Here is a 72,089-nt window from a genome sequence, read left to right on the forward strand (position 1 = left end):
CCTTTATAGTGATATGAATTAGGATATAAGTTTCTGTGATTCATTACCAGTTTAATCCACTTTACATTCATTTAACCTTGAGACCAGAGGTTGGTGGGTTCTTTCCATTTGCAGTCGCCTTTTCAGTGAGATCGTGGTAGGTGCTTTTCCTTGCTTACCCTGTTAATCCATGTTGGATTGGTATTAGTAGTGCATAGAGATTCAAGAAGGCTACCTTTTAAAATATAGCCAGTAGTGCTACATTAATCTGTGCAGTTTAACCAAATCTGACCTTTGTCAGAGTGCAGCTTCACCTTGAAAATAGTTTGTGCTAGTTCTCTAGCTGGTTAGTCTGATGTAGATCAAATCATTCCTAAATCCTGCTTTTGCAGGAATGAATGCTTCCACTTAGGCATAATCTGTGCTCTATTACCTAACCACAATACCATCTGAACACCTAACACTCACAAATGGACATAATCAGCATAATAGCCCTATTCCTAAAGGTGTTCACTGTTAGGCTCTGGAAAGATATTTCTAAGCAGCTGAGGGGCTGTGCTTCAAACAGAAATTAGATGGGATGAACTGGCTAGTCTTAATTAATGTGGTTTCCTCTGTTTTCTGTTTGCTTCTTCCAATCAACAGTCTTCACAATTTTAAAATTTAAGAAGAATTCAGATGGGAGTTGGAACCACTCAGAACCTCTGAAAATCCATCACCTTGTGTTTGGACAGAAGCTCTTGGAAATTTTGGTCTTCACTCTCTTTGCCTCCCTTTTAAGTCAGGTATGAAACATATATGTGGCTAGATTTGTGTCAGGAGCAATGCCATGCCGCTAAATTAGAGATAATAGGAAGACTTCATGGTTGGAAGAGATGTGATTCACTCAGCACACACCATTGTCTGATGTTTGGAGAGACAAAATTTTACTGCTATTTGCAATGTTTTGAGAGAAAAGAATTCTGTTCTTTCTTTTTCATTAAGATGCCATGTGCATGTTTGTGTATAATTGGTACATGGTGAAAAGAACAGAGCTGCTGTAACTATCACAGGTCTGCTGACTTCATGTTATACAATCTGTGGATCACTTCAGGATGTCTACTGTCTATATCATGGTGCTGTGAGTTTGAAATCTAGACAGGTACTAAAGTCCTTTGCAATTTTTGCATAAAAGGATTTCCACACTGTATCCTGGTGCTGAATAAACTAAACAAGGTGACTAAAGGGAAAGCAACCACAACCACACAAAGCCTCACCTTGCAATCAAGTTGTTTATCTTCTATCTGCCTTAGTGGAAAGAAATGTGTACATTAAATATATGTATTTATGCATATTACATAAATATACACACATATTAAGTAGCATCTATTTTCCTCATTATCACGTATGTGTTTTGGCAGGCACTACAAAACAAACAGGTGGTCTGTTATGAATTGATAATGTTGTCAAAGTCTGAAGAGCTGAGGGAAAAAAGTGACGGCTTGCATTCAGACGCACTCAGTGTAATTGTTTTTGGCACTTACTGCAGTAAAACCTGTCAGGAATAGAAAGATATGTCACTATATCTGGCCAAATACAGGAGAGAAGAGAACAGAAATGTTTATAATTCACAGGATCACAGGATGTTAGGGGTTGGAAGGGACCTCTGGAGATCTTCAAGTCCAACCCCACTACCAGAGCAAGATCATAGAATCTAGTCCAGGTCACAGAAAAACCCATTCAGACAGGTCTTGAAAGTCTTCAGAGAGGGAGACTCCACAACCTCTCTGGGGACCCTGTTCCAGGGCACAAGTGAGCAGAGGCTGCCCCTTCCTTCCTGACACCCAGCCTTCATATATTTATATGCATTTATTAGAACTCCTCTCAGTCTTCTCCTCTCCAGACTAAAAAGCCCTAGGTCTCTCAGCCTTTCCTCATAGGGCACATGCTTCAGTCCCTTAATCATCCTTGTAGCCTTTTGTTGGACACTCTCGAGTAGATCCCTGTCCCTCTTGAACTGTGGAGCCCAGAACTGGATGCAATATTCCACATGGGGCCTCACTAATGCAGAGTAGAGGGAGAGGAGACCTCCCTCAATCTACTGGACACACTCTTTTTAATGCACCCCAGGATAACATTTGCCCTCTTGGCCACTAAGGCACACTGCTGTCCCATGGATAACTTGTTGTCCACCAGGACTTCCAGGTCATTCTCCGAGGTGCTCCTCTCCAGCAGATCACCTCCTAAACTGTACTGGTGCAGTTTATTATTCCTTCCCAGGTGCAGGACTCTGCACTTATCCTTGTTGAACTTCATTAGGTTATTCTTTGCCCAGATCTACAGATTGTTCAAGTCTTGCTGTGTGGCCACACAGCCTTCAGGTATATTTGTAATACTCATTCATATTTTGTGAATTTTAATAGAACCTAGCCAGCTATATTACAATAATGCACAAACATCTGATAGAAAACTTTAATTGCCAGTCACCACATGTTGTATCTGGATAGAATAGAATAGAATAGAATAGAATAGAATAGACCAGACCAGACCAGACCAGACCAGACCTGGCCAGGTTGGAAGACACCTTCAAGATCATCACGTCCAACCTATCATCCAGCACCACCTAATAAACTAATCCATGCTACCAAACACCCTGTCAAGTCTCCTCCTGAACACCTCCAGTGATGGTGATTCCACCACCTCCCCTGGCAGCCCATTCCAATGGGCAATCACTCTCTCTGTGTAAAACTTCCTCCTGACCTCCAGCCTGAACCTCCCCTGGCGCAGCCTGAGACTGTGTCCTCTTGTTCTGGTGCTGGCTGCCTGGGAGAAGAGACCAACCTCTGCCTGTGATGCACTCTCTAGTCCTGTGTCCTCCTAATATTAAATCCCAGATGCTTCAAGGGAAGATGTGATCCCAGAAATACATTTACTAGAATGCCTATGTCTATAAATAAGGAGAAAATTTTCCCCGATTGCACTTGTTCTATCTGTGCCCTGGAATACCTAGATAAGTAGTACCTGTATCACTGCCTGTATCACTGTTTTCTGAATAAGAATTTGAGACTTGGAGGGGAAATATTAATCTTCACAATAAGTTTTCAGAGACTTCATGTGTTAACTATATGGTGAGTAAAATAATAACTCATTTTATAATACTTCTTAATTTCATTGAGCGCAAAAAGACTTACACCTTCTTAACACATCACACCACAGTGCAGCAAGCATGCCAACTGCTAACATCACAGGCGGCACTTTATCACAGACAGTCTGTGCACAGCCTTGATTGTGCCGGTGCAAAAGAGGGGACAGAATAGAGTCAATACTTGCAAAAAAATTATTTACATTTTCTCATCATGACAAATGATTGATCTCAACACATAGCATGGGATAAAGAAACTGCAAAGGTTTAGACTGAATCTTGTATTCCCCCTTCCTTTGTAGAAGGCAAGGCTCAGGACAGAAGCTGCTAGAAAACAACACTAACACACTCTTGATAGTTGGTCTCGGGAAGTTTAGAATGTTTCATGCTGCCACAGAGTAGCCAACAAAGAATGCTTTTCTTACCCTTTCCATAAATTAACATGTTATTATTCACAGAGTATCAGGATCATGCTTGGAATTCAGCTTTCCTTTCTATACTGTGAAGCGATTTGTGAAGAAATTAAGATCTGCATATTTTCAATTTGGACTCCGTACTGACATTTTTTTAACATATGCTTATGTCTAGCATGTCTAGTATCAGTCTGCAAAACAGCATGATGTGTGCTAAGTTGCCAAGAACTCCTCCTTTAGTTGCATAGTTGCATATGTATACATGTAGTTCATATGTACATATAAGTGAAGAACTCCACTCAAACCAACTCTAGGAAATGAAGACCAGCATCTCAGATAATTGATTATTTCAGTTAAAATGTCTCTATTTGTTTATGTGGTAATGCATACACAGGGACAGGTATTGCTACTAATTTCCTGTCAGAGAGTTTACACAGTGCTAAATCTTCTCAAGTAGAATCACAAATGCTGTCACATAAATGTTTTCACACTTAATCCCCTCAACATTAATATAATGCTAGTTTATTAGTGCAGTGGAAAATAAATTGCAAAGCTTACAATATATGCAGATACTGCACTATTATACATTTAATGTCACTAAATCTGTTATTCTCTGTGCCCACACTCCCTTTTATCCCCTCCTTAAAAAATGTTGTGAAAAAAACCCCAAACAACCCATCTAGTGGACTTAAATTGCACCTGATTTTTCAATTAAATAAGTTCAAAGCTGGTAAAACTGGTGCTGCAAAATTTTGTTTACACAAAACCCATGCTCATTGATGTTGAAAGTGACAGCCTTTTAAGGGAGAAAATCTCTAGCAATCTTCCACAAATTTACATAAAGTACTTCCAGGTTATATTTCTACCTTTCTGGTTTGTCTAGCTTTTCTTGTAGGTGATGATATAGTTGAATCTAGTGAAAAATGTTTTTATGCTTCTATCTAGCCGAGCACTTTTCCAGACTTGGGTCCTGTCCATCTCCTCCAGCAGGAGATCCATAAAAGCCTGGGAGACAGGAAGAGGAGAAAGAGACCAACATTGAGTGGTTTAGTTCATAGTGAATTGCAATTTATGGTCTACCCTTTTAGGAGTTAAAGCACAAATACAGTAACCACTGAATTGCCTTTGAGCAGCTATCAACTCATGTGTCTGCAAAAAAGAGTTCTACTATGAAAGCAGGAGATAGTCTAGCACAGATCTCCTTGCAGAGGTGCTCTCCTACTTGTAATGCTGTTCAGAAACACAGTCATCTCCCTGTCCCTCTGAAACCCATTAGAGACAGAAAACTGAATGTTCACAAATACACTGGCTGTTTTATGAAATAAACTGTGAAACCATAAACAGTAATTTTATTCTAATTAATTTAGGGAATGTGCACAAGGTATCAATCTCTGGCACAGCCTTATGCAATGAAAACTGAAGAGTCATGAACAGGAAAATTTCTGCATGCAAAAACTATGTATATGTAATTCCAAGGCAAGCCTATTGACAATGACAGTCTTGGGCCTCAGTTGAACTTCAGATGATCAAATCCAGTTTTGATCAAAAGGGAATCATGTGTTTATGGAGGTCAAAGGCCCATTTATTAACCAAATATTGGTTGCGCAAGAATACTTGGGAAAACTGATTTCTCATGAACTGAGAAAAAAATGGAAAATCTGCATCTGTGAATTCAATTTCAATGAATTAACAAGCTAGAAAATGGATTATGTATGGCATGATTTTTAAATGTTCACCTAAACTCTTGTATGAGCTTCTCAAACCCAGATGGTGTGATCACTGTGATATTGAGGTTACAGCCACCTCAGATTTGTAGTTGAGGTCAGAAGCATGCTTGTGAATTGAACCTCTCTGTCATCCTCACTGCATCTGTGTGCATCATGAAGCTCTCTCAAAGTATACAATCTGGATTCCTTTAGATGAAATGAGACTGTATGCAGAGCCCCAGGAGCATACCAATTGCATTGCTGCCACTAATGAGCACTCAGCAGCCAGGGCCAGGCAACAACAAGGCCAAAGTAAACCCCTGAAACATGTTTACCAGAGTTGTGATGGTTTTAGCAACAGCTGTTTCCCTAGTTGCTTCTTGTTGACATAGTCTGAGTGAACCTCTTCTTTGACCAAGTATGGTGAGAAAGAGCTGGCTTTCATTCCTAACTCAGGGAAAAAAAATACAGATGTGTGAATGTTGAGCGGAGGAGAGGCATTTTCCTGCAGCTCAGACTTAGGGACCTCTGTGGCTAGAGGATTAAAACAGAACCTTCACCATGAGTTAGGCAGCTGTATTAATGTCCTAAATTTTATGTGTCCTATTTTTAAGTAACGAATTGACCACACATGATATAAACAGTTGAAATACTTGATTCAGCACTGGGGATACCACAAAATATTAAGCACCTAAAACTCGGTATTTTAGCTAGCATTTGGTACTTCTGAATACCAACAACTGAACAAGGTGCACTCTAGCATTTTCAGATGGCATTCTCAAACTTTTCCTCTAAGATCACATTTAAAGTACTCAAATAAATCAGCTGACATGACTTACACTACTTTGCAGTTGCCATAAGCTGAAAACATGCATGTAAACGGTGACTGCAAATCAGCTGATACTCTTGTTACCTCATGTTTACTTGCCTGTATGTCTGTCTGTTTGCATAGGTATTCAAATTAGAAAACTGTGATTAGAATGTTTTGCTCTTCAGAACCACTGGTTACTTTGGAGGCATTTGTGGAAAATGGCAGGTGAGACCAGAGCTCCCAAAGCTAAACAGAAGCCTGTGCTTTTGCTTTTAGACTAGTACACACTAGCTAACTGATTTTTAAGTATATAGAGCTGTTGATCTAGTCAGAATTCAAAGCTGGCATCCCATAAAAACTCAGAGTTGAAGCAGTCATTTCAGTGACCCTGTTTTGAATGCTGCTTCTTTCCTAAGAAAGTAACATAACATGCAAATTCCCTGGAAACCAGGACTATCCCTAACAGCAGCTAAAAGCTGCAAACCAGCACAGGTAATAATGACCCGGCACTCAGAGTTTGAGCTCTCTTCCTTTCCTTTGTGATATTCTAAAAAAACTCCTGCTGATTTCATTTTTCTACAATGAGCAGCAGTGGGAAAAAGTGGACATACAAATCCATCTTAATGTTCACAAATACTTTTTCACTGAGCATTTCTGTTTCTCATCAACAAAGAACAAGACACTAAATATGAAATTGCAACATCTCTTACTAGTGCTGGGAATTGAGGCAAAATATATACAGCCATCTCACAGAGCATTGTCTTACTGTTAGGTAACTTACTGCTCTGACAAAGATGATTTAGAGGTGATTCCAGGCAGATAGAGGACAACTGATTTAGAGATCAGAGTGTTGTCAGCAGGAGAGGTCAGAACATAAATTTGATGGGCTGAATGCATGTTCTGAAATGCCATACTTTTCTGCCTTTATTATTTTGTTGACATAGTTGTTGAAATCTATAATATACAGAGACTAAAAGGCAAGCCTCAAATCAAATGATTGCAGCCTGTTCCTTTATAGTATGACTTTGCTCTTTGCCTTTTTTTTTTTAAGAAGCCACATAAACCCTGATTTTTCTTCCTTCTTTCTTTTTCTTTTTTTTTTTCTTATACTGTGTCTTGCTTTAGAAGCCAGATACCCAAAACCAACACGAGTTCTATAAAGATACACACACAAGCACAAAAGAAAAAAAAGAAAAAGAAAAAAAAAAAGGAGAAAAGAACTAGGCAGTGGAGTCTGGAATGTCTTCAATCAAGCTATAAATTTACATTGTTAAGGAGAGCCAAACCACAGTCACTGCTGATTTAAAGGAACTCTTGTACTTAGTGATCATCTTCATGAAGCAGAATGCATGGAAAACAAACATTAAGGTTTATAAACAGAAAGTAAATAAATAGTGCCCAGTGTTGGTCACCACCAATTCATTTATAGACTGTTCCACTCAAACCATCTGCTATTAGAACAAGAAAACACAGTTCTTTTGAAACTGTAACTTTTATTACAGAGTATGAAAATAACCCAGACAAGCTGAAATTGAGACCCCTTGTCTTTGTGCATATGTGTGTGCACAGACACGCTTTCATGTTGAGATGTATTATTATAGAGGTGAGCTTCTTCAGACATTGGACTACTCCTTTTCACCAGCTATTTTGAGACCTAAAGTAAACCAAGAAACAGTTTGCAGAAATCCTCACATTCTTACACAAATCATCATGAACATCTAGTCCTCCAAAGAGTACAGTGGTGCATATGACTTGTGCCTGACCTTAGCATTTCAGTTAGTCCTGTAAACACTCTTTAGTTCTGAAAAAAACTCCTTTAAGCCTTGTCTAGGAAACAATGAAATAGTGATCACATCACGGTGCCTGGTAAAAGCAGGTTACTGAGAAGTGTCATTGCATAGAGCTAATATCTGTTGCTAATGCTATATTCTTGTTTATACAGAATAGGGCATAATTTTGCTGTGAAACATATTATCAATCCAGATAAAATATATCATTGTTTTACTATTTTCTAGTGAAATACATAGTATATTTGGACAAATTATGAATTCTGGAAGAAATTTCAAAATGTATTTTTTAAAAGTATTTAATTTTTTTCACATATATTTTAATAATTTCCCTGTGAGAAAATTTAAAATGTGTGCTATTCCTCATGGAACACATTTTCAGCTAAAACTTATTTTCATTTCTTTCCCTCTGATTTAATAGCTCAAATAATAATGAGGCTTTTCTTGCAACTTCCTGTTCTTTATTTACATCCTAAACAGGGATGGTATTAAATTGTTGTGTATGAAAAATAAATCCTCTTCAATTATAAAGAGCAGCATTTGTTTGGTGCAATTTTGGGAAAAGAAGGCACCTATCTGCTGTGTTTATCAAAGTGGAACACAATGTGAGGCATGATCCATGATCTCTTCATACAGGGAGTTCCTCAGCAGAAAGAATTGTGATTCACCCAGGGTCTTTCTCTGGTGTTGCTCACTTGGGTAAAATTGTTTCTTTTCCTCCAGAACATAGTTCCACAGGTGCTGTAACATCAGCTATATCACCTGGGGGAGTTGAATGCTTGAGCAAACTGAGGATGTCTGCCTTTGCATCCTGCAGATGCCAGGTTATATCTTCTAGATTAGAGGAAGATCTCCTCTAAAGCAATATTATGTATAAGGAAAGCAACAAATCACCATTTTCTGTAAAAGACAGAAAATGCCTGCTAATAGAAGTGAAGCTAATAAGAGACCATGACAAGCTACCACCCACTTGATAACTTGATAGCAACTTGATAACACAACAGAAGTGCTTAGGAAAAACAAAACCCCAAACAAACCCCAAACAAGCAACAACAACAAAAACCACACAGAAACCCCCAAAACAGTGACTCCTTTCAACATTATCTGTTGATTGCCATTTAAGACATAGAAAAGGAACGTCATCTTGCCTGTCAGTATAAAACATCCTCTGCTAAAGAGAGTCTGGAAATGAATACTATGTGCTTTAACTACACAGTGAAAAAGACCTAAACATCTTTACAGATAACAATGGCAATGGTATTTTTCTAAAAATACACTTTATCACAATTTAAAGCCTAAGAAGTATTCCATGAAACTATCTAATAAATACTGTGTAAGACATATACATTAGATGAACATGTTGTTCATGATAAATTCAAAACTGGAAGTGAAAAACACTGAAAGAAATCATTATGGTCTGAAATTATTTCAGATACAGTTTTGATGGTATGATTTTCTCAGACTATTTAACTATATAAAACTATATAAACTATTTAACTCTATAAAAACCTCTTGATTGTTCTTTTAGTTAAAGCTGTGTATTCAAATTTGTTTAAGGACAAATATTTTTTGAAAACTTGTTACAAGATCTTCAGCAATATGAAAATTTAATATATTTGGTTAAAATGCAAAACATGGAAATATAATTTCATAAAATCTCCTTCCTAAACCTTAGCTGGATGTTTGCAGAGTATTGTGGCATAACTGCAACAATCTAGAAAGAAACTTTGAAAGGTTGAAGCTCAAGGAAACTTTAAAGTTTTATATTTTCTGCTGGGCAGCTAAATAACAACATATAGAGAAAACACTGCTTTACTTTGGATAGGTATTCAGATGAATATATCTCTATTGACTTCTTTTTCATTTCCAAAAGATGTTGCATTGCAGAAAAAATACCAGAAATGCCATAAAAACCAAACCAAACAAGCTGATCTGAAAAGACCACTTTATATTTTGAAAGCAGAGCTCTAATAAACAATGTTAGTGGGCTGCTAAAAAAACCCAAACCTTCAGGAACTCAGCTTAAGAAAAAAAAAATCCAGTGTTCTTGTACATTCCTGGAAACCACAACATAGCTCATGAAAATCAATGAAATGGTTTCCATTTACTTTCCTATGCTCAGATAAAATCTTCATACTGACTAGATTCTGATGTAAAATAAAAGAAAAAGGGGAAAAAAAATAATAGAGGAGATGGGGAGAAAGTATTTCTGACTTCACATTAATTGTAAACTCTCCAGTAAGCCATCTCCATTAGAGGGGGCATGCAATAAGGCTGTCAGCAGCTGTCTGTGAATTCCTGTGTTTCCGGCTCGTGAAAACGAGACTTTCTCCTGTGATATAAATACTGATCATACTGTTCTCTCTTCCTGCCTCTGCACCCAGACAAGAGTACTACTTTTTTAAAGAGATAAACTGACAATAAAAAACAGAGGAGAACTCTGTGTGAGTAAGAGAGCAGAAAACCTCTGTAATTTCCATGGTTTCTCAGGAGTTAAGACACACAGGGTTATAAACCCTGCTCATTTGGCTCAACAGGACAAAGTACAATCTCCAGGCAATGGTACAATAAAGAATACAGGCATATCTTCTACAAGTCATTTTTTCTGCTTTTGGGGAAGCTGCCCCCTTGAGTTAAGTAAATGAACTATAAAGAGAATTGTGTCTGTGGGTATTTCCACAAATAATTAGAGACAGTACAAAAATTTATTAGGTGCCAATGGAAAAGTAAGATGATTAAATGATTAAATGATACTGTTGCAGCATTAACTCAAGGAGATGCTATTTGTTTCCAGCATGTACCTGAACCTATTCCAAGTACATCTATGTTAACTGCATCCAGTTCAAATATTTAGAAGCAAGGACTGGTTTTAGTTTCTGGTAATATGATGAAAGGGTGGTAACATGGTGTCCTAGAGTGGATTTTTCATTAAAAAGAAAAAAAGAAAAAGTCTTATGACTTAGCTACTGCTTCATAGATATTAAAGACTTGGGCTATGGTTTTGTGTCCTAAACTATATCTTGATTCCCTGTGTGATTGGGATGGAGGACTCACAGGAATATGATAGAGTTTTCTCTGTGATCACACTCCTAAATCTCTAAAGAAAGGCAGTGCAAACAGGATGATGTAAGATATCTATATCTCAAACCTGAATGACAATGTGACTTCACTTGTCCCTGGGCATCTGGAAGAGCTGTACAGCTGATCTATATTTAAGAAGGGTCGACCTAGTAGCTGTGGATGTTTGGGGATTTGACATTTCCTTTTCATGACAGCCTGTGCTGCTATTACACAGAACCTGAGGCAAGGAATAATCCCACTGGTCTGGGGCTTGTGCCAAAACAGAGAACATCTGCTAGATTTACCTGGAAAAAGTAATCATTCAGAATTTGAATAACTCCATACACTGCTGAGTTATGACTTGATTAAGGAAAAACTTCTCACTGAATTTTGCCCTAATTTGGGCCTCTAGTGAGGCCCAGTCTTTTCCTGGTGTGTGAAAAACCACAAGAATGTTTGGCTGCATATTTCAACCTGTGTTAACTAGTTGCAGCCTATTGGGGGGATGTTGAAGGTCTTTGACTTGCTGGAACAGGTGAGATCCACCCTGCATATAAGGGATCAGAATGCAGCCACAGGGAAGAGGAAGTTAGCATCTGGAACAAATACTGTGGGAAAAAAGACTGTTGAGCAAATTTTCAGTATAGTTACAGTGTTTTGAATTAGGCTTCTTCATAGTAAAGCTAAATTCCAAACATGGTGACTTAATATCTCACTACAGTGAGTGTCAGATATTCCTTTGGCTCACTCTGTTCTGTTAGCATTACTATATTCAGTTAGGAATGGAGGGAAAAACATAAGCTTAAATGAGAGGGGCAAAAAAAAAAAAAAATAAAGATTGTGTCCAGAGAAGGGTAATGAGGCTGGTGAGAGGCCTCGAGCACAAGCCCTGCGAGGAGAGGCTGAGGGAGCTGGGGTTGTTTAGGCTGGAGAAGAGGAGGTTGAGGGGAGACCTTACTACTCTCTACAACTACCTGAAGGGTGGTTGTAGCCAGTAGGGGGTTGGTCTCCCCTCCCAGGCAAGCAGCACCAGAACAAGAGGACATAGTCTCAAGCTGCGCCAGGGGAAGTTTAGGCTCAAGGTGAGGAGAAAGTTCTTCGCAGAGAGAGTTGTTAGCCATTGGAATGTGCTGCCCAGGGAGGTGTGGAGTCACCATCCCTGTAGGTGTTTGAGGGGGGATTGGACGTGGCGCTTGTTGCCATGGTTTAGTCATGAGGTGTTGGGTGACAGGTTGGACTCAATGATCTTTGAGGTCGTTTCCAACCTTGGTGATTCTGTGATTTCCAGCATAGCCTTAAGTCAGTGAGTTCATTTGAATGCTAATTCAAATCAGGTCTGTAAACTTTTTGTCAAATGTTTCTGTGATTATAAATCTGATCAGAATGCTACATCTATCCTTAAATATTCATGCTAGCATTCAAAAATCTTGTGCTACATGAAGGAACAAATGGGCACTGGCCAAAATAATGGATGGCTGGATTCCTATCTGATAATCAACAGCTTAGTAAGACATTAGCTTAGAATTTAAATCTGTTCCAAAATTAGACTTATGAATATATTACTATAAAAATCAGGATTATTTTCTTCTTCCTTAGAAGCTGTGTCCTTCAACCTGCAATTATTTTACCACTAAAACTCTCTGTGAGAAATGGATTGATATTGTCTCTCTTGTGACACTAAAAGCATTGGTTTAGAGCAACAGTTTGGAGTCTTAATAAACTATCACTATTATGCATGACATTGCCTGAATTTGGTCAGAAGTCATTGAAAGAGGAGTTCAGTTTATTCTTGGTGAAAGGAATGTGTGAATTTAAAGCCTGGATTTAAAATAAATATATAAAACCATGCTGCTGTTAAATATCTCATAGGGTTGGGAATAAAATCAAATGAACCTCCGTTTATCTGTCCCAGTGTTGGAGATAGCATCATCCCAAATCCTAAATTACTTCTGGCAAGCCATCAGCATAATCCCTTCTGTGAGGAAACTGCCAGACAGTCCAGGGACTTCAAAATAGTATTTGGCCTCTAATGTTGTTGATTATACATCTGTTGTAACAGGAGCACTGAATTACAGATAGCCCAACTCAAAAGATACAGAAAGTCACATGTTTTCACTATTATTTTAAGTGAGTTTTCAGATATAACTCAGATTCTTACCTCAGGACACAGAGGTTATTATTCTTGCGTAAATACACCATACACTACTTAGGGGTGGTCTATTCTTAAACCTATTATGGTTATTTTACTCGACTGTAAATAGCAACAAATAGAAGTGTTTACAAATGAGGCTTTGCTCCCATATCCCTGACAATGCCTTGCCAGCTTCCTGGAGGGAAACTCAGTGACGCAGGCCTTTATTCACTGGAAGGTCTACGTGTTTATTTGCAAACAAAACATTTGCATGTGATCCGAAGCCTGTCATTTGCCTACAGTATGTTGTCATCCCAACCATGTTTGTTTACACCAGACTGCACAAATCAGAGGGAGTACAAGTGTCAAAAGTTCAATGGCACATTGAAAGCCTGGGTGTGTCTAAAGCATTCCCTGTTGTTTATCAACAAAGCCACGTATAATAGCACGACATCCTTTGTGCCTATACTGCGAATGAAGATGGAGACTAAACAATAATTGCTACATATACATGGTTGGTTTGTTAAGATTCTAGGGCAAATCTTGGCTTTCTTTTCTTAACAAAAGAAGCTTTTGAAATAGATTTTCTGATTTATTTGAATGTTTGTATTCTACTACTTAAACTTTGTATCGTCAACTCACTTCTTTTCTGACAATCTAAGATTTTGTTTTCTTTCATCCTGCAAAGAGCTGGCAGGATCACATTGCCTAAAGGGTCTTATAGATAACAGCATTAGTTGGCTAAGCCACTTTATCTGCTTACTTCTTTCATTTAATTCTTTTAAATATCTCTCTTCCCTCACAGTGGTGGTGAATGCTGCCACATCCAGATGGAGACCAGTCACTAGTGGTGTCCTCCAGGAATCAGTTCTGGGCCCCATCCTGTTCAATATCTTTATTGATGATCTGGATGAGGGGATTGAGTCAGTCATCAGTAAATTTGCAGATGACAGCAAGTTGGGAGCAGATGTTGATTGCTTAGAGGCTAGAAGGGCTCTCCAGAGGGACCTTGACTGGCTGGAATAATGGGCAGAGTCCAACATGATGGCATTCAACAAGTCCGAGTGCCAGGTGCTGCACTTTGGCTACAACAATCCCATGCAGTGCTACAGGCTGGGGCCAGAGTGGCTGGAGAGCTGCCAAACAGAAAGGAACCTGGGGGTACTGATTGACAGCTGGCAAAACATGAGCCAGCAGTGTGCCCAGGTGGACAAGAAAGCCAGTGGCATCCTGGCCTGCATCAAGAATAGTGTGGCCAGCAAGAGCAGGAAAGTCATTGTGCCCTTGTACTCAGCACTGGTTAGGCCACACCTTGAATCCTGTGTCCAGTTCTGGGCCACTCAGTTTAAGAAGGACATTGAGACTCTTGAACGTGTCCAGAGAAGGGCAACGGGTCTGGTGAGAGGCCTTGAGCACAAGCACTATGAGGAGAGGCTGAGGGAGCTGGGATTGTTTAGCCTGGAGAAGAGGAGGCTCAGGGGAGACCTCATTGCCCTCTAAAACTACCTAAAGGGAGGTTGTAACTAGGAGAGGGTTGGTCTCTTCTCCCAGGCAACCAGCACCAGAACAAGGGGACACAGTCCCCTGCATCAGGAACAGTGTGGCCAGCAGGAGCAGGGAGGTCATTCTGCCCCTGTATACTGCACTGGTTAGGCCACATCTCGAGTACTGTGTCCAGTTCTGGGCCCCTCAGTTTAGGAAGGATGTTGACTTGCTGGAATGAGTCCAGAGAAGAGCAACAAAGTTGGTGAGGGGTTTGGAACACAAGCCCTATGAGGAGAGGCTGAGGGAGCTGGGGTTGCTCAGCCTGGAGAAGAGGAGGCTCAGGGGTGACCTTATCACTCTCTACAACTACCTGAAGGGAGGTTGTAGACAGGTGGATGATGGTCTCTTCTCCCAGGCACCCAGTACCAGAACAAGAGGACACAGTCTCAGGCTGCGCCAGGGGAGGTTCAGGTTGGATGTTTGGAAGAAGTTCTATACAGAAAGAGTGATTGCGCTATGGAATGGGTTGCCCGGGGAGGTGGTGGAGTCGCCGTCATTGAAGGTGTTCAGAAGGAGACTTGATGGGGTGCTTGGTGCCATGGGTTAGCTGTTTGGGTGGGTTGGATTGGTTGATGGGTTGGACACGATGATCTTGAAGGTCTCTTCCAACCTGGTTTGGTTTATTCTAATAAAGGTTTATTCTAATCTCAACCTGTGCCAGGGGAAGTTTAGGCTTGAGGTGAAGAGAAAGTTCCTCACAGAGAGAGTCATTAGCCATTGGAATGTGCTGCCCAGGAAGGTGGTGGAGTCACCATCCCTAGAGGTGTTCAAGAGGGGATTGGACATGGCACTTGTAGTCATGAGGTGTTGGGTGACAGGTTGGACTCAATGATCTTTGAGGTCTCTTCCAATTTTATTGATTCTATGATTCTATGATATAATCCAGACCATGCACTTTACAGCCTTGCTGTTAAGCAATCGGTGTTCTTGCCATTCTATAGTAGTATGAACTCTCCTACTGAACAATTGAGAAGATCCATTTACAAACAAGAATACTGTGATACTGTGAAAAAAATACGAGGGGAGTGAAAAAAGTACATAGTTTTGACTTTTCAGTTTATATATTTACTTACATTAAAGCTTGATTATAGAATTAAATCGGAAATTATGTAAACATTTGGAAATCTTGGCAAAGCTGTAGTCTGAATTTAAAAATTCATGTATTGATAGACATCTAGCAAAGTAAGCAAGCTAGTGATATCTTGTCAGCACTGGCTAATGAAGGTGCCCAACACTAGTACTATGACAGTCTCTAGAGCATGCAGAGATTGTATCCAGATGACATCAGCTGGTGTCGCTGTCATATCTTTTCTTACTTGAAACAGAGCCAACATGAAAGGAAAGTGAAATGAAGAGCTGTTTTAAGTAGATATTGAGTTGAAGCTATTAAACCAGGAATGTCTCCGTGTTCCTGTGGGTATGTTTTTTGTCAGACTATGTTTTCAATTCCATACAAAGAAAGGTATGGCTACGTGCCATACTTGTTTTCTTATTCCTGTGCAAGATGGTTTCATGCAGTAGACACTGGAAATGACAGCCTAGTCTAGTATCAATTCTCTGAGAACCTCTACTGAGGTACAGATACATTCTGTCAGTCTTGTATGTTCCCTAGGGAAATTTAGACATCAAACTGTTCCTGCAGTTGTCCTTCTCTGAAGCTTCTCTCACACAGTCCTGTTTGAGGTTTATTTTAATAGGATGCTCAGTAGAATGCATTCTCATTCCCTCCTCTCTGACCTATTTTTCATCATATTAGTTATTCTTCCTGTATTTTCTGTGTTAATTTTATTTCATCATTTTATATATTAAACTTTTTTTTTCTTAACCAATGACCTTTCAAAGTCCCTTCCAACTCCTATCATTCTGTGATTCTCTGATTCTGTGAATGCTGGATCACAGAGGTGACAGATGTGAACGTAACCTCCAATTATTAAAGTCTATCATCTTGTGTTTATTCTTTATGTATCAAATCTAACTCCACTTAGAAAAGGGCTTTTGTTAACAAAACATTATGATCAGACTACCTCTGGGTTACACAAGTAGAGCAGAAGGAGGAACAATGGGTTGCAGAAAACAGGTTTTTTTCAGGTTTTTACTGATCTTGGTAGTGAACCCAGCTAATGAAAAAGTAAATAAAGTACAAAATATTGTTGAGGTATGAACTATAATATTGCTAAGATATTACAAACAGCTTTTTTTTTTTTTAATTGAAAAAAAATCTGTCCTTCAGGTGACTACAGAAATGCATTGCTAAAACAATTTTTCACTTTTCTGAAATGGAATCTTTTTCCTACTCTTCTTTAGTCTAACACACATCATAATGGAAAATCTTACTTACTGATCTTATTGCTCCTTTAACAAAAGCATCTTCCACTGGAAATCTTGCATTTGCAGCAGTGGATAGAGGCAATTAAAAAGTGAGAGTAATTACAGCAGGATAAAATAATCTTTTGCCTAGTAATAAACATAGAGACACCACTCTAAGACATCCTTGTAACAATGGAGAGGATAATGCATTTTGAAAAATCCTACCCAAATTCTTCTCACATTTAGACCCAGTTTGACTGTCCTATGAGTAGGTACAGAATGAAGAATTTTGATACTCAGTTGTAAGAGACAGTCATGAAAACCCATATTATCTTTCCAATTGAAGGTGTATTTCCTGCCAGATTAACCATAGAGTAGTAAACAGCTTGGGTCAACATTTTTGATATGCGAGCTCTCCTTTAGACAAAGCTTTGAGAAAGGGTGAGAACCAGAAAGATCAAAAGAGAGGAATATACAGTGAGAACTGATATAATTAAAAGGACATATTTTATTAGAAGATTTTAAAAAATTAAAAAAAGTTAATACATTACACAAATAAAGCTGATTTATTACATTTGCAGCATAGTTACCAATTTGAAGCATGCCAGATCAGTATTCTCATTCTATAATGGACATGATAACTCATCATATTTGCTTTCCTACTTGCAATCATACTTTATTTTCTTTACCAGAATTCTACAAGTAATTGCTCGTGGCATATAGACTAAGTCACAGATGTTAGAACAAAAGATAAAAGAAGTACACTGAATGCACATTTCACATTTACACCCAACAAAGGTTGTCAGCTGTTCCTTCCTTTCATCTTCTTAAAGGTCTTACTGTCCTCTCCACATAAACAACTATCTGGTGAGAGACTGCAATGCAACAATGTTCTTGATAATTGTTTCATTCTGTTTAATTGTAACTAACATCAAATATAACAATCAGAAATATATGATATAAACTGTACAGGGTATTTTTCCCAGGTGCAGTTATCAAGAGGCTAGCAGAAGACTTCTACATTAAAAACTAGTCTGAAAAATATTTATTTGTCACATTAAATCATCAGAATCTACAGGAAGATGACTTTAATTTATCCAATGGCTAGGCTAAGTGGAACATTTCCTTCCCATCTGTACCAAAAATGGACCAAAGAGACAATTTAAAATGCTTATTTTATATTTTGAAATTTCACTAAGCATTATATTTAAACATAAATTACTAGACTGATAGTCAGAACACAATCCAGAATAGATGTTCCCAGGACATTCTCTGACAGTCATTAATCATCAAACAAATCTTTTACATAAAGGGCACAAAGTTCAACAGGAACACTTCAATGAATCTCCCTATCACTTTCTACAGCAGTTGTGTCTCCCAGCAGAGCTATCACTGACTGCACCTGAGTAAGGATTTCTGTCCCAATGGATCAGCTGTAGAGAGGGCCCAGTGAAGAGATGGTAAAGCACTATGACAGACTAGTCTCCAGACTCATGTCAAGTCCATATCCTTTGTGTTCCAAGCTGGTTGAATAATCCTAGAAACAGCAGAGCAGCAAATTGTCCAAAGCAAATATGATACTGATGTGAAACATGACCATGAGAGTGTGGCTGTGTTGGTAAACTTCAGCATGCTGCTCAGCGTATGCCTATATACACTGATTCAAGCAGGTGAGTTCACATTTCCATAATTCACAGATATCTCTGGGGTCCACAGCAGTTCTTCATCATGTTAGGCACATCTCCCTGCCTTGTCTAGTAATAATTTCCCTCTGTGATTAGTAATAAGTAAAGCACCTTCTAGAAAAGGATGTTTATTCTCTGGTGAACCTAACCTCACTCTGTATTTGGGGGTTAAGTGACAACCAGAATTGTGCCTTTGTCATGACACTGCAGAGTTGTATTTAAATTAGGTCAATAGGAGACTTAACTATGACAGGACCTCAGTACTGGATCCATAAAGTATATGGAAAACTCTCACTTTAAAATTAGTGATCTTGAATGAAAGATAGGTTTTTAAATTCAAAGTTTATATTAAACTTTCATAATAAAACACTAGGCAGAACACTGATTTACCTTTTAGTGACAGTGTCATAATCAGAATACTGAACTAAACTCCCTTATATAGTAGTCAATAACTTAACTGAGAATAGACTGGCAGTAGAAAAGATCTGACCTGATTATGTGTGATTCCAGATTGCTTGTACTATGACAGAGAGCCTGTAAATAAGTTTGCAGAGTCCTAAGCTAGGAAATTCAAGTTTTCCCTGATCATTGATATGAACTTTAATAGTAATAAGTTCCCAAGAGTTCTCTTGGTCACTCAGCGACACGTCCCATATGAAGTGAATGCTGATAGATGAGGTTTTGCAGTGAAATCTTATGATGTCAGGAGAGGGGAAAACCACATCTACACTTAGAATGAATACTGAATGACTAAATTTTAGGTGGCTACTGATGATGTGACACAAATTATAGATTTTTTGGCATTCATAGACAGGTGATGAGAAGGGCTACAGAACTTTACACATTCAGTCCATCTTGGGATAGTATTAACATTGCACAGTTAATAACTAGTTTTGAGTTATCACTTTCTCTAGGGATTTTCTTTGCTTTTCAGAGTTTAAATTTTAGTAACTTCCAGGCTAGATATGTATATTCATTTTATGATGTAAATTCTTCTTATATGGTATTTGCCAGAATGTAAGGGGGTGGGGTGGATAGTTATCTATTTTAAAAGTCTCTAGAGTGATTTTATCTTTCACCAGGCACATTTTACCCATTTTTTTCATTGGCATATTCTTCATGCACAGATTTAGAAATTTAATGTGCTGCTGTTGGTGGTGCTTTTTTTGACAAATACATTGTTTGAACATGTTTCAACATTTTAGTATTCAGGAATTGTTTGTCAGCTATTGTGTGGTCATCATGTTAGACCCATTAATAAGACATATTTGATATGAATTATAAACACTGGTTTAAGACATGTAAATGTATGCTTAATAGTCTGGTAAATTTCAGTTCATATAGTATATCAGTTAATATAGCACACAGGCTGTGGCCTCATTACATTGAACTGACAAAAATATGGGATGGATTAACCTTTTCCTACTGCCAGACACCAATCCAGCCATTTCTCCATGGGCTGCAGGGAAATACTTACTCAATGATGATCTCTCCACAGGCTGCTAGGGAATCTCCTTTCCAGCACCAGGAGCACCTCTGCCACATTTTTAATCATATAAAGGGTAGCAGTTACATACCATAAGAAGCAAGAAAGAGAGCATGGAAAAAAAACATAAGTAACCAAAAGTCTTGTATCCTTAGACAACTTGTTTAAAAGGAGAGTAATAACTTGTCCCTACCAACTCATCTGAAAATTACATACAGAAGAGAGTGGGTTTTGGTTTGATTCATAGCTCTTTGCTGAGTTTATTTGCTTTTCTAACTACTGAATTTCTCCTAAAGTATAATTTTTATTAGATTGCTTGAATTATAGGAAGTTTCAATTTCTCTCACAGGTTAGACTGAAAGACATGGTTGTCTAGACTGCATAAAAGACCACAAACTATGTAAGTGAACAGTAGCTGAAACTGACTCATTTCTGCATGTGGCCAGTACTGAGCTGGGAATGGCGCATCAATCCCACTCTCCAGGCACCTTGACTAATATCCTTCTGGATGCTTGGGAAAGTATTTAGAGCTAATTTGAACCACTTGTAAACTTTCCACAGGGCTAATGTAGCAGATGATAGGCAAATGAAGGCAAATTATGTTCCATATGTTGCCTATCTCTGTCTTGTGTACAAATCAAGTACATGTATATTGGGGTTTGAACTAACGGGCAAAGTAGACCAAACTTCTTTCCCTTGAGATTAGATTTATATCCAGCCATCTGAACTTAAAATGCAGCATAAGTGAAACCAGGAAACTATTCAGAGTGTGGTTTGGATGCTCTAGTAAATGGTACAGACTGAAGAGATGGCTCCCTCAAGCCATATTGCTTACAGTTCTGATGAATACCTGACTGAATCTTGATGAGCATGAACAAGAACTCACTTCAGAGGATGAAAACTGTGAGAGCGATGCTTTAAATCTATGGCTACTTCTTTTTTATATTTTACATCACCTGATGAGGTAAGTGTAACTGCAGTGAGGAAGTGGTTCTCATTAAGTCATGAAAAGATGGAATCACTGCAAGACAATTGGGAAGGATGCAGCTGTCTGAAAATGCTAGAAGAGTTTTAACATTTTTCTTTCCAAGCCACCTGAGGCAGATATTCCTGAGGCAATACTGCCACGGGGGAAAAAAAGATATTGTAATAATCTCAGCTACTCTATGTGCCTGGTATCTAGAATGAGAACTTGGGGAACATATCACAACAATGCAGGGACATCAAAGAGTCAGGAGCACCTTCAGCTGGGCTAGTGACTTCTCCAGTGATTCCTGCAGTCGTGAGGATAATCTCACTTGTGGAGACTGGGCAGTTCCACTCATGATGAATTTCTGAACAAGCTGGTCCAGATAGTAAATACAGCAACTGGGGCCTACAGTTATGAAAGTCTTCCCACCAGAGCAGGATGTCTCCATTTTACTGCTTTATCTTTTGGTATGATGTTACACATATGTGATGGGGTCTTACATTATATCCCATCAGTGCTTTCTTCCACCAAAAGAAGATAGTACTAGTGAGCAGGTCACAACTGCAAGCACATGGCAACACCTTTTCTTATGATGATACTTTAATGAGAGTATTTAATATGATGGAACAGGGATTTATTATCTGACCGATAAAATACTGATCGTGTGTTGACTGTTCATATTGGAAAATTGGAAAATGAGATTTTAGATAAACCCATATATGAAAAATCATTTACTTGTCTGTTCTAACAGAAAGTATTATTCCTTGTAATACAGAAATGTGTCTTTGAAGAATTTGCCTTGACCTCTTGCCTTAGTAGTGCAATTTCTTAAGATTTATTTCTGTAACTATAAAGTCACATTTTTTTTTCCAGTAACACATCAATATTGAAAGTGTCAAAACAGAATAAAGACTAGCAAATGGTTTAATAGGTGAGTATTTTCTTTCCTTTAAAATGTTTATTACTGAAAACAAGCAAAATTACTCTTGTTTATGCAAACCACAATAGACCTCAATAAATAACCTAGGTAAAACAATATAGCATTCAAAACATAAGTAAGTAGTGCTATCATTGCAGTGCCATGACTCTCTTCCTTAAAATTCAGGAGAAAACTTTAAATTCTTTGGTCCTCAGTTTTCTTCCTTTCTTCATCCTCACAAGATTTTTCTTTGGCCTCCATTTGGGAGAGCATTTAAACATTCTTTTGTACTTAATTTTTGGATTGTTTTTGTTCCATAAAAGACAACAGATCTAAAGAAAATTCTACAAGGTGAGAGAATACCTATGTATTCTCTGAAATACATGAGCAGCAACATTCATAAAGAGAAGGGGAAAAGTAAAGATAACCTGGCGTTTCTGCTCTTTAAGTGGAGACACCATCATTTTCAGATACCTCTGGATAATAATCCCAGTCATAAGTATGTCAGTCTCCATTTTACAAAAAGCAAGGGTATGTGACTCAATGGCTGCAGCTGAAGACTGCTTTGGGAATTCTATTCTCTAGGACCTAGGAAAGTTTCCTTAATTTTAACCACTAAAAAGGAGAGTGGGACAAAGAATTGAGTAATTATTCAATATGGATAGTAAATGTATAAAGAAGATATTCCAGTATCTGAAGGGGGCCTACAGGAAGGCTGGGGAAGGACTTCTCAGGATCTCAGGTAGTGATAGGACTAGGGGGAATGGAATGAAGCTGGAGGTGGGAAGATTCAGGCTAGATGTGAGGAGGAGGTTCTTCACCATGAGAGTGGTGAAACCCTGGAATGGGTTGTCCAGGGAGGTGGTCGAGGCCCTGTCCCTGAAGGTGTTTAAGAGCAGGCTGGATGAGGCTCTGTCCAGCCTGATCTAGTGTGGGGTGTCCCTGCCCATGGCAGGGGGGTTGGAACTAGATGATCCTTGTGGTCCTTTCCAACCCTGCCTGATACTATGATACTATGATATTTTATCTACTCTCAAGATAGAATAGAATAGAATAGATTAACCAGGTTGGAAAAGACCTTTGAGATCGTTGAGTCCAACCTATTATCCAACACTATCTATTCAACTAAGCCATGGCACCAAGCACCCCATTCAGTCTCTTCCTAAACACCTCCAGTGATGGTGACTCCAGCACCTCCCTAGGCAGCCCGTTACAATGGCCAAGCTGAACTACAATACCAAGCCTATTAGATACATATATTCAAAAGACAATTTTGTTGTCAACTTCTTTCTCCTCTGACCAGAATTTTCTGCCTCATTTATTTAAATTATCTTATAAATGACAGAGAGTCTTGAAAAATCTTGAAAAATATCAGAAACAAAAATTTACTCACATGGCCTCAAATGAAAGATTATTCCCTTTATCCCTTCTTGTGTCATACTACCCCTCCCCATTCCCTGGGAAGATACTTGACTTTTCCACTCAACCAAAGTTAAGAGGTTAACTTGCCTATAAGAAGGAAGGAAAAATATTCTTGGTTATTTTTTATCACAGAATTCATGACTGAGTATTTAGTAAAGTTAGGAAAACATCATCAGAGAAAAATGGGAGGGGAAAAAAAAGAGCAAAATCTGGAAAATATGCAATTACAGAGTTGAAAATCAGTCAACAATATGTATCACAACATGTATCACAAAAATATGTATTCTGAAATAATAATTGAAATTTTGGGGGTTATGGGAAGTTCTTCATGCTTATTCTAGACAACTCTAATCATTTGTGGCTTTCTGGCTTATTCACAAATGGCAACTAAAGGAAAAGCAGATTTACCCCAAATTCAGAGTGTTTAGACAGACCTGTGTGTATTGGACAACTCAGTCTCCAAACCAAGCATACATGCTGAGAGCTGTACCTTGTCCCTCTAGGCTTACTGCCAGAGATCCTGCAGACTGGCAGTCTCCAAGTGTGTGATTCATGGCATATTAACAGCTCCCTATATCCTACCAGTCTGGCTGTTAGGGTGGCCTCAGGGTCACAGTCAGCAAACAATTCGTATGTTCCCTATGCAAGCTATGAAACCTTTTTTAAGGAACGAGACAAAAGAACATTGAAACACAATTGACTGCTATGAGTGGCAATTAGTAAGAGCATAGGGACCTTTGTAAACCAACAATTTAAGAATAGCTGTTCTTCCAATGTTAACTGTTCAGGAGGCAGCTGTAGCCAAATACATAGTCTATCACTATGAAGGAGGTCTTACTCCCATTTCTATCTGTCTGAAAGTTTCTGCTGCTTACACTGAGTTCACCTGATCCCACAATAAGCTAATTCAACTATAGTTGAGTAACAGGCAGGGCAGGGACATGAACTGGCTCATGTGCAGCCACGTGAGAGTGTGAGCTGGCATGAAGGAAGGAATTATGTGGCTGAAATTAGAGGCAGTAGAAAGGAAGTGCAACTGGGGATGAAGGCAGAGAAAAAGGAGGGAGAATATGGGTGGAGAGTGCCCACTGACTGTTCAAACCATTCTGCTGTCTCATGAAAACTTGCCTATAAGATGATTTCTATAGTATGATTCACTGCATCTTGAGTGATGTGTAATTCCAGTAATTCAAGACCTGTAGTAGTTTCAGACAAGAGGTATGTTTTAGAGCCCAGACATTTATCAATATTTGACAACATATACTTTATTCTTTTCTTTTGGAAATTAAACCTAAAAGGTGAATAGAATTACTTTTTATATGGTTTCAATATTTTCTCTAAAGATTTTTTCTTCCATGCCTTCTGGTTTTGTTGCAATACCAAATGGCAAAGAGAGATAAATTTAATCTTGGTGTTTGCTTGCATGATAGAACCTTTTTGCTTTGTCCCTGAGCAATTTGACTTGAGACACCAGCAGACGACAGGGATAGCTTTCTACCCCTTTGAATTTAGTGCCTTCAAATCTACCTTACTTATGAGTCTGATGTCTGCAAAGGACCCAGAGAGAGAAACCTTTGGGGCTGGAGAAAAGATGAATGAAAATTGAACATTCTCTATTTCCTTCTCAATTTCAATATACATTGCTTGTTTTTCTTCACCTTCCTCCTGATTTCCCATCTTCTTTATGTTTATTTGCATTTAATATATGGAAACATCTGCATGGAAGAAGACTTGCTTCATTGCCAGTATTTTCTTCAACCTATATTCAACCTACATTAATATAGATGTAAACTTCATTTTTCCCTGTTGGACCATTAGGGATCTGGATGGCTGATTTATTGTTTGTAGGAGATTAAATCCTTTCTCTATACAGAAAAGTTAATGAAAACATAAAATATTCATATTGCATCCCTAATTGTATAATAAAGTGAAATATGCAGTTATAGATTAAAACCTCTGGTCTAATCAGTAGCGGCCTAATAAATGCTTAAGTGAAGCATAGAATGTTTAGTTTTACCCAGCTAAATCTCTATTCCCCCATCCAATTGTATTAATAATGATACTGAAAAGAGACTGCTAAAAAAATATTAAAATGTGCAAATATATATGCTTATTTTAAATTTCTAAATATCAGCTAAGGGGTACCTTTGGGTTTGGATAATCAAAGATTGGCTTATTCCAATTTTTATTACATATTTTTTTCTTTATTATAGAAATATGACAAAGAATACAGTTAGAAAAATTTATTTAAACTTTTAATTTGCTTTGTAGCCCCAGAAAAATAATACTAAATGTATGCTGTGGTCTAATCAAACAAATAGTCCCTGAACAAAGAAATCGCTTTCTACAATGGTATGACTATGTCAGTGGACAAGGGAAGACCAAGAGATGTCACCTATCTGGACTTTCATAAAGCCTTTGACACAGTTCATAGAATCATAAAATGGCTTGTGTTGGAAGGGACCTTAGCCAACATCTAGCCCAACATCCCCGCCATGGGCAGAAATGCCTCTCAACTGGACTCATCTGCGCAAGGCCTTTCCTGAGATGACCTTGAAAACCCCAGGGGAAGAAACATCTGCAGCCTTCCTGGGTAGCCTATTACAGAGTCTCACCACCCTCATACTGAAGAACTTCTTCCTAAGATCCAGTCTAAACCTGCTTTCCCTCAGCTTAAAACCATTCCCTGTTGTCCTATCACTAGACACCCTTATGATAAGTCCCTCTCCAGCCTTCCTGGAGGACCCCTTCAGATATTGGAAGGCAGCTATGAGGTCCCCTCTGGAGTCTTCTCTTCACTGGGCTGAACAGCCTCATCTCCCTCAGCCTATCCTCATAGCAGAGGTGTTCCAGCCCTTGAATCATCTTTGCGGCCATCCTCCTGACTTGATCCAACAGCTCTGTGTTGTTCTTATAATGGGGACACCAGAAATGGATGCAATGTTCAAGGTGGGGTCTCACAAGAGAAAAGAGGAAGAATCACCTCTCTTGACCCACTGGCCACACTCTTCTTGATGCAGATCAGGATACTAATTGCCTTTTGGACTGCATGAGCACACTGCTGACTCATGTTGATCTTCTCATCAATCAATACACCCAAGCCTCTTTCTGCAGAGCTACTCTCAACTCACTCTGAACCCAGCCTGTGTTTGTGACTGGGATTGGCCCAACCCAGACACAGGACCTTGCACTTTGACATTTCAAACCTCATGTTCTCTACATCCTTCTCTCTAAGCTGCGGAGATATGGATTTGATGGGTGGACTGTTCAGTAAATAAGGAATTGATTGGATGATTGCATACAAAAGGTAGTGGTCAACTGCAGGGCAATTGGACTAGATAACCTTTGGAGATCCCTTCCAACCCAAACCATTCTATGATTCTATGATCATGAAGTCTTTATCAAAAATCTCTCATGAAATATCAGTATGTGGATTCTAGAAAATGGTTGTTCTGTGAGAAAGAGGAAGGTGAGGAGCAAAATGACTGTTAGCAACAGCTTCTGTGGAAGATCCAGCAATGTAAAACTAAAAACAAGATTCTTATTTTCTCAGAGGTTATTCATGGTTTTGAATTAAGAAAAACATGTTATGACAACAATATGAAGAGAATTCTACCTTTTAAATATCACAGATAGAAAGATGAAAGAATGTATCTAAATAATTGGTTTTACCACTTTTGGAGCAAAGACTGGATGCAAACTTGCACTTTGACCAGGGTTTTCTACAAATGTCTTGAGCAACTTTTAATCTTTCTCAAAAGTTGCTGATTTCAATCCCTGATCACAAAATGATCTGATGTGATAAACTGTAATATTTCTTTCAATTGCAGAGTTTCAGTGTAAATGCTTCATAAATATACAAGCTAATTGGCTTTGTTGCTTTCCACTAAAACCAATAACAATGCTGATATTATGTTGTCATAGAGGTAGTATTTTCCATCATTTTGGGGCACATTTTTTGTTCATTTTGAAGGTTTTATGTCCAATTTTAGTAGGACAAATGTTAGGACACTTTGGAACAGTTATCATTTCCCTTCCCTTTTTACTCTTGTACAAATAACAAGTTTAGTTATGCAGAGTAAGTTGACTGAAATTTAATATTGTCAATTTATTGACATGCCTTTCTGATTTGTTTCCCATTTTCATGTGCTGCAGATGACTGTGTCTCAGTGTTGAATTATTTATTTGTAGTCAGCAGTTGTTTGACATGGAAATGGTGTACCACTTTCAGTGAACAAACAACAGATTGATGAGGAAGCACATTTACGTAATGAACTTTTAATCCATGCCTTTGAGAAATGCTTTAGGATTACTTTATCTAAGAAACACAGTGAGCATGACATTCACATATTATTTTTTTTTCCATTGACTTTAGTGTCTGGGGTAAATTCTACGTCAATTGAACACTAAACTGAAAACAAAGTATTGACTTTTCTCCTTAGAACTTCCACAGGTGTTTTCCCTCCTTCCTCTTTGTCACACAGAACACAAATGTGTACTAGAGTCAAAGTTTTGCATACCATGAATAAACACTGAGTTCCACTACAGGATAAAGTAGAGAATTCAGTGCATACAATAACCTCTGCATGACAACTGTTTTATGGTAGGTTGTTAAGAAAGGTCATATTTCACTGAAGTGCCTTTTCAGTTAATTTAAGAATAAGTGACAGTGTTTGAGGATTGTTACTTCATTCAGTCTTTTTTTTTGTTTGTTTTGGGGTCTGTTAATTTTTGTTGTTTTGTTTTGTTTTTCACATTTATGCAATTATGACATAACAAAAAGATTATAAAAAGAATCTACCACACAAGATTCAAATTGGAGACACTAGGAGAGTTCTACTAAAAAAAAGAAACCAAAGCTAATATTCTGCTATAATTCAAATTCATAACAACTTCAGTGGCAGATTTGATTAGATTAGAAGGTCATGAATGAACCATGTGACAAAAGGCCTTTGGATGTTTAATTGTTTAAAGGATTCTTACTCCATTTGAAGGTAATATCCATTGCAGATGAGTAGGAAGAAATAGTCTATGAGACAGACATTATAAAAATGTGTTGAAAACATGGTCATGGATTTAGTTTATTCTGTAGAGTCTTATGCGCCAGTCCAGTCTAAGATACTTTCAAAAGCCAGGACCATCTCAGTAAGAAGCAGCTACCTTTCTCTGTACCTGCTCTGCATCAGGGTGACAGCAGTCCTGGACAGGGAAATAGGAAATGGTACTCTAAAGGAATCATTAGCAAAATGTTTGGAACACTAATTCAGGATGCAGATGAGCTGGCTTGCCTCAATCAGGTGAAAAATGTATTTGGACCGGGAAAGGGTACAATACAGTAAGATTGTGTATTTTCACATGACATTTGTCCAGCTGCTAACAGGGTGTTAACTTTGTTTCAAAGATGTATTTCTAAATAACTGATAAGTTTGACAGGTAACTTTATCATTTGAGGTCACAGACAACAAGAGAATACAACACATTTACTGAGGTATTCATAATCATCCTTGGTACATACCATATACACCTGTAACATACTTGAAACTTATTAATAATTAATGAACATGCACTAAATTTACCTTTAGTGTGTATAGATATGTTTATATATAAATTTACCTTTAATGTAAAGAACAGCTCTGAGACTCATGATAACCATGAAGAATCAAGTATGAATTCTGCAGCAGATTTTCCTGTTAATCAAAATTTTTCTAAGAAAATGGTAAGATACTATTTTAATTGCAAGTTAGGTAAAACATTTGTAAGCCTTTCTTCCTGCAACAATATCTTCTAAGGCCTTGAAGATGAAGATGATATTCTCATTTTCAGCCAGCTTCTTCCATGAGTTTGCTGTGGTAGAAAATTTGCTGCTTTATTCAGTTGAGCATTTGTAAGCAACAACAGAAGTCTACAGATGCCATACTGATCTTAAATAAGTCTGAACATTAATGTTTAGGAAACTCAGATGCATATTTTTATCATTTATCTAGTAAAAGTGAAGACACTTCATTACAAAAAAGCTGCTCAAGATTCTTTATCAAAGTTTTATATTTCACATATTTTAAACAGTTTATTTCCTCCCTTGAGTGACCGTTATCACCTGTCTTGAGGAGCTTACTGTTCTGCAGACTCAGTTTGTGATGCTTTGCTTTACAGGCCCAGCTGCCACTCTACACCTCATCCATTCAAGAAATGAGACACCGTGGTGGTACCTTCCTGCTTTGTATTAAATCAGGGTTCAGAATCCTCCCACTTTTCTAACAAAGGCCATTTTGGAGATCATTTTTCCCAGTGTTCTTGTGTACTCAAATTATAAGAAGTTTCTCAGCTTCTCCCTACACACAATCCTATACCAAGGAAGAATAATAATATGCACCCAGAATCACCCTCAAGGCTTTTACTGTGGTGATGGAAAACAGCTGTTCGACTCCTTGGAGGACTCTTTGGAGGCAAGAATACTTATTTATTTAAAAGGTATCTTGATTGCAGAAGAGTCAGAGAGGCTGTTATAGCTGATCAAATAAACCAAAAATGATTTGTTGAATAATTTATTTGACAAATATCGGGAAAATCTGGCAAATAAATTGTTCATCAAATAGTGCTTGCACAATTGAATTGAGAAAGAACAACCCTTATGAGTCTTATGCCAACACACATAAAAATCTATTTCTGTGTCAGAATGAGAAGGACTTACAGGAATTTGCTTGAAGGGACCAAGGGACAGGTTCACATAATTTAGGCATTTCAATTTATCAGTGCTGTCTTCAAATTCTCACTCAAAACCTCTAGATAGTGAAAGTCCTCAAATACCCTAGCCTATTCCCTCAATAACTAACCTCCTTCTTCTGCATTTGTCTGGAGCTAATTCTCTTTTATCAAATCTAAACATCTTCATATATATTTTGAATCTAAGATCCACAGACAAGGTTTTCCATTCTTATTCATTTTGAGGAGCCGTGTCTTAGGACATATTTGTGAATTCCTGTAGATACAGAGTCCAAATACTTTGAAGGACTCCACTTTTATTCAAATCTCGAGGGAAGGAAAGGTGACTTCTTTTATACAGTAACCTCATAATTTAAGAATACAGGACAGAGAGAACTTCATCTCTTTGTGGTGAGTTAAAGCACTTATACATCCCTGGAAAAGGTCTGTAACTACTCTTGACATTGACAGGTTGTCAATGACAGTATATCTATACAGTCATTAAAATCACTCCTCAACCTTAGTTTCCCTCATTGTGGATAGGCTGCAAAACTACCCTATAAATGTTCAGACAGGGCCAGATGCTGAGAAAGGGTCAAAAAGCAGTGAAATGCGACTGTGTTGCAGAAATGCAAGCAGTAGCTGCTTGTGTTTACATTTCCCTCTCCTTTCCTTCAACACTGTTCTCCTCCCTCTCAAGTAAATCTGTGACTGGCTGAGGTGGTTTCTTTGCCAGAACAGGTAAAACCAGTCTAGTTTCTCACTGTGTTGAAACTGCATACTTTCTGTTGACAATTCATCTTGAAGGTTGAAAGATACAGCTGAAAAAAACTATGTGTTTGTTAACACAATGTTTGTTAATGCTGGACTGGATGTCTCAGGTATCTAGTGGAGGGAACATTAAAAGCTGTAATTTTTTTTTTTTCATCCGAAAGTCAATAAACAATAACCCTGGTTTTACAGTTCATGGCTTCAGATAGGGAAATCCATTGCTTTTGTGCTTGGCCAAGAGGAGAACTTTGAATATTAAAGGAAAAGAAGGCTGAAGTTTCCTTTTGTGGTTTATGTGGCTTTTTCTGAGAATGATTTTGTGGCACAAAATCTTGCTTCAGGTTACTTTTGATGATACATACAGGAATGTCAGGAAACACTGAACCTTTCTGAATTCTCTGTCTCCTTGATCATAGAGAAGTAAAAGGTTTTTCATAGCTGTGGTACATAGCCATGTAATTAAAACCAGGGAAACATAAATAAGCCTGTCTGATAAATCAGTCTTATTTTGAAAAGGAGAGTAACCTTTCTTTCAAGCAGCATGCTGGCAGTTAAAGTTCTTCCCTTTTGCCCTTGGTTGAGATACAGGCATTAGAACTCTGTACAGAGCTGAGTTTCAATACCTGTGTAATGTAAATTCCTTTATGTAATTTTTTCTGTTATCTGTCTCTGGAATTGAGATTAATATCTCAAATTATTTAAAAGGATAAAGTACACAATGGGTTACATTCAGTGCAGGAATCTTAACACAAGCAGGGTAAGAAAGGGAGAAAGAAGACTTGGAGCTACCTACCTTTGAGCAAACAGGAGGGAGAGCTTGCCTTACTTACAGACATATCTGGTAGCAGATTTTCTTATGAAGGAATGTATATCAGGCAGTGACAGATCACTTGCTGAAAGCAACCTTCTGAGAAATGTTTGGCTTCTCAACATCTGTGTTTAGTTGAGGTTTCCAGCTGAAGATAGTTACATTTGCAGCCACTAGAGTCTGAAAATAGAGATTAAATGATTAATAGTGTTCTTTTATTACTCAGCTAGATGATTCATGTTAATAACACTAATGCAGGTTTGCTTACAGTCCAGGTGTGCATAATGATTTGATAAAGGTATAGTGAGTATTTACTTTAGGGGAGGACTGCAGCAAGTGTAACTGTATTTTCTCCTTTCTTTCCTTCTTCCTACCACATTTTTCTCCCCATCTTTCCACACACATGCCATATTTTTCAGTCTTACTTCCTAAGCTTGTATGAATGGTTAAAAAATATGCACTTCTAATACAGGATCACAGAAGCTCCTACATCTGCTTCATTTCTATTAGCCAGTTACTTCAAGATCTAATGTGACACAGACAAAGAGCAGGGTGCAGAGAAAACAGTGAATACTATTGACAGAGGTGGTCAATTATCCATTGTGAATAATTAATCCAATGAATTTGTTCCAATAAATTATTTACATTTTTTTTTTCATTATGTCACAACTTCCTATCACCATGCATGAAATATTTTTTAAATGTCAGGAAAGCTACCATATAAAGTTATAAAAAGTGAAACCATAGATAAAGTCTTAAACAGACCCCTATAGCCAAGTAAAAAATAAAAATAAAAATCCACATTTCTTAGGAAATATCAGGGGAAAAAAAAACAAACCTCAGATTACTCTCCATTTAATCATACAGAGATTTCTGCCTTGGCAGAAGATTGCAGGTAACTTTATATTACAGTATCACAGTATCACAGTATAACTTAGGTTGGAAGAGACCTTAAGGATCATTGAGTCCAACCTATCAACACAGACCCCATGACTAGACCATGGCATCAAGTGCCATGTCCAATCTCCTCTTGAACACCTCCAGGGACGGTGACTCCACCACCTCCCTGGGCAGCACATTCCAATGACGAATGACTCGCTCGGTGAAGAACTTTCTCCTCATCTCGAGTCAAAACCTCCCCTGGCGCAGCTTGAGACTGTGTCCTCTTGTTCTGGTGCTGCTTGCCTGGGAGAAGAGACCAACCCCTTCCCGGCTACAACCACATTTCAGGTAGTTTTAGAGGGCAATGAGGTCTCCCCTGAGCCTCCTCTTCTCCAGGCTAAACAATCCCAGCTCCCTCAGCCTCTCCTCATAGGGCTTGTGTTCAAGGCTTCTTACCAGCCTTGTTGCCCTTCTCTGGACACGTTCAAGTGTCTCAATGTCCTTCTTAAACTGAGGGGCCCAGAACTGGACACAGTACTCAAGGTGCAGCCTAACCAAAGCAGAGTACAGGGGCACAATGACCTCCCTGCTCCTGCTGGCCGCACTATTCCTAATGCAGGCCAGGATGCCATTGGCCCTCTTGGCCACCTGGGCACACTGCTGGCTCATATTCAGGTGGCTGTCGATCAGCACCCCCAGGTCCCTCTCTGTTTGGGAGCTCTCCAGCCACTTCAACCCCAGCCTGTAGCTCTGCATGGGATTGCCATGGCCAAAGTGCAGCACTCGGCACTTGGACTTGTTGAATGCCATCCCATTGGACTCTGCCCATCTGTCCAGTCGGTCGAGGTCCCTCTGCAGAGCCTTTCCACCCTCTAACTGACTAACATCTGCCCCTAACTTGGTGTCATCTGCAAACTTGCTGATGACTGACTCGACCCTCTCATCCAGATCATCAGTGAAGATGTTAAAGAGGATGGGGCCCAGCACTGATTCCTGGGGGATGCCACTGGTGACTGGCTGCCAGCTGGATGTGGCACCATTCACCACCACTCTCTGGGCTCAGCCCTCCAGCCAGTTCCTAACCCAGCACAGAGTGTAGTGGTCTAAGCCTCGAGCTGACAGCTTAGATATCAGTTTGCTGTGGGGGACGGTGCCAAAGGCCTTGCTGAAGTCCAGGTAGACCACAGCCACATCTTCTAAGCACTGGTAAAAATAGTAATTTCTGCTGGTTTCAGTGAAAGGATTTATATGCATAATTGTTATTTGTATTTTAAATTATTTTTTATTCAGAATCATGTGTTTTGCCTACAGAGATGACAACTGCATTTCAAGTATTTAATTACACCATTTAGACTGCACGCATCTCTTAATCTAACCATCTTCCTGCATAGCTTTTTATGCGGTGACCATTATTGTGATGAACGAAAAATGAGGCTAAGCTTCAGATTCCCCTTTGATTTTTGCCTTGTCCAATCTGACTATTACCCTAGAAAAAATCATGTCCAGCTAACCTTTTCTGCATGGTTGATCTCAGGTAGTTGAAAAATGGTCAATTTGATGAGGGCCACCACAGCATCAGTGTTTTGATGATCCTGAAGTAATTTATCATGAGAAGATCCAGAAATATGTTCTTGTGTTGTTGCACTGGCTAAATGATTTTTGGGCTGATGTCACACTGACTATGTCCTACTGGCTCAGAGCCTGCATAAAGTGATCTTCTGTCTGCCTGCAATGACTGGACTTTTTCTGTAGTCTAAGTTCAGTGCAATTTCCTCTATGAAAGACTTCAGTGGGCTGTAGTTTTCAGAATATTTGTTACCCTTTGTTCCTAGTATCTCTAAATTCTGATTATGGTGCCAGATCTTCTAACACACCAGAGACTTTTTCTCCTGTTTTACCAATTTAATTTCAGAATAAGTATTATTAAAGATATCTTCTAGTAAATTTTAGTCATGGCACTGCTTATGTGGCATATGTAGCCTCCATATGTATCCTAAAAATGGTTTGTTTTGACTAAAGTATGTGTGTTCATATAATTATCACATGCCATTTTTGCCTCCAAAACATTGCTCTTTTACCATGTCATACATCTTCCCATCTTTCCTCAGCTGTCAGGGCAAACTGTGGAGTCAAGTCAGGACACAGGATAGAAACCTTAGCTCATTTAGCCTGCTCATTCCTAGCAAAAGAGTTTACCAAAAAAAATATACTTTTTTGCTTGCATGTTTGTTTGTTTTGCCGTCTTGGTTTGGTTTTCAGGAGCTGAAGCACTATGGCATTATTAACTTACTTAGGTTATAGGTTCTGTTTTCAGATTTACAAAGTTCTCTTTTTCCCAAATCATTACCATCTCTCTTACCTTCAGCAGACACAGCCATAGAGCATGTAGAATAAAATAAAACTTCTGAGTAAAGATCCTTCACATGTCTATTTCAGTCTGTTTCATTTCATGGTCAAGCAGCAGAAAAGAAAAACAAACAAACAAACAAAACCACCAATAAAACCAAATCAACACACACAAAAAGAACCATCTATCATTGAATATCTTACCTACAAATTAATACATATTTTTTTCCTTTTTAATTTCTGCTAAGTGCTATCTGTAAGTTTATGCAATGCGATCCAGTTTCTCATGGTATCATTACTTTTCTGTTAGGATTTAGTCTCAGGTAACTCATGAAAACTGTACCAGAAAAAAAAAAAATTAAAAAAGGAAAAAAAAAAAGGTATAAAGGGATTTCAAAATGCTCAAAATAACAATATTAACCCAAATGGCAAAACCTAATCTATAATAGGGTAGAGATTTTACTTGTAATATATTCAGTTATTTCTTTCAAGTTATTTTGTATTTTTGGGACATATGAGTTACCCAATTCAATAATATCTCACAGAAACAGGAGAGAAATGTAAAGTCACTAATTTTATCATACATTTATGCATACAGCATGAGCAGCTATCTGCCAGATCAAGCTGCCTGATAAAACAAAATAACCTGTGTTTACTCAGGACATTAATTTTTCAGATCCTGCCAGAGAAGAAAGTTCAAAAAGTCATATTCCCATCAAGTACTTCAATGCCTTTATACAATAGGTATAGAGAAGAAGATGATGACCAGGTTCCAGATTGAGTTATTCCTGTGTACATAGTTTTGAGTTTCCCTGGCAAAATTTACCTTTCAGTCTGTGCTGTCAGCCTTGTGACTCCTTTCAATGGAAACTAAGAAAATTCTATGGGAATTGCTTTATATCTAGGTCTTACACTGACATGGTACTGGCATGTTATTTCCTGTTGTAACATAAGTATTATCCAAGTTTTCATTTAATTCCTACTACTTCATGTATGAATTTGGGATTCAACTTCATTATGCATTTCTTACCATAGACAGTAATTTCTAGCACTTTACTATTTGTAAAGGTACCCTCTTTTTTTAAGCATTAAGGGATTTTATTACTGGAGTTATGTCTGTGGGCTGGAGTCTGTTTCTAGAAAGTTGATAAAACATTGATAGGTCAACCCTATTGCTATGACTAAAGACTATTATTTAATGAGATACTCTTAGTAATACATTAAATTGATATAACTGAAGACAACATTACAGATGAGTAACTGTTCTTGCAAATTGTACTAAAAAAATGTACTATAAAATTGTACTCCAAATTTCACACTTTATTCATAGTTGTTTGTGGTGGGTTGAGAGAGAAGGCCTGACTTTCTCTCCCCCACAAAGAGGAAAGAAAAACACAGATAACTCAGCCGGAGAAGTGGAAGGAATGCTATATTTTACAAGCAATGTGGAAAGGCAGGTTAGATATATAATATATACAGTATTTATAATATATATATAGAAATATACAGCAAAGTAAAAAAAAAAAAAACAAGAATACAGGAACGAAATTCCCTCCTCCGGACAGAGGCGGGTTCCCCCCCGTACCCCCTTCTCTCCCCCTACCTCCCTTTTTTCCCAAAAAGGGGTTAGAAAGAGAGAAAAAGGCAGTTATTAAGAAAGAAGAATTTTAGTAGGCCTATTAGTAGGATTAGTTGCTAATCTGTTATCCAAGGTCGCTCTGGCTAGGAGCCCAGAAGCAGCCAAGCTGGAAGGGAGAACAAAAGGAACGAACTGAGAAAAAATTCCATCTGCACTAAAATTTAAAACTGCATTCTACCAATCTACCAATGAAATTCGTTTAGAATATCGATGTTTTCACTGTCTTCACCAAAACATTCAGCCAGAGTGTCCCAGCACTGTCCCTTTCTTAAAGGCACAGCTTCAAACGGCCGCATTGTTTTAGAAACTCTCATCTCTATGCAAGTGCCTTATTAATAATTTTTGTCCAAAATTCACAATAGATACTTTTACAACTCTTTTACTAGCTGTATTATACACCAAAAGAAACTGAAAGCATCCTTGGAAATACTATTGTGTGATAGTGAAGATTTGATCCTCATCAGCTTGCACTTTTGGTTTATATCTGTTGACAACAAAAATACAAACCATTGTGGCTTTTCACAGGCCTTGTAAGCCTTTTAATCAGAAGAACAGAATTTATGAACTAACTCCTTAGGCCAGAATCAGTAAAAGTGAGTTGCATCCTTTATTTCCTTGTACTCTTCTTTTCCAAGTTATCAAACATTAAGCAGACTGTTATTATGATTAACTGGGCTAGTCATTGACAACCATAATAATTCATTAAGACTTTTGGCACTCATAATTAATTAAAGCTCCAGAGGTCTGGGGGAAAATGCTAATTAATGTTATTTTAAGGTTATTATTTTTATTTAAACTGGCCAGTAAGGAATTTCCATTACTAAAATTATTTCTTGAAACAGCCTTACCAAGGAAGGAAACATTTTCCCTAAATAATTCTTAAGGATAAAGTTATACAAGACAGCTAAGTCTTGTAGCTAAGAAAAGGTCCCAGAATTACAGAACCACAGAATTGTTGAGGTTGGAAGAAACCTTTGAGATCATCCAGTCCAACCCTTGTCTAGAGCTCACAATCCCAACACTACTGCTAATCCACTACCACTAAACACCACATCCATGCATCTTTTAAACATGTCCAAGGATGATGACTCCACCACCTCCCTGGGCATCTTGTTCCAATGCTTGATAACCTTTATGTGAAGAAACTTTTCCTGATATCCAACATGAATCTCCTCTGGCACAACTTGAGGCAGTTTCTTCTTGTTGTGTCACTCTTACATGTGAGAAGAGACCAACTTTGACCAACCTTCTTTGAAGTAGTAGTAGAGGCTGATGGTCTCGTCTCAGCGTCATATGTCTCATGTTCAAGACCTTTCACCAGCTTAGTTGCTCTTTGTACGCTCTCCAGCACCTCAAAGTCCTTCTTGTAATGAAGGGCCCAAAACTAAACAGAGTACTGCTCCATCTCTCCTTTATTTTTTTTTATTTGCTTAGCTGATTCATGTCAATAATACAGCAGCTATATGCTTTTCTCAAGAAGTAAGAAGATTAATTTTTTTTTACTGTTTTTATGACAAACCCACTCATCATTAAGCTCCACAGACCATATAAGGTAAAGGAATAGCAGAATGCTGAAAGAAGACATGGAAGTACCTGCCCTACATTTCATATGCTGCACCCTACATTTAAGAATATCATAGGCATCTCTTTGCAGTGCTGTATGGACCTGACACTTTATATACATATAGACCTTTTTATAGACCTTTAAACCCACTTCCCTGAACAGTTTATAAACATGCTCCTCATCTCATTGAGGTTCCTCTAGAATATCTCAGTGTCTGCAAAGTCAGCCATCTGTACTCTCCCTTTTAGTGAGAAAAAAAAAAAAAAAGTTGTGATCTCCTTATTATGCCATTTGCTTTGATCAAAGAGATTAAAATACATCCTTCATTTTGTGATCTATATTAATTGCAGGTGTATTCCTGACTCCTTCTTAAGGATACACCACTTAAATAATTAGTCATGCTAGGGAAGGTGCTTTGCTTGGAGACTACTAATATGCCAGACAAGTGCAGCTCTCAATTGAGAAAATAGTAAGGGTGAAGTGGAATAAAATGCTTTGTAATTTATTTTCAACAGTTTTTCCACATATTTTCTTTTCAATTACAATAAATATGCTTTTGAAATTAACTTGAGTAAAATAATATTGTGGGTTTTTTTTCTGTAGGTTGATAGAACAACTTAGAATTTGATTTGACTCTAATGTAAAAGCACAATTAACTTCAATTGGGGATGGGAATTGAATATAGGTTTTGTCTCAGTGTCGACATATCCAATTACTTTTAGAAGAGACAGGATTTATAGACTCCTGAGTTTTAATCTTTATTTACAGGTAGTGAGAATCAGGATTCTGAGAGAGTCTAATTCTTACAAAGGTCTGAAAAGTTAAAACTGGTGGCCATAGACATTTCAAGAAGGTGGAGGAAAGGGAAGAACGTATACTCTTAGGGTGTGGTTTCATCATTGGATTAAGTAGTTATAAAACTGGGCTGCTGCCATGAATAATGTTCCTCCTCCCTTCTTGAGCTCTTGCACTTGTACAGCTACCAAGCCAGATCAACTCACTGACTCAGCTGAAAAACAAGGGATTTATTTATCTGCAGTCAGCTTTCTACAACTTTGACTCACTGAGAAGCCACACAAACCCAGTGCTGATGCAAGTGATGATTGTGAAAATTGCCCTGAGGGAATAAGATGGAGTTTCAGAAGGTCAGAAACTCTTTATATTATTGTCCAACGCAAATAAGTAGAGGTTTCTCCTCTTGGGAAAGTACTGGCTTATTTCTCTAAGGAGGTTTGTAGCACCATCTAACTCAATGTAGCTATTTTAATTTCTCTGCACCATTTTGACAAATATATATAGTGGTTTATTTTAATAATGTTCATAAACCACATTTATGATTTTTAGGGATTTTGTTGTGCTTTGACAACTAGTGTGCATATAACCATTCTGGATAATCCAGAAGCCACTCAGTTAACAACTTGAGATATTTATTTATGCCTTTCTTTATTGAGCCCTAGATTCTGCAATGTATAGTACCACACTGGTCTTGATAACTGTCACTCACTGCAGCAGGCCATGGAATAATTTCTCCAGCCTAGAGGAATTCTATGCAAGAGAAAGATACCATACATATTGTTATGGTACTGATCTTCACAGAGCCAGGAAAATCAGTATGAGGCATCTTCTGAAAAACTTTGAGACTTCATGTTGTAACAATGCCTATGAACTCTAATACCATAATTAGTTTAGCCTAGCCTACTTGCAGAAAAAGATAACATGTAATATCACAATTAACTTAGCCTCCTTGCAGAAAAGCATGGCAAAATGTGGGAAAGAACAAACAAGCAAACAAAACAGCAGGAGATAGAAAACCAAAACAAAACCAAACACAAAAAAGACCCAACAAAACAATGCCCACCTGTCTTGTCACCATGCATGTGGAAAGAAGCCAAGCCCTCAAACCCCCAGAATCCTAAAGCAGCAACAGGAAGCCTCTCATATTACAAGCTGAACTTCAAGCCCCATAATACTTTGCTCCAACGAGCACTTTTATTTTGAAGCTGCCATGAGGCAGGATGGAATGAATAGTGGTAGACTAAAACTCAAACTTTGACACAGATGCAACCACTCCTGGTATTTCCAACTTGCCTTAATCTTGGCCCTAGTATACCGTGGAAGATCACCATGATTTAGAAACTTAAAGGCAATTCCTCAGTCAATATGCCAGTAGGTCTTCTACTTCTGTTTTGTTTTCCCCTCTAAGTGTGCCTCAGTGTATTTTCTCCCAGATGCAACTAGTTAGCAACCTGGAAAGACTACAGGGATTTTATTTTTTAATATGAGAATGAATTTGCAAAGGAGATTTTATTTGTCACTATAGAAACAATCAGTTCTTTTACAGAGACTGTGAAACAGTGATTATTTCATAGTTGATTAGCTGTGAAATATTTGAAACAGAAGAACAAGAAGCTTTGGTACAACTTAAGATTATGCTATCTCTTTTCATTCATTAGCACAGAGTAATGCCAAAAAAAATGGCATCTCAAGGCAATATTTTCCTTCCAAGTGTATAGCTGCAGAACAACAGTATGCAAAAAATAATAGAAAAACAAGTTGGGTTTAATTAGAACATAGTCTGCAAGTGTCATTAATGAACTACACATAATTTGCTAGTTCAAACTTCCAGCATGACAGGAACTTATTTCAAACTCTTAACTGAACTCCCAAGTACCTAGTAGCAGGCCTGAGAGAAAAAAAGAGGAAAGTTTATCTCTGCTTCCAGTGCTGCCATTTCAAGGTGAGATCAGTGGACAATCAGTGTTTTGTCCTCTCAATTCACCCATTCCATTCCAACTCGGTAAAGGCCTATACTGAAGAACTGCTGTGCTTTAAGATGTAACTATTCTAACGGAAGGTTTCCAAGAAAAGGTACTTGTCACTGTAATGCTGCAGCTGAGCCAAAGAGCATGGGCCAATACTTGTCTCAGCCTAGAAGCCTTCTTCCAACCATAAGACATTCAAAAGAGAAGAAAAAGAAGTTAGGTTTGTCCAGCTGGAGAAGTGAAAGCTATGAGAGGAATAAGCAATTCTGAGTACACTAAAATGAAAAAAAAGCCTGGTTTCCTACTGATCTCTCTGTCATGGTTGGCAGTGATCTGGCTGGAGGGTCAGATCTGTGGCTGGATAAAAGCTGAGTCTCAGTTATATATTCATATTCAGTTATATATAACAAATGGAGATCTCGCCCTTTCTTACTGTTAGAAGAAATCTGCAGACTATTTTTCTTTACCCAGCTATTTTCTCAGTATTTGGAAGCATGCAGTTGTCTTCAAGATTCCTTTAACTCTGTTATATTTATTTAAGTCAGTTATCATTTAAAGGCGGTGATTTTGTTTTGGTTTGGTTTTGGTGAGGAGAGGAGGAGAGACAGACATTCATTTACAGAAGATGTTTGCACAAGTTGTATCTTCATAGAACTAAAGACATCATTACTTAAGACATCAAAAAAATTGTGCCTTCTACTCTGAATGTTCTTGGTAGGTTTAAAGTAGTGAGCCAGCAGTACATATAAGCAACTGAGTAGTCAGCAAACCACATTAAACATTAAGACACTTTTAATGCCTAGTTATTATGGGCTCAAATAGATCAGTACAGGTAAATAAGTATGATCAGACATGATAGCATGAGTTCAAGCTGAGCCAGTCAACCAGAGGAAAGGTATTACAGACTGGCATTCATACCAGAATCAAGGAAAACCAGAATATTTAGCCTGATGCCAGTCAGGCTAAAACTTGATAAAATTTGATTTAAATTCAGGTCTAATTTAATGTAGTAGAACAATTTAATTTGATACTGCAGCACCAATGCAGTCCTTTGATATTCCACAGAAATTTTATTTATTGATATGAAATACATAAGTAATGATAAATGTCTGTGATATTCTGTCATCTTAATGAAGGGGATAATTCAGCTCCACCTATCTTTTTTTTTTTTTTTTTTAACCAGAAAAAATACATGGGAAAGTCTTCAATAAGGAATCAGTGCTTAGCCTACTCTAACATTATCTTTAAAGGTCCCTGATTAAACAAACCAAGATCTACCAAGCAATTCCCAAAGGGTGTATCTTATTTTCAAGGCATCCAGATCTCCTAATCATCTTAGATTTATGAACATGCTCAAGAACTCTCCAGAGCCTTATAGATTCTCAGTTGTTAGATATTGCTGAGTTGTGAGACACCACACTTAAGTATCTTTGTGTGTCTTATAGTTCTTTTATGACTTTAGGCTACAATACTGAACACAATGGGAAATTTGGCAATTTTATTGACTACTTATATTTATAAATGCACCCTGGTAAATTTTTTTAATGCTACAGTAGAATTTGTCTTCAGATACTTATATAATTACTAAACACTGCAGGCAAGGCAGACTTAATGGGAAAAATAGTTTTCTTTTAGACTAAAATTGGAGACTGGATGTACAAATAATTTGTGTGGCACTAATATTGATTTTTTTTTTTGCATCTTCTGGAAAAAACAAAGAAGTAAGTACAATGTTACTACAAAATCATCTATTTGACCTGAACCTGACAATGAAATCTCATTTGTATATTCTGTCCATAAAGTTAATTTATCTTAATAAAAAAAAAAAAAAAAAAAAAAAAAGAAAGAAAAATCACTCTGAGTATTTGCTATAAACACATGCTAGTTTTTCAAAATTTAGTGCTTAGTTTAAAAAATTTAAAATTTTATTACTAGTCTTATATGGAAATATAAGTTCTCACTTTCTTAAAGTAACTGCTTGGGAGTCTTCCACAAAGATTTATCTGTAGATTAAAAAGATGAAGCTGACTGAGAACTCCTTAACATTCTTGCCAGGGAAAAAAAGGAGATTTCCTGTATATTCCTAGCAGGACACTCTAGAGAGGTTTTGCAGATAGACCTAAGCCACTCATGAATTGTAGATAAGAGGAAGATATGCAGAACTAGCTACCATCTAGCAAAGATCCTTTCCACCAGTCACTTCAACCTGTACTAAAATCTGCTATCAGTTACTGCAAAATTTTACCTTTTAACCACTATCTTTGATATGCTTGTGAGGGATAAGGTAGGCAGGCAAGGAAGAGAGAGAAATCCATTATTCTGTATTCTACATAGAACTTTGCTTTCCACAAAAAGCTGATGCAAAATATAAGCTCTGTCAAGACAACTAAATGAACACAAAGGGTTCTGAAGAAAGAGTGGTGGAGGTCAAAGATCTGCTTCATTATCTGATCTCTCTGTAGCCTTGGGCATGTGCATGATCACTAAACAAAATTAATATTTAAGTTGTATTGTTAACAAACTATTTGTTTAAAAAGACCCCTCAAAATAGTAGAATGAAAGCCAAATTAAATCTGTAACAAGAAGACCATAACGAAAAAGAAACATGCATTATATTGATTAATATAGAACCCAGGGCCATGACAACTTGATAGGGGCAGGGCCTCTGACTGCAAAACAAATAACAATTGCTACAATTAGCAAGTCACTTATCTGGGATTCCTAAAACAATTAGTGGGTTCCATACCCACAAATGGAAATTTAGCACTTACATCAAAGATCGGTTTATGTGACTGGTTGCATCATGATACTTTTGCTTCACCCTACAGTTAAACTCACAAACATTCTTATGTTCAAACTTCACACCCTGAATGGAACTAAGACAGCATTACAATTATTACTAATGATGAATAATAAGCTACAGCTTTTTTTTCCCTCAGATGATTTACCTCTTTTATGTGGTGATGAAGAACTTTAATTTTGTCACTGTCATTACCAAGATTTCAACAACACTGACAAAAGCACATTAAGAAACTTGCCTGTATAATCAAACTAATTTTTTTAGTACGCCAAAGCTATATTACATAGTCTTCAAATATCCGAGTCTAACACAGGCCAAAGCTCTGTTGTTTTGTTGTTTGGGGTGTTTTTTATATATTTTTGAGAGATTATGTATCCTAAAATTATACAAAAATCTGATCTGGATAATGGTCTCTCATTTTCAAAGATGGACAAATGTGTTATGACTTTCAACTTCACAACATCAGCTATTATGATGAGAGGGTTAACACTGATCGCCATGAAATGGAAGACATTGAAGGGACATTTCTTTTCACGCAAGAACAGCCTTGAGCTGGAGACCTGTAGAAATTCTCAGGACAGTTATCTTTGTTTATTTATTTTTTTTTCTTCCTGTCAGATTTCTGTCAATGATTACAGAAAAATGAGGACCTTTCTTCAAAATGTATGTGCTAGAGTAAGAATATCCATAACCAAAGGCTAGAACATTTTATATCTCACATATTTGATTTCATCTATAAATACCTCTAAAGACTGTCAGCAAAAATCATGAGTTTTATAGAAAGAAATAAGGAAATAACTAAGAATGTGAAGGAACAAGCTTAAAAGGAACAAAGGAGAAAGACCCTTTAAGCTTAAATGACTTCTATTATCCATGAAAATCCATTGCACATGTGAACTTCCATCTCAAAGGAAGAAACTAGAAGGAGAAAAAGAATCGATCTCCAAGAATCTGTATCCAGAGAGAGAGAGACTGATGACATAAGTGACTTTAACTAAAAAACCTTAAAAGTTATGTAAGGCCATGTTTCTACAATCAGTAATAGATTAACATTATTAGATCACAAAACAATATAACTTTGTTGTGGTTTGGCCATGTGAAAATAAAAAAGGGCACACTCTGTGAAGTTCATGACATGAAGTTCATATCAGCTCAAGAAGGACAATGTTACACATATCTTACAGACAGCTGACATCCTGATCTTGCCCAAAACCCACTTTCAGAAAAAAAGTATGTGACTTTCCTGAACAAGCTGAAATCAGTCAGTCTGTGCTAAAACAACAATATCTCAGGAACGTTAAAACTAATCATCAGAGTAAGTAATGTTTAGGTGACTGCTGCATCGTGACTACTGCATCTATAGTTTAGGCAGATGATTCCTTTCTTAAGGATTCTTGATTAAAAATATTAAGCAGCTGTAAATGTAGCTGGCTGCTGAATTTATTCAGAATTATATTGTATTTCTTTATTCATGGCAATGGAGAATGTTCCTAGAATCAAGTACATTTTACATAATGTATTTTCTATATTCAAACCTACAAACTTACTTCTTTTTCTATCTCCTCAGTCTCTTTTGTGGGGGCAGTAAGTCTGAGCTCCTCTCCTGAAGTTATATCACAGTATCACAGTATAACTTAGGTTGGAAAGGACCTTGAGGATCATCGAGCCCAACCTATCAACACAGACCCCATGACTAGACCATGGCATCAAGTGCCATGTCCAATCTCCTCTTGAACGTCTCCAGGGACGGCAACTCAACCACCTCCCTGGGCAGCCCGTTCCAATGACGAATTACTCGCTCGGTGAAGAACTTCCTCCTCATCTTGAGTCTAAACCTCCCCTGGCGCAGCTTGAGACTGTGTCCCCTTGTTCTGGTGCTGGTTGCCTGGGAGAAGAGACCAACCCCTTCCCGGCTACAACCACCTTTCAGGTAGTTTTAGAGGGCAATGAGGTCACCCCTGAGCCTCCTCTTCTCCAGGCTAAACAATCCCAGCTCCCTCAGCCTCTCCTCATAGGGCTTGTGTTCAAGGCCTCTCACCAGCCTTGTTGCCCTTCTCTGGACACGTTCAAGTGTCTCAATGTCCTTCTTAAACTGAGGGGCCCAGAACTGGACACAGTACTCAAGGTGCGGCCTAACCAAAGCAGAGTACAGGGGCACAATGACTTCCCTGCTCCTGCTGGCCACACTATTCCTCATGCAGGCCAGGATGCCATTGGCCCTCTTGGCCACCTGGGCACACTGCTAGCTCAAAAGACTAATTTTTAGTGCTAGTTAAAGCATTCTGCTAAGAACAAAATTTGATTTCCTTGCCAGTGGAAATATTCACACCATTAATTTGGGGCAGCCTAGAAGAGAGACAAGGGAGACTGGGAGTAAAGATGATGTCTTGCATTAATTCAATATAATCACTTCAGGTCAAGTGGCTATCACTTTTAATATTGTTACCTCTATTGTTTCTAGTTACTAATCCTTGTGTATCTGATTTCCTAGCTGTAAGATAAACATAATAGTACTTTCAAATAATTGTTTTAAAATATCTTGTTTGTAAAGTTATTATATGTTTCAATATTCTGGAGATTTTAAGATGTCTATGTATTATGCAGTAAGTGACAATTAAGACCCTTTAAGAGACAGTGAGAAAGCCTAAAACACCACAGTTTTCTGATTTCCACTCTCAAACCTGAAGTAACTTACTTTCCTTATTATTTTTTAATATTACTCCTTGACATTCCTCACATATATATACACACACCTATACACGCAATAAATCATGTGCATATGCACAAAATTATTTTCTTTCTGTGATGAAGCACAATTTGCTTAACTACTTTTTGTCTTTCTACCTTACATTTCTGTTATCTCATCCCATTATTTTATATATCTCTCTGAAAATGCTTAACAGATACTCATTAGTGAGCTTCATTAATATGCCATTAATCCCCTTCCCAGATCATTAACAAAGTTGTTAACTACTACTGAACTTAACATTGATTCCCTTCCATACTATTATTTTCTTCCACCTACTCAATACAATGCCATTTACCACCAATATTCATTAACGGACCTTGAAAACACTTCTTTAATTAACATGTTTTACATGAGTTGCTTAGAATTTAATTTAGAATAAGGATATTTTGCTTATTTGCTTCTTCCTTATGCAATATTGAACAGTTTCCTAACATCACTGTCTATTTCACATTGCATTTGCTCTATCTCATAGTATTTATAGCTTTTTAATAGGGCCAAGTGTACAAAAGATGGCTATAGCACATCACAGAAACACAAAATGGCTTAGGCTGGGAGGTGCCCTTTGAGGTCATTGTGACCAACACCCCTGCTGAATCAGGGCCACCTAGAGCAGATTTCCCACGACCATGTCCAGATAGATTTTTGAGCATCTTCAAGGATGGAGACTCCCCTACATCTCTGGGTAACCTGTGCCAATGCTCAATCATGCAAAGAGCAAAACATAAGCTAGAAGAACTCTAAGTTCTTCAGTAGCAGGTCTGACTGAATGATCTCTGAGTAATTTGAAACAGTTATTTTTAAATGTTACAGCAGTTAGATTTCATTCTCCTTTGCAAAGATTCTGGGAGCTATTCCTCTGGAAAAAAAAAAAAAAAAAAAAAAAAAAAAAAAAAAAAAAAGACAGTCCAATTTTCATAGTTTCATAGTTTCATAGTTTCATTCAGGGTTGGAAGGGACCACAAGGATCATCTAGTTCCAACCCCCCTGCCATGGGCAGGGACACCCCACACTAGATCAGGCTGGACAGAGCCTCATCCAGCCTGCTCTTAAACACCCCCAGGGACGGGGCCTCGACCACCTCCCTGGACAACACATTCCAGGGTTTCACCACTCTCATGGTGAAGAACCTCCTCCTCACATCCAGCCTGAATCTCCCCACCTCCAGCTTCATTCCATTCCCCCTAGTCCTATCACTACCTGACATCCTGAGAAGTCCTTCCCCAGCCTTCCTGTAGGCCCCCTTCAGATACTGGAAGGCGACAATTAGGTCTCCTCGGAGCCTTCTCTTCTGCAGACTGAACAGCCCCAACTCCTTCAGTCTGTCCTCATAGGAGAGGTGCTCCAGCCCTCTGATCATCCTCGTGGCCCTTCTCTGGACACGCTCCAGCACCTCCACATCCCTCTTGTAATAGGGGCTCCAGAACTGGACACAGTACTCCAGGTGGGGTCTCACCAGGGCTGAGTAGAGGGGGAGGATCACCTCCCTCGACCTGCTAGCCACACTTCTCCTGATGCAGCCCAGGATCTGATTGGCTTTGCGGGCTGCAAGTGCACACTGAGAGCTCATGTTGAACTTTTTGTCCACCAGCACCCCCAAGTCTCTCTCCTCAGGGCTACCCTCCAGCCAGTCACTGCCCAGCCTGTATTTGTGCCTGGGATTGCCTCGACCCAGATGCAGGACCCTGCACTTGCTCTTATTGAACTTCATGAGGTTGGCCTGTGCCCACCTCTCCAGCCTGTCAAGGTCCCTCTGGATGGCATCCCTTCCCTCCAGCGTGTCTGCTGCACCACACAGCTTGGTGTCATCAGCAAACTTGCTGAGGATGCACTCAATGCCACTGTCCATGTCCCCCACAAAGATGTTGAATGCAATGTTTTAAATGCAATCTCACTACTCAGATGTGTTGTGCTATGCCCAACAGTACTTCTCTTCTCATAAAGATGTCTAGACATCTGTTAATGCCCATTGCTTTGATAGCAGCTTAGTTCATATGTGTCTTGTCTCACAGAAATTACATTTCCTGAAACACTGGAATTTGTTCAGATCTCTATCTTTCAGATTGTGTGTGCTTTTGTTTTGAACCTAAGTACCTCACACCTTGCTCCTGACTTGTGAGCCATTTGAAATTCAAATGACCAGTTGTGCATAAATTTGCTCATTTTAACACTTTGATTATATTTTGCCCTGCACTTCTCTCACACCTGTTTCAGCTAGAGGACATTGCTGCTGAAGGTAGTTTTCTGACAGCTCTTCTCTTCTGATTTTACTTTCTCTCCTGTCCTCCAGTGCTCCTGCCTTATCCTCTGACCTCTCAAACCTTTGTGGCCTCTATGTGCTAGACTTCTCCCCACAATTTTTGGTTTACTTCTCTCTTTGAAAGGGGAGAGGACGCTGGCACAGTAGGTGTTTCAGAGTAGAATGCCGGTACCAGTGCAAATCTTCCTTTCACCTGCTGAGCAGCGGGTGCTGCCTCCAGAGGAGCTGCTTGCATATGAAAACAGCTTGTACATGAGAGGACCTGATTATCTTGCCACTTGCACTTGTTTTGCTCTGGTGCCCTGATCTCTATGAAAGAGCATCTGAGGCCAAGAGAGAAAAGAAGGCAGGAGGCATAGCCCTGGGTTTGCTAGAATATACTGGGGCAGGCTGAAAACAGCAGTGCATTTCCTCACCACATCTCTGCCCTCATCTGCAGCTTTCTCTGTTGGCTGTATTTTAAAACAGGACAGGAGTTGTACTTCAGCTCTTCTCTTCTCTCCCCCTCAACAAGCCAAACAAACCTATGTACTGAGTTTATTTATAAGTTAATAATTTTCTATAGGAAACTGTGTTTATGCACTAACAGAAAAGATGTAAAGTGAGCAACTGTTCCAAAAAGGCTTCCGTGAAGCTTCTTAGCATTGTTTGGTGCCCTGGAGAGGTTTCTGGTGCTAACGTGACTCCAGCTCTCTGAGTAATGCTTTTCTTAACAATATTGCCAAATGTTAATTAAAAAAGAAATTAGAAGTAGTTCTTTGACCTGTTTGTAGCTCTGCATTTGAACAGCATTTGCCAAGTAATTCTGAATTTTAAAGAAAAGGAAAAAAAGAGCAAGAGAGAAATCTTCTGTATTTTAAAAGTACTATAATTTTATATGTTTTGTATCATATCCTGAAAATGTCTTGAAAATGGAGAAAAGGATATGCACAACCCCTATGCAGATTAATATTTTTTACTGGATATTAATTTGTGGACATTTGCCCCTTCTAATTGACCTTTAGACATATGATTATACAGACAGTAAGCTCTGCTGACCAGCACATATATAATTAGCAAATACCAAGGTGAGGGAGAACTGCTTTAATCTCATTTCATCCCTGAGACTTTATCACCATTTGGCCTAGTTCCCTTTATCCATCCAGAGATAACAACAGCTTTATTTGGCAGTGAATTAAAGAACCAAGTAGCTTTGCTTTGTAATATAGGTCAAAGAAAAACAGCACATTTGGTATTGGGTTGCTTGACAAGCAAAACACCTGGAGATTGTTGAGGGTGGGGGTGAAGCAGTTACATATGAATCAAGAAGATTTTCAATTTGCAAAAAGTGCAAAATATTTGAAAGATTTTAATTTGAGCCAGCCAGCCAGTCTTGTGGCATTTCACTGTGCCACTGAACAGGAGTTCAGAGTTTAATTCCAAACCAGATGGCAAGAATTTGGAGTAATGTGAAGACAGGATATATAGTCACTGTCTGAGAGTTTCCCCTTGTGATAATTTGAAATAACACCTCCTATTTAACTCAGAAGCAAAAATATGCATAAGAAGAAAAATGAATTTTGTTTTACCTCCTTTTGTTTCCACATTAGTAGTTGCACTCTGTCTCAGTCTGGAGACACAGTTCTTTTAAATATTCCCATGTTGTGAAATTAGAGGCACAAACGAGGCCAAAATATCAACAGCTAGACTATTTATTACATAAATAAAGTGGACATAAGAAGGGGAGAGGGAGAAAATAGAGAGGGAGAGAGAGAAGAGAGAGAGAAGAGGAAAGGAATTATATTACCACACCCCTCATCCCCCCCAAGAAAGTTTGAGTCTGTGGAGGAAAGGTGATGCAGGAGATGTTGGGTTGGTACAGGAACAGTGCTGAGGCTCTGGCTGGAGAAGAGCTGTGGTCCTCTGGGCAGCCTGGGTCTGTAGAGAAAGGGTGCTGAGGTTTTGGCTGGAGAAGAGCTGTGGTCCTCTGGGCAGCCTGGGTCTGTAGAGAAAGGGTGCTGAGGCTTTGGCTGGAGAAGAGCCTCTGGGCAGCCTCTTTTCTCCAGAGCAGCATTGTCCTGGGCTTTTCCGTCTCAGTGTCATGGTCCTTCTCCTGTGTTTTCCTTCATCTCCATTTTTCTTCTGCGTTTTTCTTCTTACAAGCCAGTAGTTGCTCAAGTCTTTTATACAGTTTTTAGTCCTTAGGTATGTATCCAAGTATTGTCCCTCTGGAATTCCAGGGCCAGGAAATCATCCTTAGGTAAATGCCCAGGAATTGTTCCCCCAGAAATCTTTCTGTGTATTTCTGTGTGTTTGGGCAAGGTTCTGGATGGAGGTTGGGGGGGCCCTCTGCCTCCTCCATCTCCATCCAGACAAGCCCCCACACTCATTACACATCAGGAAACAGGTGGTGAATCCATTGTGTCACCCTTCCCAGGGTACTTGATGGGTGGAGATTATCTTGTCTCATGCATATTCCTGAAGGTGGCCTAGGTCCATTGTTGTCAGGCCAGCTGTGGCCCAGTGAGCAATGTTATCTTTGCACCTTCCAAGAGTCATTCCAGTGGCTCTGCCCAACACATATCAGCTATTGTCTGGGCAAGCAGCAAGTGATTTTATCTTTGTTAAGTCACACCAAGAGAGACAAACTTTTAGTCTCTCACACATTCCTAACGCTCATGTGAAAAATGAAAAACACATTATCCAAGATCTTCTCCCGCCTCCTAAGCCTGTTTTCTCAATTTCAAAAAGCATCTAAGCATAGGTTATTAGACACTTACTGGTCACCCTGATTTGTGCCCCCATTTATTCAATGAACTGATTTAACGACCTCTATGGTTTTTAAGATTTGTAAAGTCTTCTTTTCCTATGGTCTACAACTGTGTCAATTAATTTCCTTTTACACTAGGTTATTTCAGGACATGCTCCATCACATGAAACTAAAAATATCCCACTGCCTCGTATGATAAAGCACTAAAGTTTTGTTTTGTTTGGTTCTGGTTTTCTTTGGGTTTTTTTTGGTTGGTTGGGTATTTTTTTAGAATTTTGAGCTATAGCATTTCTTTAAATGTGGGTAGGTGTAGGTATTATCATGAGTAGCAGGTATGGTACAACTTTTGTTAGTACAAAATCATGCAGTCAGCATTTTACCAGTGACTGTATTCAGCAATCTGCCCCAGATAAGAGTGCTACAGGTGACATTTGGGCTTTCTAAAAATGACATGTTGTTTACACACTGATCACAGTATCACAGTATCACTAAGGTTGGAAGAGACCTCCTCATGTCCACCAGACGGGAATGAAGCTGGAGGAGGGAAGATTCAGGCTGGATGTGAGGAAGAAGTTCTTCACCATGAGAGTGGTGAAGCCCTGGAATGGGTTGTCCAGGAAGGTGGTTGAGGCCCTGTCCCTGGAGGTGTTTAAGACCAGGCTAGATGAGGCTCTGGCCAGGCTGATCTAGTGTGGGGTGTCCCTGCCCATGGCAGGGGGGTTGGAACTAGATGATCCTTGTGGTCCCTTCCAACCCTGACTGATACTATGATTCTATGAAAAAAAGTTATTTTTTGTTTCCTAAGCAATCCTAGAAAAACAGCACACACACACACACCATTCAGAGTCTCAGAGAAAGGAAAATTATTCATTGCTCTTCATACAGACCTACAAGTGGCATTAATATTCACTCCACATATATGTATATCAAAACAATAAGACAAAACCAAACCAACAAAACCCAAAATAAAGGAAACAATAAATAAGAAAAATTTTAAAGAACAATATAATGCATAAACAAATCAGTCAGCTTTCTAAAAAAGAAGATAATCATTGACCTGAGTAGGCAATGTTGCTCATTTTTTCCAGGTAAGCCTCTATTGCTTGCCAACCTTTTGATCATAAAGTTCACTGATTCTAGCAACCAGTCTTGGAACCAGTGCTGCAGTATGAAAGATGTCACATTATTTGAAGATTTTCAGCATAGATAATTAACAGATGACCTTTAAAGTTATCTCTAAAACTGCTGTAATTTGTTTTAAAAGAAAAAAGTAATACCACATGTGTAAGTCATCCATGCATCAAAACCAATCATCTAAAGTAAATTCTAGTTCACCTTTAAGTATCGAAAGCTTTAAGCCTATTTACAGCTCAGATTTACTAATATTTAGAGAAAAAATATAGTTTAGCAAATCCTTCCTGAAGTTACGAATCACATAATATAATGTTTGCCTTCTAAATGTCAGACTGAAGGAAGCTTCTCCGTAAGAGCAGAGTATAGCACAGTTGTTGAATCTAGTTTCTTAAGAATCCTTGGGAACCAGGATAGAGAAAAAGATACAGTATGTTCATTTTCAAGTTTAAAGCACACATTTCTATAAATACTTGTTTGCCTTCCCTTTAAACACAACTTTTGACATGACTAAATGTCCTCAAGAACTGTTCATTTGTGTTGCACTGCATGTCATCTTCATTATTTAAGATCCACAGCATACTGAGGAAAATTCTTTTGATTATCTGTTTTACTATCAGTGTTTTAATTTTATATATTTTCTACTTCAGCAAATTGTACTAAAAGTGAAGGCTTTAACAAGGTCATTTCTGTTAAAAAAAAAAAAAAAACAAACAACAAAATAATGAAGAAAATCATTGTATTAGGCTGTTCCTCCTCTTTTTCTGTCATACATATTGAAATGGTCACCAATACTCAAAGATATACCCTTGTTTTCATAAACTCTAAACAGCTAAGCAAACTATTCCATTTATTATGCCTACATCCAAATTATTAAAGCGCTTAAGTGAGTTTGAATGCCTTAGGCTGGAAGACATACTTTTACATATAAGACAGTTTACATACTTCACAACTAGAGAAGATATGAGATGCTGTAAATCAGCATGTATTTGCTGATAAGGGTGTTTTTATGAAGGTGAATCCTGTGCCAGAGAATAACCTAGATCTAATACCTTTCTGCTTCTTTTGCACAACCTGGATCTCAGCTAAGAAGCTGAAGCAGTTTTGTATATATGTGGTACAAAAAGTAGATGGCAAAATAAAAAAAAAGACAGTAACTGCAATTTCTTTTGTCTACTTTGTATCATATTTGGCTATGATATATACTTGAATGCATAACAGAGTAAGAGTTAAGTTCATTTATGTGCAATAAGTATTAATTTGCTTCAAGTGTTTTTAATTTTAAGTGACTAAAAATGCATGGAAAACAGTATTGAGTATATGACTGAATTATAGCAAACATGACATACATACACCCAATTGAATATAGTATGGGGACAGATTACTTAGCACTTAAAATGTAAGCACCTGTTCTTAATAGGAATCTATGCAATCATGATCAGAAGTCCCAGGGAATGAACTAGAATTCCCACTTGAGTTTGGGAGTCTAGTTCAGTCCTTACAGTGTCCCTGCTGGGTCCTGAGCACTCTCAGACACTGCTCTGCTGAGTACACAGGGCTGGAAATTAATGCTTTGCATAGCCTGCACTATACAGCCTGGACTGTGCATTTCACACATGCTTAACTTTGATCTGTACACCAACAGGATTACTTATCTGCTCCAAAAGTAAGAAGACTCAAAGCCCTCTTCTTATATCTCCCCTGCGGGTGCTGACTGGAAGACCAGCTTGAGTTTAGTCAGGATCTCCTTGTTTATCCACTTTTGCTTGGTTTCTCGTGTGGATATGGACCATTGTTGACCTTGGAGAAAATGATTCTTGAAAATAACAAGCTCTCCTGGTGACCATGTCTCTCCAGCACTGTCTCTCACTGAATTCTTCCATGAAGATCCATGAACAGGCAAATGTCTGCTCTACAAAAGTTACATATCAAAGTGAATCACTGCAGTGGATAACCACCTTTCTTTTTAAAAGACTACACTGTCTTTTCTATGAGAATGGACTCGTAACTTAAGCTTCTACAAACCTACTCTAAGCTGTTCTGGTGCTACTGGTGACATGATGGCTAGTGTTATTTGGGCTAAAGCAGCAGGTCCTTAGGTTACTGGGAAAGACTATTTCCATTGTAAGCACCTGTTTAGGGTTTTGATTTCTTCAACAGTCTTGATTCTGAAAAGCAGCTCATGACAACCAGCAACAGACATAGTCTCAAGTTGTGTAGGGGGAAGTTTAGGCTTGATCTTAGAAAGAAGTTCTTCACAGAAAGAGTGATTGCCCATTGGAATGGGCTGCCCAAGGAGGTGGTGGGGCCCATGTCCCTGGAGGTGTTTAAGAAAAGACTGGATGAGGCACTTAGTGCCATGGTCTAGCTGATTAGTTAGGGTTGGATGATCGGGTTGGATAGAATCATAGAATCAAGGAGGTTGGACTTCATGATATTTGAGGTCACTTCCAACCTGGTTGACTCTGTGACTCTGTGGTTCTGTGACATAGGTGAAGTATTATTTTTGTGTGATTGGAAGTATCTGGAACTACTGATAATTTGTGGAAGATATGAGCATATACTTACTAGGAAAGCATCTATACTATCAGAGTACATATGTAGAGATGTTTTTCTAGAGATTTATTTTTTCTCATAAAATATAGAGAATGAAAATAGTTCTTTCTATAGTAGTAGTAGTAGTAGTAGTAGTAGTGGTAGTAATTGTTGTTGTTGTTGTTGTTATAACTTGATGTCTACAATATACAGAATCACAGAATCACCAAGGTTGGAAGAGACCTCAAAGATCATCAAGTCAAACCTGTCACCACAGACCTCATGACTAAACCATGGCACCAAGTGACACATCCAATCCCCTCTTGAACACCTCCAGGGACAATGACTCCACCACTTCACTGGGCAGCCAATTCCAATGGCTAACAACTCTCTCTGTGAAGAACTTTCAAGCCTAAACTTCCCCTGGTGCAGCATATGTAGAATTACCTATCACTTATTTTTTACCATAGTTTTTATCATGCCTTATTGACCCATTTGGTGGGAGACATCTAGAAAAAAAGATTGTTTTACTAGCAATTAATAACATAATAGTTGAACATACAGTATTCCTATATGCTAATGCAATGTCTGCTGGGATGTCTTCAACTCCTGTGCTTGTATTACACACTGGGTTTTACTAAATACTTAGGAAAAAGTATGTGTTATAGCTGATGTTTGGATGTTTCATATTCACTAAATTACAGCCATCACTTCACTATCTTAGCTGGATGATTTCAAGCAATATAAAGTAAGAAAAAAATAGTTCTACACAGTGCTCTAAGATATAGGTGAAGTATATTCAAATGTTTCCTACCTAGACCTTTCCTTCCACTATTCCAGTGATGTCAACTTTAATTTCCTTTCAGAGAACCAACACTTCTGGTTCATGAAGTATCAAACATTCTCAATTTTAAACAAGTTCTAAAAAAAAGGCATCAATGTAAGCAGTGAGAATAATACCAGGGAAAACAAATGAGGATTTTAATGAAAACCTCTGCATATATTTCAGCATCTGAGAGACTTCCTAGGAATTAAATTTGCAAAACAAATTTACTAGTGTCAGTTTTCAGAAGAGTTAATTATCAACTAGCAGACCAATGTCTCACCACATGCAAAATCCTAGAAAAGTTAGAAAGCAACATCTATTATTTAGATTAAATATCATAGCTGATGATAACATGGTTATATTCAGTAGAAGTAATAATCTACAATGCTCTTTTTTTTTCAACTATCTATCATCTGAATTTTTGGATTTAGAAATTTTTCTGTTTAACAAAAAGAATGAAATTTATCACAGCAATTCAGAAAGATATGTATATGTCACTCCATGCTATGCATTTTCAACACAAGACCTCAAGAGCAGCTGTAATGGTTCAAACAAAAGGACTGTTTAGGATAGTATCTTGTAGCTCTAATGTGGGCTAATAATGGATAGTCAAGAGAAACATGAAAAACAGCACAAGTACATAAAAGAAGTGTATTCCTTCTGTACTCCAGCCAGCAATGATTTAAGAGCTTGCTGAGTTAGTGATTGCCTGCAGCCATCATCATCAGTCGACTCCAGTGGACAGATTACCATAAATTTGTCCATTTTTTTTCTGAATCCTCTTGTATTTTTCACTTTATCAGCAACCTATGGCAAGAAAATGCATAAGTACATTATCAATTGAATATTAAAGTTATCAGTGTGATTTATATTATTGGATGCAATTGTTTTTGAAAGTGGGTGAATGCTTGTTTCCCATTAATTTCTTTCTTTTATAAGTCTCAGTCATCTTGCCACTAAGATGAAAAATTCTCTTTGTCCTCAATTCATAAGGAAGTTTCTCATGCATTTGAAGGAGAGGTGGATTATTTTTAGTTCAGCAAGTTGCTTGTCAAAAGAATTTCAGTCTGACTTTCTAAGATTTTCCATCTAATTTGCCAGTGTTTCTTCTTGTTTTGTTTTCCTTACTTTTTTTTTGTTTGTTTTGTTTTTACTGACACAATTTATAGTTTTCAAGTAGTGTCCTTTTTTATTGTTATTATTTTTCTGTTAAACTACACCAATTTTTTGTGCTTGTTTCTTTACATTTGCAGTCTTTACATGGACCATGTCCAGAGAAGGGCAAAAAAGTTGGTGAGGGGTTTGGAGCACAGTCCTGTGAAGAGAGGCTGAGGGAGCTGGGGTTGCTTAACCTGGAGAGAAGGAGACTCAAGGGAGACCATATTGCTCTCTACAACTACTTGAAGGGAGGTTGTAGACAGGCAGGGGCTGGTCTCTTCTCCCAGGCAACCATTATTAGAACAAGAGGACACAGTCTCAAGCTGCACCAGGGGAGCTTTAGACTGGCTGTTAGGAAGAAATTCTTCATTGACAGAGTGATTGCCTATTGGAATAGGGGCTGCCTGGGGAGGTGGTGGAGTCGCCATCATTGGGGGTGTTTAGGAGAAGACTTGATAGGGTGCTTGGTGCCATGGTTTAGCTCATTAGATGGTGTTGGATAATAGGCTGGATGCGATGATCTTGAAGGTCTCTTCCAACCTGGTCTATTCTATTCTATTCTATTCTATTCTATTCTATTCTATTCTATTCTATTCTATTCTATTCTATTCTGTTCTAATGTTGCAATTCCCCACCTGATGAACTTTTTATAGGAGGCAATTAGAAAGCTAGTACGAGTAGATGTAGTTCTTCAAATGTAATGTTTAGGAGACAGTATACAGAATGCTGGGTCTCTAAAGCAACAATCACGACACACTGAGTATCCATGTACTATAAAAAGGGATCTGAGTCTTTGTTTCTGTCTTTATTTAATAAATCCAAAATAACATAATTAGATCATGAATGGATGAAACATAGAATTCTGATATTCCACACAGTCATGTAGAGTACATATGTAAACAATGTCCAGAGATATTTTCTCCTAAGAGAATATGGAAAAGCACACTTTGTTCTGTCTTACAATCCACATTAAAAGTTTACAGAACACAGAAAAGTTTCTTATGTTCAAAGCCCATTGTTTTATGAGGGACCAAAAGGTCAAAGGGACCTTTGGTCATAAGGAGAAGCTGAGACTAAAGGTCTTTCCTGGTATATTTCATTTCTTTGCAATTTTTCAGACACATGGAATAGTTTTCAGTGGTTTTTTTTTTCTTCTCTTGTCTATTTGTTTTATTTTTTTATTTGACCTAGAGTGCTGTAATGGAAGAAAAGGGAAAGAGTACTGCTCCACTAACAAATTCTGGTGGCAAATAATATGCTGCAGCAATGATGTTTTAAGATAATGAAGCCAAAGCAATCTGTTTTCTGAATGTTCTTCTGTATAACTCCTGGCTAGGCTAAAGCATGTGAGTCATACTGCACACTTGGTTTTCAGACTCATCTTTTTAAATTGTTTGTATGGTTTCTCTTCCTCGTTGACTAAGTTATGCTCATACTTTTGAAAAGCAGCAGCTGCCTGAAGTTGCAAAGGCCTAATTTCAAAATAGAGGTGTGAGGGTTCAGTGTTGGAATGCTGGTGTGGCCGGTTGGTGCTCCAGCCAGAATTCTGACTATTTACTGACAGCTGAGATGACTTTGTATCTTCCCACATGAAAGGGATCTTCTCATATTTCTTAGAATGGAGAATTTAACACATATGTGCGCATGTCTTTAGTGAGTCTCTTCTGAAAAAAGAACTTATCCTGGGTCAGAGGACAATTTGCAGACTACACAAATGTGTTATCTTTGAGTATCCCTCAGAACAGCCTTTGGGAAACACACATGCAAACGTGTTCCAGGCACTTAAGAGCTCACACATCTAATACCAAATGTAACAAAATTGGTTAGAACAGTGGACTATTGCCTGATGGAGAAATGACAAAACAGACAGATGTAGTTTTCAAGACCAGAAGGCAAATTAGTTAATTTGTCATATATGTCCTTCTAAAATATTTCCTCATTCTACTAAGCAATCCACTACAAGCCAGTGGAATTTCCTTACATGGCAAAAAAATTCCCAACTACTTTCACAGCCATCTCATCTTTTTCAGGCTCTAGCTTGCATCATGTCTAAGCCTTCCCATACATGCCTTTTCCCACTCCTCGTTCTGTCTTGGATTTCACATCCCATGAAGGCAAATTCTTAGTGACTCCTCAGTTCTCCCCATGAGTAAAAGGAAAGGTAACAAACACTGAAGAACATCCACATCTGATATCAGTGAATTTGGATGTTGGAATTACTCCTTCTGAGGTAAAATATGTCAAAAGACCAAATGACTTCAAGTGGAAAGTAATAAGGTTATGGCTGTCTTCAGAGGAATATGATAATGGGGAAAATGACTGCAAGTTTTGTGATAACAGATTATTGATCGCATCTGTCTTCTGAATCACTTGACACTATGGATTTCTGCTGAGGCCACTAAAGGAGCAGCCTGAAGCCCTTCATGCCCTGTATATACTGACAAGATTCCCATAGTCAAATTTATGTGCATGTCAATAATGCCACAAGGAGAAAACAAAATCTTTAAGAGATAATATTGAAGCAAGTGGCTTTAGTACAGGAAATTAGAGAAGGATAAAAAACTACATGCAAAATTTTTCATGGAATAATGCAATTTTGAGCTAATAATTTACAAGGAGAGCATGAACTAAGCACCCACAATGTGCATAGTATTTTCACACAGATGAGTTTTAGGCCAAGTGAAAAAGAAAATGGGGAAAAAAAAAAAAAAAGAAAAAGGCAGTGGTGCTAATACAACATTTTATTTCATTGGATAAATTTATTTTTCAAAGTCTTTTTATTTTTGGACAGAAATAGTTCCAGATGTGTCAGCACTAAAACATTGAACAAGTGGGATGTTAATCATCCTCTTCTAAGACACAGGTCAGGAAAAAAAGTGAAAAACAGAGGACCAGTTCTCATTTGTGTTCTTGTCCCACTGTGGTCCCTGAACTGCTGAATATCATAGAAAGAAAGTGTGGCTGCACCACAGGTTTCACTTCATCTGAAATTCTTAAGATTAAAAACATGGATATTCTGCCTGCAGTCTGAGCAGGTATGTGAAAGTGGGACTTCCTTCACATTCTCTTTCATTTTCTCATTTAAACTACAGTTGTTAAAATTTGGCTTATGGCACATGCAATAGAACAATACCATGTGTTGAACCATCATCTTGTATAAAATTATGGGCTTGAGCTTTAGTTGTTTAGAACCTTGTTAAATTTTAGTGATGGGAAATTATACCAAAACTATTCCAGTTATTTGTCACAGTTTCTCCTAGACAATGAAGTAATAGCTGGAGTTTATATGAGGAGAGCCCACTGTGAGATTCAGGTATAAGAAAGCCAATGTACGATAATTTGTTTGTTGTTACCCTATTTATTGTCTGCTAAGCAGCTGCCAATACTTGTTTATTTCCAGAGAGAAAAGCAATCATTTAACATGTAGGAGACAGTCACTTTGCACTTTTGACACGTGTGCTAGAATATACTCCAAAGTGCTCAACTTTGTGTCTCTTGAAAATCTGAGTTCATACAAACTCAATATCTTCTTATTAGTCAACTCTCAGAACAACCTCTCTTCCTGGAGGACCAGAATGAATGTAGAGAATGCTGTCAGTAGCTAGCTATGGGAAAATCTTGGCACTTCTTTCCCAAATCAACAGAAAATAAAAGCATTTGACTCAAATATAGAAAGGCCAAATATGGTCAAAAGAAAAAGAAGGACATTCAGGTATGGAAAGGGGTGTTGGACACACAAAGGATGAACAGATTAAATGCATTGTGAACAAAGGTGAATGATGGGAACAGGAAGAAAACAGTACATATGGGATTTAAAAAAAATAACAGGAGGGAAATGGGATCATGTACAGAAGCTGGAGTCAGAACAGAAACAGAATGGTAAAGATCTGGAAAAGAGGGGACTAGGAACCTAGCATAAGAAAATACTGTTCCATAGCACCTGCAGGAATTTGATATTCTCCTCCAGCAAGTTGCTTAGCCAGCACAGGAGAGAAGAGGTACACAGTAAAGATCTCATTCTGGGCCACTTTTAGAGGAACTGGAGATCAACAGAATTAAATTCACCAGAAATCTTATTTAGTTATATAAGCATACTTGTTATCATTCAAATTTCAAAAATCATGCCTTACATTTTCTGCAAGATTTTTTTCCTTATTTACTCCTTTGGTTTTGTTTTGGCTCACTTTTATTTTGGGGGTTTTTATTTGTTTTCTTGGTCTGGGGGGGAGGGCATGTTTGCTTGTTTGTGTTGGCTTTCTGTTTGGTTGGTTTGGTTTGTTATCTTTCATTTCTTTATTGTGATACAATTTTGGGGGAGGGGACAAAGCACGTGGTGTAACTTACTCTGTTTCTCTCTGTTATATCCCCTTTGTCCTTGGAACAGTTAAAATGGTTAAAATTCTCTAAAACTCCCCTCCAGGGGGGGAGGTAGAAGCTTGTGGGTAAGAATTAAGGGATGTAGAAAGGAAGGTGAAACTGTTGTGGGGGTCTACTATAGACCACCAAATCAAGCAGAAGATGTTGATGAGGCCTTCTACAGTCAGCTGGAGGTAACCTCTAGTACAATCTCCTTGGTACTCATGGGTGACTTCAATCACCCTATTATTTGCTTGAAAGCCCATACAGCTAGGCACATCCAGTCCAAAAGGCTCTTGCAGTGTGTCGATGATAACTTCTTGAGGCAGGTAGTGGAGGAGCCAACAAGGAGAAGCGCATTGCTGGACTTTGTGGTAACTAATAGAGAAGGAATGGTTGTGGACATTAAGATCAGGAACAGCCGTGGAGACAGTGATCATGACATGGTGGAGTTTAGTATTATTCAGGGTAGAAGCAGGGCAGTAAGTAGGATTACAGCCCTGGGCTTCCACAGGGCTAACTTTGTACTCTTAAGAGATATACTTGCAGGAATCCCATGGGCTAAGACTCTGGAGGGTGAAGGAGGCCAAGAAAGTTGGTCTGTTTTTAAATGCTACTTCCTCCAAGCCCAAGATAGGTGCATTCCCTTGAGTAAAAAATCAGGGAGACATGCCAGGAGACCTGCATGGATGAGCAAGGAGCTTCTGAAGGAAATCTCATGGAAAGAAGATATTTACAGCTCGTGGAAGGAGGGACTTGTCACATGGGAGAACTATATAATAGTTGCTAGGGCATGTAGGAAGGCAACAAGGAAGGCCAAAGCCCTCTTGGAACTGAAACTGGCAAAGGAAGTAGAACAAGAAGGGCTTCTTCAAATATATCAGTAGGAAAAGGAAGAATACGGAAGGTGTGGCCCTACTGCTGAACAAGGAGGCAGCCCTGATAACTGAGGATGCAGAGAAGGCAGAGTTGCTGAATGCTTTCTTTCCTTCAGTCTTTTCTCCTAAGACTGAACTCTTCTATGAGTTCCAGACCCTGGATGAAGGAAAAGAAGCCTGGAAGAGGGAAGGCTCTCCACTAGTCAATGTAGACTGAGTTAGAGATCAGTACATAAATTGAATATACACAAGTCCATGGGCCCTGATGAGATGCACCCAATAGTATTGAGAACTGGCTGATGTTGTCACTGTACCACTCTCCATCAGTTTTGCAAACTCCTGGCAGACAGGAGAGGTGCCTGAGGACTCTCCAGTCCAGTGTCACTCCAGTCTTCAAAAAGGACAGGAAAGAGGTTCTAGGAAACTACAGATCAGTGAGCCTCACCTCCATCCCTGGAAAAAAGATGGAGCAGCTCATCCTGGAGGTCATCTCTGGGCACTTGGAAGAGAAGAAGGTGATCAGGAGTAGTCAGCATGGATTTACCAAGGGGAAATCATGCTTGACTAATCTGATAGCCTTCTATGATGTCATCACAGAATGGGTAGATGCAGGGAGACCAGTGGATGTAGTCTACCTTGACCTTAGTAAGGCTTTTGACACTGTCTCCCATAACATCCTTGCAAGTAAGCTCAGGCAGTGTGTGGTGAAAGAACAGACAGTGAGATGGATTAGGGACTGGCTACACAATAGAATGCAAAGAGTGGTGATCAATGGTGCCAAGTCAGCTGGAGAGCTGTAACTAGTGGAGTCCGACAAAGATCAATATCTATTCAACATCTTCATCAATGACATTGATGAGGGGACAGAGTGTCTGCTTAGCAAGTTTGCTGACGATACCAAACTGGGAGTCTTGGCTGATACAGCTGAAGGCTGTGCAGCCATTCAGTGAGATTTGGACAGACTGATGAGCTGGGCAGAGAGGAACCTAATGAGATTCAACAAGGATAAGTACAGAGTCCTGCCCCTGGAAAGGAATAATAAACTGCACCAGTACAGGTTAGGAGGTGATCTGCTGGAGAGCAGCCCTGTGGAGAAGGACCTGGGAGTCCTGGTGGACAGCAAGTTATCCATGGGTTAGGAATGTGCCCTTGTGGCCAAGAGGGCCAATGGGATCCAGCGGGTGCGTTAAGAGAAGTGTGTCCAGCAGATCAAGGGGGATTCTCCTCCCCCTCTACTCTGTCCTGGTGAGACTTCATCTGGAATATTGTGTCCAGTTCTGGGTTCCCTAGTTCAAGAAGCACAGGGATCAACTCAAGAGAGTCCAACAGAGAGCTACAAGGATGATTAAGGGACTGCAGCACATGCCTTATGAGGAGAGGCTGAGAGACTTGGGGCTATTTAGTCTGGAGAAGAGAAGACTGAGAGGGGATTTAATAAATGTCTATAAATATCTGAGGGATGGGTGTCAAGAGGGAGGGGACAGGCTTTCCTCAGTTGCACTCTGTGATAGGACAAGGCATAGTGGATATAAACTACAGCACAGAAGGTTCCACCTCAACATGAGGAGGAACTTCTTCACTGTGAGGGTTACAGAGCACTGGAACAGGCTCCCCAGGGAGGTTGTGGAGTGTCCTTCTCTGGAGACTTTCAAGACCTGTCTGGATGGGTTCCTGTGTAACCTGCGTTAGATTATATGGTCCTGCTCTGGCAGGGGGGCTAGACTTGATGATCTCCAGAGGTCACTTCCAACCCTTAACATCCTGTGATCCTGTGATATGCTTAAAGCTTTTTATAAATCTACCCTGTTTACAAAGTTTCTTGGAAAGTTGCCCACTGCTGATGAAATCTGGTGAGTATTGAGAGTTATTTTGGATAAAAAATTGTACTCTCTCATGATGATATTAAATCTGTAATAGGCTTCAAAAACATGAAATTATGTTTCATGTGCAATGTGGCAAGCCTTGAGTAGAAACAGTTGTGTAGGAGGTTCTTTTTAAGATGTGAACATGCTAGTCCTGTGAATGAATGTAGTCTCATCTAAAAATATGGAGTACTAGATACAGAGTATTAGCTAATTCTTTGTTAAATTATGCAACACTCTTTCAAAATAGAGAAATTTGGGAATAAATTATCATACACAAGCGTTAAAAAATATTTGTGACATCATCCTGCCAAAGGATGTAAAAATTACCTAAAATACATATATCATACAAGGAAACTTGACCTGGAATCATTCTTCTGTCTTTTACTATAAAATACACTCCATAAAAGTGGTGGTAAGGTGTGTGTGACTTTCACATATTGGAAACTTTAAGAGGAACTGAAGGTATTTACAATTTCTAACTTCAGTGGCCATTTTAATGCTGCTTCCTTTAGCTTTTGTTCTGATTGACAGGATTTACACACTTTTGGATGGAGAATAGATTACCTACATGTAAGAGATTTTAGATAAGGCTGCAACTGTCTTCATTCTTTGCATTTTTGGCCTGTATTTCCTGCTAATGTGATTTGAATAAGACAATTACATTGAAATCTGGTCCATTGTGATGCAAATAAGTCAATGTGATCTCTCTGTCTTCTGTGGAACTGCATGGTGAATAACACTGGTCTGCCATTTGATTGCATAAGGGGTCTGCACAAGATCATGCTTTATGCTCATTTCTGAGTTCCATTCACACTACATTGAAGGAAGATTTCAGACAGATAAGGCATTAAAAAAAAAATGTCAAGAAAGACTTTCAAAAGGACTTTAAAAAGTACTGAAGTGCTAAACCCAAAAATGTTGTTTTATAGGTGCAGGCTGCAAATATGTAGCTTAATCACACAGTTTAAATACAAGATTTTCCTGAAAAATGATGCCTGAGGAAATATCATTTGGAGTTTGATTTAAAGTACCCCAAAATGTCTACTGTGTACAGTTTAAAACTGATCAAAAGTGTCATTATAAGTGTTTTATTCAACTGTTCAATCTTTGTCAGTGTGACCAAATGCACAATTAAACTTGAGCCACACAAACTCGAAGAAGAACTTGTTAATTTTTTAAAGTTATAATGCTCTTTAAATACTAGTGACCTTAAGAGTGAATAATTTTTTCAGCTACCACTGCTTTATGGTCACTAACAGCAGTTTAGCAGCCTGGCCTCTATGAGTTACACTTCCTTTACTGCTCTGTAGAGATACTATATGAAGTCAAACAACTGAGGATTCTTCAGAAAAATATAGGCCAGGCAAAGAAAAACAATTCCCACTCTACTTGAAGGAGACATTCCTGAGAGAGCAATATTGTAGGGCTCTGTGTACAGGGTGAAGTTCACAACTGCTGAATTCCACAATTAGTAAACAATAGAGGTGTGGGCTAAATGGAGAGACTTGCCAAATCTGCTGAGGTAGAGATTTTAATGGAAACAAACAGGAATAAATATAAATGCCTTGGTATGTGAACACCTACAACAACAATTATCCACTCCCTCTCAAGTTTAGCAGGTTGAGTTCCCACACTATAATGTTCCTAGTTTTGGGAGATAGCCAGGTATTAAATTCTGTTCTAGAGAGGAAAAATGTTGAGCAAACCACTTAGTGTCCGAGTCACTGCATCAAAAATAGTCAAATGACCTTTCACTTAAAGATACACAGGTGAATGCTCCACAGCAAGAATTTGACCTCATCTTCCTTTTCTTTTAAAGGCAGAACATAGAACTGTAACTGTGTACACAGACATGCAAGCTGTTGCAATGAACATCTTTGAGAGTGGAATCATGGATGCATTGAAACAAAGATGAATTTGATTTTTTAAAAATCACTTGAGATCATATAGATCATCATTATGTTAGAAACCTGTAGAAATAGCATATATTCTAGGAAAATACTTCTAAGTTCAGTTACTTGACATTTGTTTTTTTACCAGATCTAAATGACCATAATAATCTGCCTGAAATATGAATGACTTTATAATTTTAATCTGTGTGTTAGTGTGACAAAACCAATTCTCCCATCCACTGCAGTGTTAAGAAGTTTAAAACAAACAAACACAAACAAACCCCAAAACCTCTTCTGTAAGTAGATTGCAATCTGTTGCAATCCTTTACAAAACACAATTGTCCTTTCTTTTATTTCTAAATGAAAATGGATTTATTCTAACCTGCAATCTTGATTCAAGTTGTTTTCGAATTTCTTTTTGGTAGTTGTGAAACACCCTAGAAAACCTGTGATCCCCAAACAAGCCTGCTTTACACAGGAGGTGTTCTGACACCATAGTGACAGCAATAGCACAAATCGTCCAGATAAGTACATAATTGTTTATTTTCTCTCTGTTTCCTGTTTATGTTCTCTAAGGGAATTTCATGTTACTAAATCAGAAAAAGACACAAGATGCTAGTGGGAATTTTTGTCTCAATAGATACTCTATATTTTCCTTTTGCCCAGTACCTCCTTTTTTTCTGAATGCTCAGTTTCAGTCTCTTACATACATTTTGTGACAGCAAACTTTCCAAGAGATCCAAACCCAGTGTCTGAGGCGTTACACATAGAGCACAAGACTCCTGGTGTGAATTCAGTGCTCACACAAAATTGAATGTCAGGAACAAAATTTCTGTGCATCCAAAAGGTAAATGTTACAAGCAGCACAAACCTTTGAATCAGGACTCCATTTTCAGCTAAGTGTAGGAACTATGGATGTTCTCAAGCTCTCAGAAAAAAAATCACTGCTGCACAGAGATCTCATTAGGATATCAAGACCTAAAAGAAGACGATATTTGATCTTACACATAATTTTTCCCCAAACTTCCTATTGTCTTCTGCAAGAAGTACTCATATTCAAATCAACACACTTTACACATGCCTAAAAACAGGCATGTGCACAAATGCTTTCTGAGTTTGAGACACATTTTTATTAAATATGAGAAGCTTGTAATCTGATGTTAAACAGTGACTCTGGGTCAAGCCTGATTTTTGTGCAAACAAACAAAGCAAATAAAACCCCCAAACAAACACGAAAAACCAAACCAAACCGATACCCCACACTCAAAACCCACACAAGAATCCCCCAGACTTCCTGTACAATATATCAAAACTTGTATGTGCACTTGTTCCACTAAAGACATGGGCAATGGTCCTGAAGGCAAGAGCAGTAAATCAGTTGCACATTAGAGCCAGGTTCACTTATGTGGCACAAAAAACTTGTTCCAAATATAACTGGCAGGAAAAAAATTTATACAGTATGACAGAACTAAATAACAAAGTTCTTCCTCAATCACAATGACTGCAAAAAAAAATTATCAGTAATGCAAGGTACAAAGCACCCTCAATGGATTACAATTTGACTTTAAAAAACTCATAAAATGACTACACAGCATGCTGATTTATTTCTTTTTCTGCTTAATGCATTGATTTTGGTTTGGTTTGGTTTCAAATAGTGATAAGAAAATTTTTTCCAGTGAGAAACTTGTTACTCACCATCTTATAAAACGGGGATATGCTCTGTGTCAAGATTAACTAATGTTCATTTGTACTTTGGGGATCACAAGATAAAAGTCTATCAAGATATGAAATACACAATTATAGCGCAAATATTTTATAAGCCAGTTTGTGCTCCCGTCCCTTTTCTTTTTCTCTCTGCTGCTAATAGTTTCAAAATCAAATTAAAGTGCTTTTTGCATTTGAACAAATTGTCTCAGAAGTGTGTTATGGGGTGCTCCAAACCTGCCTTCCCCCAGCTTCATCAGTGGAGGTTCGATGGGGGAAGACAAAGGCGTGTTACTGTTTCCAAGGCAAGAAATTGCCTTCCCCTCCCTCTGGGGGACAGGTAGAAAGGCACCCATTCTTCCCACAGAGAGCTGAAGGCCCTCACATGTATTCATTCACCCATGGAGGGAAGTCATCACTGGGATTTGGAACTGTGATTGTCTGAGTTATTCGTATCCAGTATACATTGGAACGGGACACATTGTCTAGGAAAATCTTAAATATTGAGTGATGACCAGAAAGCAGTCTGGGCTCTCATTTTGGCTCTTATTTTTTGATCAGTTTTGGTGCTCATTTTGATCTTGCTCTGCTCTCATTCTGGATTCACAGCAAAATTGGAGAAATAAGCACTTGGACCTGGCTTCTCCCCAGACCTGCAGTTGGATGCCAGTTTTATAATCCATATAATAGCTTACATAACAGCCATGCAGTCTACAGTGATGGACTGCAGTCTTACAGTAAGGGGACATGTAACATGTTATCAAGAGATTAGCACAGAAATTCCTGCCCTTACACCCACCTCCCACTCTTTATGTGCATAGAGCCACAAACTGTCGAAACCTTTACATTGTTAATAAATTCAGGTAGCACAACCACTTCATGTTTCTTGGATCATGAACTGTATTAACTTTTTTCCTTTTCTCTCCCCCTTCTCACATATGCAATGACAATCAGGAGATTGTTTAGTTTAATCGAGTCAGGGAGATACAAACACTCTTGAAAATATATTTATTCTTTCCTGCTCAAGAGATTAATAGCATCTGAAGTGACATGACTATAAGTTCACACACTTCAAAGAATTTTTAAAGTGATACCTTCTGGGAATAGAAAGGAATAAGTGAAAAAAACCCCAACTTATTCTTGTATATTCTGCATCAGTAAGTGATGCATTGTTGGTTTTTTTCAATACCCACAATCTGTTTTCATGCCTTGGGGCTAACAGTTGTGAACAAAAATCAACTCCTCTATTGTAGCATTGATGGTGAATAGCCTGGCCTTCACCTAACCCTGAGGATAATTACACTAAAACAATAGTGGTGACCATTCAGCTAAATAGCTCTAACAAGGAAAGACTGCTGCTGCCATTCATCAGAAAGGCCATTTGGATAAAGAGGAGAGATGGCTACTGACATATTTCAGTAGGGGAGACCATCCTGCCGGGAACTTCTTTCAAAATGCCAGATTCTATCCATTTAAAAACCAAACATCATGATTGTTGGTCTGGGGAGCAGACACATAAATCATATAGTACTGCCCAAGTTGGAATAAAGAGCTGGAAGAGGCACCTAAGGAGAAAGAAATGCCTTAGTGTACATATCATTGTAATCTTCAGTCTCCCGAAAGGACTAATCCTAATTATGAGACACATGACTGTTGTCAGTCAGTGAGAGCAAATCCCTTACTTTTTGCAAGAAGCTACTAATCATTTTATTGATTTACAATTCTGGTAATTAGTTAAAGAATGTTCATCTTTAGAAATCTGCACGTCCCAACTGGACAGACAGTAAAGCAGCCATTTAGAAGAAAAGCTTTGCTTCAAATAAATGTACACTTTCAAAGTGTATTTAGACTAGCAAATATTGTGTGCCAGAACAAAATGGAAGAAATGTTACCCATTTCTACTTCTGCAGGTAGTGTCTAATATGAGAGCCACTTCATCACAATAGAGATAGAAAATCACAATAGGTGATTTTCTAAAAAAACACCAACAGGGAAAATAAAATGGCAATGGACCATCCAAGTACAAATCTATACAATTGTGTTGTACTGGCTTGTGTTTCCTATCTGATGGCAATTTCTCACTTTTAATATTTGTAGTTGCCATGATGGTGAGGAAATGTATTATAATTCAGCTGTGGAAAAGGTGTGAAATGTGTCTTTTCATAAGGAAAAAACAACTTGCTATTGCAGACAGCGAAGTCGCAGATACCTCCCAAGGTGCATACTGTCTGGACTGGTAAGACTGCTGTAGATTTTTGTCATGTTTATCTTTGCTACCAACAAATACACTTTTGCCGATTATGGAAAAAATGTCATTGTGAATAGAGGTAATTTCCAGACTAACTAGCAAGAACTACAGTCAAAAGTTCTCCAAAGACATCCATTGTCAGCTGCTGAAGACAGTGGGAATCACAAACAGCATAACTTCAGCTCCTCTCCTCAGGAGGTTCTCTCTGACTTGCCACACCAGAAGGAATGTGTTGACTTTCTTGAAAAGCTCATTAGCAAATCCAGGATTACAAGGCAAAAAAGATGCTAAGATAATAGGTGAAAAACACCTGTAGGAACTGGAAATTCAGTGGGACATTCATAAAATCTAACATGAGCTCAGTGAAACTAACTTCCATAGATTTCTTCTACAGTCCATACAGGGTATGATGTTCCTTCATGAAGTTTCTGAAAGGGCCCATCTTTCTCCACAGACTGTATAAACAAAATAGTTTTAGTAGGCTAAAATCAATGTGTTGGCATACTCTGCTCAATGGACCAACTCCCAAATGGCTGTGTTAAGGAGGCATCTATTCTCTTCCATATCCAAAATGTCAATTTCAAAGGAGTATTTTGGGATGCCAGAACTTATAGCTGAGAACTGGAGGGCAAAAAATCTTTTTTGCATTGGTGGACCCTCACTGATATAAAAAAGGTATCACTCTAGAATTGAAATAAACATGTTTTTCCAGTACTGATTGTTAAGTGAGTCCATGAATCTTTCAAGGTATCAGTCACTACACTGTTTAGAAATATAGCATGGCATGTAAATTTAAGTTAAAAAATTTTAAATTGAAAAAAATAATTGCATTGAATGAAAGAACTATATTTTGAACTTTCCCTGCTCATGCTGAAGTCATTGGAAGAGGCTGATAATGTATTTGGTTTCTCTGATACATTTGAAGGCATCATAAAACTCCACATCTTGCTGGGTGCCATTAGGATGCAAAAGTCCAATGTTCATAGTATCAGTCAGGGTTGGAAGGGACCACAAGGATCATCCAGTTCCAACCCCCCTGCCATGGGCAGGGCAGGGACACCCCACACTAGATCAGGCTGGCCAGAGCCTCATCCAGCCTGGTCTTAAACACCTCCAGGGACGGGGCCTCAACCACCTCCCTGGACAACCCATTCCAGGGCTTCACCACTCTCATGGGGAAGAACTTCTTCCTCACATCCAACCTGAATCTCCCCACCTCCATCTTCATTCCATTCCCCCTAGTCCTGTCACTACCTGATATCCTAAGAAATCCCTCCCCAGCCTTCTTTTAGGCCCCCTTCAGATACTGGAAGGTCACAATTAGGTCACTTCAAAGCCTTCTTTTCTCCAGACTGAACAGCCCCAACTCCTTCAGTCTGTCCTCATAGGAGAGGTGCTCCAGCCCTCTGATCATCCTCGTGGCCCTTCTCTGGACACATTCCAGTACGTCCATATGCCTCTTGTAATAGGGGCTCCAGAACTGGACACAGTACTCCAGGTGGGGTCTCACCAGAGCTGAGTAGAGGGGGAGAATCACCTCCCTTGACCTGCTGGCCACACTTCTCTTGATGCAGCCTGGGATCTGATTGGCTTTCTGGGCAGCAAGTGCACACTGAGAGCTCATGTTGAGCTTCTTGTCCACCAGCACCCCCAAATCTCTCTCCTCAGGGCTGCTTTCCAGCCAGTCACTGCCCAGCCTGTATTTGTGCCTGGGATTGCCTCGACCCAGATGCAGGACCCTGCACTTGGTCTTGTTGAACCTCATGAGGTTGGCTTGTGCCCACCTCTGCAGCCTGTCAAGGTCCCTCTGGATGTCATCCCTTCCCTCCAGCATGTCTGCTGCACCACACAGCTTGGTGTCATCAGCAAACTTGCTGAGGGTGTACTCAATGCCACTGTCCATGTCCCCCACAAAGATGTTGAATAAGACTGGTCCCAGGACTGATCCCTGTGGGACTCCGCTTGTCACTGGTCTCCACTGGGACATGGACCCATTGACAGCCACTCTCTGGGTGCAGCTATCAAGCCAGTTCTTTATCCATCTAGTGGTCCACCCATCAAACTCATGTTTCACTAGTTTGGAGACCAGGATGTGGTGTGGGACAGCGTTGAGGGCTTTGCTCAGGTC

At 38.6% G+C, this 72,089-nt stretch overlaps 1 long non-coding RNA gene across 1 annotated transcript; it reads right to left on the bottom strand.

Moving 5' to 3' along the window:
• Positions 1-17,350: 17,350 nt before the first annotated feature.
• On the bottom strand, positions 17,351-31,785 carry LOC137454284 (uncharacterized). The gene is made up of 4 exons (XR_010990575.1): positions 31,606-31,785; positions 23,314-23,429; positions 20,023-20,081; positions 17,351-18,397 (listed from the first exon to the last, which is right to left on the bottom strand). It is a non-coding gene; the product is annotated as an uncharacterized lncRNA (long non-coding RNA).
• Positions 31,786-72,089: the final 40,304 nt, after the last annotated feature.

This window comes from Melanerpes formicivorus, unplaced genomic scaffold (assembly GCF_026170545.1).
Source record: "Melanerpes formicivorus ecotype bairdi unplaced genomic scaffold, bMelFor1.0.p_v2 SCAF_3, whole genome shotgun sequence".
In the NCBI taxonomy this organism is placed as follows: domain Eukaryota; kingdom Metazoa; phylum Chordata; class Aves; order Piciformes; family Picidae; genus Melanerpes; species Melanerpes formicivorus.